At 46.0% G+C, this 72,089-nt stretch overlaps 1 protein-coding gene across 2 annotated transcripts; it reads left to right on the top strand.

Annotated features, from left to right (window-relative positions):
* Positions 1–17,792: 17,792 nt before the first annotated feature.
* On the top strand, positions 17,793–66,813 carry SMYD1 (SET and MYND domain containing 1). 2 transcript variants are annotated; one of them, XM_088454264.1, is made up of 11 exons: positions 17,793–18,036; positions 18,230–18,364; positions 40,426–40,602; positions 41,605–41,818; positions 42,286–42,416; positions 53,910–53,948; positions 56,659–56,854; positions 58,683–58,775; positions 59,425–59,588; positions 64,159–64,327; positions 66,417–66,813. In XM_088454264.1, exons 2-11 carry the CDS (start codon positions 18,243–18,245, stop codon positions 66,573–66,575), a joined length of 1,464 nt encoding a protein of 487 aa, XP_088310390.1. In that variant the 5' UTR covers positions 17,793–18,036; positions 18,230–18,242; the 3' UTR covers positions 66,576–66,813. The 2 variants fall into 2 exon arrangements, with proteins under 2 accessions (XP_088310390.1, XP_088310391.1); XM_088454265.1 differs by lacking the exons at positions 17,793–18,036; positions 53,910–53,948 and having other exon boundaries at positions 18,114–18,364.
* Positions 66,814–72,089: the final 5,276 nt, after the last annotated feature.

Here is a 72,089-nt window from a genome sequence, read left to right as displayed (position 1 = left end):
GTCCCTCTTCATCGTGACTGTCAGTACCTATTTGAATTTACATACAGGGGGTACAATACACATGGACACGATTTCCCCAGGGTTTCATAGACAACCCCAGTATCTTCTACCAGGTCTTACACGACTGTTTACAATCTTTTCAACCTGCCAATGGATCTGTACTAAAACAATATGTAGATGATTTATTGTTGTGTTCTGATTAGTTTATGTCATGTTTAAATTATACTAAACTACTGTTGCTTCATCTCTCACAGACAGGTTGCTAAGGACAAATTACAGCGATGCCAGACCAGGGTTAAATACTTGGGACTCTGCCTAACCCAGGGGTTACGACATCTGACCACTTACAGAATCCAGGCCATACAGACCATGACACTGCCGCAGAACCAACAGCAAATCCGTATGTTCTTGGGAATGTGTGGATACTGCAGAATGTGGATCCAAGGTTTTTCTATTTTGGCTGTACCATTACAGGACTTAGGGGGTAATACAGAGTTGGTTGCAAGCGCTGAGCGCTCGCAACCGACTCGATGTTGCCCCACTGGGCATGCGCACGATGGAGCCGGCTCCATCGTGCGCTTGCACGAGACCCGGCTAGCGACGGACACTCTATCGCTAGGGGTCTCGCAGCAGACAGGGCGAGCTGTCGATGGTGAGTGACAGCTCGCCCCGTTTGGGAGGTGGGCAGGGGGCATGTCTGCCCAAACGGAGGCGTTCCCGCTGGAACGCTTGCCGTTTGGGGGCGGCCCCACTGACATCATTGTTGATGTCAGTGGGTAGCTTCCTGCTCGATCAGAGCAGGAAGCTCCCTGGGGCTTACGAGTGCCCAGACCCAACCTTAGGGTCTGTCATAAGCCCCGATGGCCATGATGGTCTTGACCATCGTGACCATAACCCATGTCGATCGCTAGAGCTGTGGGTGTTAACCCACAGCTTAGCGATCGACAAGGAGGCGGTCATTCAGGATGCAAGCAGCCGCCCTGAGTCAGTGCGATCGCTTGCAACTAACGACCACCTCTGAATGAAGTCCTTAGTCTCTTCCTCAAAGCCCGATTGTGTCGTACACACAGAGGAAACAGAGCAGGCTTTCCTTAACATTAAGGATAGTTTGACAAGAGCACCTGCATTGGGAATACCTGATTATGAAAAACCTTTTGATTTGTACTGTACGGAAGCTAATGGTTGCGTAGCAGGTGTCCTCACACAAAAACATGGTGACGCCAGTAGGCCCATAGCATACTACAGTGCACAATTGGACACTGTGGCAAGATCACTCCCAATGTGTTTAAGAAGTGTAGTAGCAACTGCTCTATTGGTAAGTAAGAGTGAGGATGTAGTATTAGGCCATGATATTTATTACCAGTTATGTATATAGCGCACACATATTCTGCAGTGCTTTACAGAGAGAATATTCGGCCATTCACACCAGTCCCTGCCCCAGTGGAGCTTACAGTTTATATTCCCTACCACATGCTCACACACTTACACATTAGGGTTAATTTTTGTTTGGAGCCAATTAACCTACCAGTATAATTTTTTGGAGTATGGGAGGAAACCCACGCAACCACAGGGAGAATATACAAACTCCACACAGTTAGGGCCATAGTAGGAATTGAACCCATGACCTCAGTGCTGCGAGGCAGTAATGCTAACCATTACACCATCTGTGCTGCCCAATATGATTGTCTATACACCCCATGCTGTATCTGCATTTCTAAATTCTGCCCAAACCAGACATGTCTCCTCAGCTAGGTTCACGAAATGGGAACTAGCCCTAATAGCACCTGCAAACATCACCATTAAGCGGTGTAGTAAGTTAAATCCAGCAACGCATTTACCATATGTGCCTCAGGATGCACAAAGGGTGGAGAGAGGCGAGTCGCTGGCGGAAGGTGAGTTCTGAAGGTATATTGATACACATGATTGTATGGAATATTTGAATCAGACCTTTACTGCAAGACCTGACATACGGGATACACCTTTAGAAAATGTAGATGTGACATTCTACACAGATGGCAGTTGTCATAGACAGACTGACACTGGAGAGTTATGTACAGGTTATGCTGTTGTAAATGACGAAGACCTCATAGAAGCCGAACCTCTTGGTCCACCTCACTCTGCCCAAGTGGCGGAGCTGGTGGCTCTAAGAAGAGCGTGTGAATTGGCAAAAGGCAAATCTGCTAATATCTACACTGACTCTAGGTATGCCTTCAGGGTAGTACATGATTTTGGTGCTCTATGGCGTCTGAGAAATTTTATGACAGCAGCAGGCACACCAGTCGCACATTCCAGACATATAAACGGACTACTGACAGCGATCCAATTGCCTAAGGCAGTGGCCATCATTAAGTGTAAAGCCCATACATGTGAGGACGATCCGGTGTAACTGGGCAATAACAGGGCAGACGAAGCTGCCAAATGGGCAGCAGGTTTAAGAATAAACATGCCAATTAACCAAATGATGTTTCAAACGATTGCTATGTAGAAATTAATTGAGATGCAAAATTTGTGTTCCGTTCAGGAAAAGGCAGTCTGAAGGTCCAAGGGATGTGGGCAAGAGTCCACTGGACTCTGGAGATATGGACAGGGTAAGCCAGTGGCTCCCAAGGCGTACTACCCAAGCCTGGCTCAGGCAGTGCACGGCTGACTCACCTAGAAAAAAAAAAAAGGTGCAAGTTGGTGAGGGCACTGGTGTGCACCGGGTTTTTCTTCCTAAGCGGAAAAGAGAGCAATGTCCTGTTTGACCTGCTTGAGGAAAACCTTTGGGAAAACAATCCCTACCGAGCCATCCCACATTCCTCAGACCGATGGACCTTTTCAGGTAATACAAATTGATTTCATCCAATTACCATCCTGCAGGAATCTCAAGTATGTATTAGTGTGCACTGATGTGTTTTCTAATTGGGTTGAGGCATACCCAGCTGCCACTAATACAGCTGCATTTACTGCTAAGAAAATAGTTCAGGAGTGTGTATGCAGATACGGTATCCCTAGAATCATTGAGAGTGATAGGAGTACTCATTTCACAGGTGATGTCTTCCAAAACATGTGTAAGTTGATGGGTATAAATAGTAGACTTCACACCCCCTACCGACCGCAAGCCAGTGCCAAGGTGGAGAGGATGAACAGTACTATTAAAAATAAATTAAGTAAGATCATGGCAGAAACTGGACTGGGGTGGCCAGAAGCACTACCACTTGTCCTCCATAGTATTAGGACAACTCCTAGACCCCTCTCAATCTGTCCCCCTTTGAAATACTGTTTGGTAGACAACCTCATTTGATTATAAGTCCGCAGGAAGATTTGAAAAGTAATAACGAGGTTACTTTAAGGTATCTTATAACAATGAGTAAACAGTTAAAGCAGCAACAGCAGAAACTGAAATTGTTGGCACATGATATGCCAGAAACAAACTGTCATGATGTTGAACCTGGAAAATTTGTTATGATCAGGAATTTCTTGCGATCAGGTTGTTTGACAGATCGGTGGGAAGGTCCGTATCAAGTGTTGCTGACAAGTACACCTTCCTTGAAAGTGGCAGAGAGAGATACCTGGGTCCATTCCACTCACTGTAAGAAGGTCAACCAACCGGTGGAGAGACAAGGCGGAATCGAGGCAGATAACGTAGACCTGTCAATTGCGAGTCTGTTCCGGGAGGATTAAAGGTTACAGTGAGATACCTGAGCTAAAGAAATTTGTAGATCATTGTTTTCAGCAATGGAGTGGCCTGCTGTGGTTATCTTTGTGTTTTTTCCCAGAGTTTTCATCATCCTGGGTTGTTTCGGGATCTCTGGTTTCTGTGATGGAGGACAGAGGATGGAGAGGGGAGCTGATGATGATATCGATGGAGTGGAGTTGGGAGAAGGCGCAATACGGTCACAAGGGCGGTATCTGACCAAACCTAGTACAGTAATTAAGAGATCTGTTATGTCTGAAACTTGGAGACAGTGTGAAAGTCTATCCTCTGAGGACTATTGTATGTGTGAGTTTTGTGGGTCCCTAGTCGATGAGAGATGCCTCCAGCGGTGTCAACCTAAGTATAACCCGTGTTGGGGTGGATATCCTTTAGAGGATTATCATACTATGGTGGCCAAAGTTTTAAACCAAACTGACTGTTGGGTGTGCTCTCACGTGCCTCAAGGACAGCATAATGTTAGGTTAGTGCCATTCCCATTGAATGTCTCTGAGGTTTTAGAATTACAAAGAGGGGATGCACTGGATGGAAAATTTCTTATGTCCAAACCACCTCATTTTAAACTCCACCAGTACCAGGTAGATAGATCACTTTTATGTATGAACCTCACCAACTTCAATAAACCAGGAATTTGGGAGGTGACTGGGAATAACCAGACGATGACCTTTTCACTAAGAGCTGATAATGAACTTATAGATTTTGAACTTTTACACACAATTAGAACAGGTGGAAGACACTTCTGGTATAAATATACACTAAGTTGCACCAAGGAAATGGTTGGTAGGGTACCAGAAGGGTACTGTTCCAAGGTATTACAACCAGAAATTTGTATGAGTGAAATGGGAGAAACTGACATAGGATCACTGGCTAGGGAAATGTGTTTGACGATAATGATGTTTACTATCCCTTATGTTCTCCCCAATGATGCATATTTTATATGTGGTAGAGAAGCGTAAAAGAGGCTCTCTCCGAGTTCTGAAGGTTTGTGTTACCTGGGAAGAGTAGTTCCAGAAGTTATGACCCTTACACATGGTGAAATGCTTGGTATTTATAAAAACACACCATCACTATATCTTCACACTCAGTATGAACACTGGGACAAGAGAAACATGATACCTGGTGATGTACATAAAGCCACACGATTAATGAAACAACTGGCTTTCAATTTTTGGTAGCATTGGATCCCACCAGGATCGCTCGGGGTACTCTAAATTTCAGATATATTCAAGATCTTGCTAAATTAATAGATAATATCACCGAGATGTATGATGACACGTTTAGGTAAACAGGTAGGGAGTTACAAGCTTATAAGAAAGAACTTGTGCAACATAGGCTAGTGTTAAATTATTTAACTGTTGTCACTGGAGGGTATTGTGTAACTTTGGCCACCCAATTTGGTGTAAAATGTTGCACATATATTACAAAATAATACTAGTGACCCCAAGGAGGTGATAGACCGGAAGATGGACGAAATTCTGCAGCTGAAATGGGAATTTCGGAAGAACCATAATGCTTCAGTGGCTGAAGTAGAGGAGAAGGTGGAAGAATGGGTTTCATGGTTGAACCCAGTGAAATGGTTCTCCGGTCTAGGAGAGTGGGTCCAGGAAATGGTTGCTAGTATAGGTAAACTCCTGATCCTTATATTGGTTGTCATCTTAGTAATTGGATTATGTGCCAGGTGTGTTCCTACTGTGTTGATATGTGGAAAATGTAAAACTAGTTAATCGAAGGAATGAAATTATGATGGTCAGTAGTAACAATATGAATACTGAGGTAAATGAAGGACTGCATTACAAATTTGAACTAGAATGTACCATCAGATGATGTATAGATTTAGCTATGCATGAAATGTATTATGAAATGTTATTTTAAACATCTTAAATATTGTAAGTCCCTATCCCCTTCAAGACTTCCTTTATAGGTTAGGTGCATCCCCACATCTTTCCCATGATCTCCCAAGATCCACGGTGTGTGTATAAGGGTAGTTTTATGTCCCCCTTAGAGACTCATTATTGATGGTGTAAGAGCCACCTTGTGCCATCCCATAATATAACATTAAATAATATGTCATAGTGTAAGCCTAAATTAATTTTAAAATCAGAGTTTGATATCAAAGGGTGGACTGTCGAAGCTGGATGCTTGGCTGAGACAGAATCTATTAAAATTAAAATGTGCACGACGCCATTTTGCGAATGGCAACAAGACGCCATTTTGCGAATGGCCACTGAACGCCATTTTAGCGAATCTCACACAATATCAGTACGTACGGCGATGTTATTATTTCACGTCGTGCAATTCCCACGCAATAGAACAATGTTAAAAGTCCTCATTGTATAAATACATACATTTACTAAACCATATAATATGAACAATCCTGCAAAACACGTACCACGGTGTACTCCACAAACAAGTAGACGCACAACGCTAACTAGCGTCTTTTCTTAATATTCTTACACTTACACATTGCACACTTACAAAGAAAGGTTCCCTAGCATTAAGGTTAATATTCAAGGTTATATTCATTATTAATTATGTTATGAATTGACTGTATTTGAGATCTAAGGTTTAGTACATGATAAGCAGACCATGTTTGGTACTATTCTAAACCACTGTTTATTTGCAGACTTCCGGTTCCATCGGCGAGGAAATCGCAACATGCGTCTGCAAATTATGGATCATAGAGAGATAGGCATTGAAATGTACTCTGTAATGTAGTGTTTATTAGCCAGTTTAAACTTGTTCTTCGGCGGGAAAATGGACACAAAGAGCTGATAGAGGCTGAACTATTACAATACAAACTGACCTATGAACTGCATCGTAACAGAAGAACCAGGAAGAAGAACCAATGGGATTATGCCAACTTGTTCTATTGTATTGGGAAGGGAATTAACAGCGCTCTAGATCTCTTGTTTGTAATACTTGTTATAATAACCCTAGCAGCTCCACTTAAAGAGGTATCCCACCTCTACACAAACATAACTTATAAACACATTGGTGGTGCGCTCTGGGTTATTAATATGATGGTGTAAAATATAGTCCAACAAAATCCTTAGTGGTACTCTGTAGGTAGGGTGTTTTTTATATGATTTCAATGTCTCAAAAGTACTCCTATCCCTAACCGGGAGAGGTCTCTAAATGTATCCACAATATCCAATAGACTCTCGTGGGACTTCAAATATAAAGGGTCTTTGAGAATTGTTTAAACAAATCTGTGGGATGGATGTTCTTTATATATTGCCTTCCTTAATTCTGTAGGACGGGTGTTCTATTGTATTGCCTATCACTGTAAGGGTACATAAGCTAGCTCTCTGAATCTGATAGTTAGTCATCATATTCTTTCTTTTGACGGAGGTTTCATAGTTGATGCCGGGAAATCTGGATCCAGAGTGCATGCGTATGTATCAACTGTACCTAGTGATTGTATAATTTGTTTGCGCTAATTGTATTTAGATCACAGCGTGTAACTATATGCTTTTTGTTGAATAATATCTTTTTGTGCTTTGGAACCACAATCAAAGTCTGGAAAGCAATTATTTCTTGTGCGACTCACAACGCTAAATAGCGACACTTAGGGTGTATAGATCATTAGGTATTCATAAAGGGAAACCAGCACTCAAACAAGATCAGGACACAATGCACGCTAATGCCTGCTGATTTTTTGATTCCCCAGATCTGAAATAACTCCCTTGTATTTACTTTTACACCAGAATGCTTGGCTACTGTATTGAATCACACTGACTTCTAAGAATCGCAGACAATTGCACATGTGAGCAGTACACAGGCGGAAGTCTATGTATTGTATACAATTAGAATTATGTATTTATTCCATCTGTTAAGAGTCTTGCAGCTGACTGTGGGCCTGTTTCAGAGCCGGACGCTCTGACAAGAGAGCTCGCTCTGAATCAGGGCCCTCCTACCTAAAATTGGAGTGGCCTCCTGGCTGCTCACATAGCTGTGGGTGACCACCCACAGCTTATGCGAGAGGCCAAAAGGATGGTCGCGATGGTCAAGACCATTGCGACCATCGGGCTTGCGACAAGACCCTGCGGTAGAGTCTCGCTGCTGCAAGCCCAGGAGTGCTTTTGGCTTTATAAGAGCCAAAAGCACTCCCACTGACATCACTAGTGATGTCAGTGGGGCCGGCCCCAGACGGTAGGCGTTCCCATGGGAACGCCTCCGTCTGGGCAGCAACGCCCCCGGCACGCCCACCAAAGGGGGCGTGCTGTCACTATGCGGGTCTCCCTTCGTTGTGCACATGTGCACTAGGGCACCATCAACCCGCTTGCGAGCGCTCAGCGCTCGTGAGCGGGTCTGAATCAGGCCCTCTGTTCCAATACGTAATGAAGCGATGTATATTATTCCCTACAATGGATACAATAGTGTTTTAGGAACGTTGAGATGTGATGTAAATAATGTTGCTTATGTGTCTCTGAATATATTACATACATTTTTTGTTCTGTAAAGGATTAGTGGCCTGCAGCTAGTGCTGGATACATACCATATACCAATGTCATCTTCTGCTTGTGTTTGCAATTTATGGGGATGATTTACACTGTTTCAATGGCTGAAAAGCCTATTGTATTTTCACCACGAATAGATGTTTTTTTGTTTCATCTAATAAATTACAAGGTTACTCTGAATGGGTATATGAGTACCCCTGCATTAAGCTGTGTACCTTTGTGATCACTCTATTCGATGTGATGTTTCGTTCGACTTAACTCCTGCTTGGAAGTCCCAACCACAGTGGCGATACGCACATACACATCTATACAATCATAATTGTGTCCTTCGATCCCCGATTGCCAAAATATCGAAAGAAAATTATTGTACCACCCACAGAGGCAGCGATGTTGCTGCTGGTGCAGAATAGGTAGGTTGGAAGGACGGTGGAAGGTACGTTCACACTGCACTTCTGTTCTGATATGGCTGTCAGATCGGATGAATATTAAAAAGCACATAAGGTACAAATTAGGGGTGAGCGGGTTCGGATTTCTGAAATCCGAACCCCCCCGAGCCCCCCCGATCCGAGGCCGATCCAAGTTAGGCTCGACTTTTCCCGCCTGACTCGGATCTGAAATCGAGGCAAAACGTCATCATCCCGCCTTCCGGGTCTCGCGGGTTTTGGATCCTATATAAGGTACCCGCGTCGGCGCCATTTTCTCACTCGGCTGTGGACAGTGAAGAGGGAGGGTGGGAGTTAGGGCTGGCTGGGCTGTGTAGTGTAGTGTTGTAGTGTAGTGTAGTGTAGTGCAGTGTAGTGTTGTGCTGTGCTGCGCTGTGCTGCTGTTGTCCATAGGGGCTGTGTCCACTACTTCAAAGTCCATAGGGGCTGGCTGGACTGTGTTGTGCAGTCAGTTGTCCATAGGGGCTGTGTCCACTCCAAAGTCCTGTGCAGTGTCCCAGTCCTAAAGGGGTGCTGTAGTGTTGTCCAGGGGGTGCTCTGTCCGTCAGGGGTGCTCCCCCAAGTGCTAAAAAAAAAATATTTTTCCTGTGTTTGTGAATTGTGTGCACTGTGGCTGCACGTGCATCAACAAAGGAGCAGCGCCAAGCGTGCGCCTGTGTCCCATAAGTGAAAGGCCGGCTGGCTTGTCCGTTAAAGGGTGCTGTAACCCCCAAAGGGCACTCCAAACAAAATAAAAATATATATTTTTTGTGTTTGTGAATTGTGTGCGCAGAAGCCGCACGTGCATCAACAAAGTAGTGCCAAGTGTGCGCCTGTGTCCCATAAATAAAGGGCTGGCTTGATTGACCGCTAAAGGGTGCTGTAACCCCTAAAGGGCACTCCAAACAAAATAAAAAAAATTTCTGTGTTTGTGAATTGTGTGCACTGTGGCTGCACGTGCATCAGCAAAGGAGCAGAGCCAAGCGTGCACCTGTGTCCCATAAGTAAAGGGCCGGCTGGCTCATTTCTTAAAGGGTGGTGTAACCCACAAAGTGCACTAGTCTCCAACAAAAATAAAAAATTATTTTCTGTGTTTGTGTGCGCCTTAGCTGCACGTATATATCAATATAACATAAATGGAGGACCAAACTTTCTCCGATAAAAATAAAATAGAGAAAGATCAAGAACCACTTCCTCCTAGTGCTGAAGCTGCTGCCACTAGTCATGACATAGACGATAACATGCCATCAACGTCGTCTGCCAAGGCCGATGCCCAATGTCATAGTAGAGGGCACATACAATCCCAAATGACAAAGTTCAGGAAAATGACCTTGAAAAAAACATTTAAATCATCTGAAGAGAAACGTAAACTTGCCAATATGCCATTTACGACACGGAGTGGCAAGGAACGGCTAAGGTCTTTCCCTATGTTCATGACTAGTGGTTCAGCCTCACATGACGATGGAAGCCCTCCTCCCGCTAAAAAAATCAAATGAGTTAAGCTGGCAAAAGCGCAGCGAAGAACTGTGCGTTCTAAGTAGATATCACAAATCCCCAAGGAGAGTCCAAGTGTGGTGGCGGTTGCGATGCCTGACCTTCCCAGCACTGGACGGGAAGAGGTGGCTCTTTCCACCATTTGCACGCCCCCTGCAAGTGCTGAAAGGAGCACCCACAGTCCACTTGCTGATATGCAAATTGAAGATGTCACTGTTGAAGTACAACAGGATGAGGATACTGGTGTAGCTGGCGCTGAGGAGGAAGTTGGCGAGGAGGATTCTGATGGTGATGTGGTTTGTTTAAATCAGGCTCCGGGGGAGACAGTTGTTGTCCGTGGGATGAAAAAGCCCATCACGGTCATGCCTGGGCAGAAGACCAAACATTCCACCTCTTTGGTCTGGCAATATTTCTATCCAAATCCGGACAACAACTGTCTTGCCATATGTACCATATGTAAAGGTGAAATAAGTAGGGGTAGGGACGTTAACCACCTAGGAACATCCTCCCTTATACGGCACCTGCAGCGCGTTCATAAAAAGTTACTGTCAAGTTCAGAAACTTTGGCTAAGACCGTAAGCAGTCCAGGGACACCTAAATCCCTTTTTCCTGTTTTATCCAAGTAATCGGTGGATGAGGGGGATGAGGACGACATCTTGCCTCCCAATACAGAAATACAAGTTGAAAGCTGCTCAATCACTTCAATAATATCATTCAGGTGCATGTAAGGGAGGGGTTAGTCTATACAAGAAACAACAAAAAGTAATCCCCCAGCACTCAGAATGAAATCAGCAATAAGATTTGAAAAACTACATGGTGGTAGATAATTCAGAGATCTCAGTTGCATATATTTGCAAAGATATGGCTAAGCCTCCGGGCCACGTCACGGCGTCTCTGATACCGGAGGTCCCTATCACTTGGTCAGAATCTGGGGTGCAGAACCCCAAAAAAGCCGGCGATAGCCAGCCACCCCAGCGAAGCACACTAGTGAGAGACTAAAGTGTTAGTATAGGATTAAAGGAAAAACTATGTGTTAATAAGTGAAGGTGTAATTAAAAAGCTAAGAAAAAAAAAAAAAAATTATATATATATATATATATATATATATATATATATATACACACAAAATATATTGGGAAGTGTAGAAGTGCTAAATAAAGTGTTAATGTGTGCATCACCAGAGCAGCCCAGCCACACCAACCCCAAGGGGCACCGCACCCCAAACTCATCCCCAAAACTGATAACTATATCCAATTTGGGTAATATATGCCCAATATAAGGCCACATGATAATGGCACATACAAATATACCTGAATTGAGAGCTAGCTTACCTTGGAGTCACCCCTAAGTCCTCCTAATGGCACTACAAGAACCAGCACGCCCTCCTAACGCTGGTCCCATCTATGCCTCTCAATACAGAAATACAAGTTGGAAGCTGCTCAATCACTTCAGTAATATCACTTAGGTGCATGTAAGGGAGGGGTTAGTCTATACAAGAAACAGCAAAAAGTATTCCCCCAGGATTCAGAATGAAATCAGTAATAAGATTTGAAAAACTACATGGTGGTAGATAATTCAGAGATCTCAGTTGCATATATTTGCAAAGATATGGCTAAGCCTCCGGGCCGCGTCACGGCGTCTCTGATACCGGAGGTCCCTATCACTTGGTCAGAATCTGGGGTGCAGAACCCCAAAAAGCCGGCGATAGCCAGCCACCCCAGCGAAGCACACTAGTGAGAGACTAAAGTGTTAGTATAGGATTAAAGGAAAAACTATGTGTTAATAAGTGAAGGTGTAATTAAAAAGCTAAGAAAAATATATATATATATATACACAAAATATATTGGGAAGTGTAGAAGTGCTAAATAAAGTGTTAATGTGTGCCTCACCAGAGCAGCCCAGCCACACCAACCCCAAGGGGCACCGCACCCCAAACTCATCCCCAAAACTGATAACTATATCCAATTTGGGTAATATATGCCCAATATAAGGCCACATGATAATGGCACATACAAATATACCTGAATTGAGATCCAAGGAATCGGTGGATGAGGAGGATGAGGACGACATCTTGCCTCCGTAGAGCCAGTTTGTGCAGGGCCAGATTAATTGCCAGCTTGTTTTGTGGGGGCCCAAACGAACCAATAATTTCAGCCACAGTCGTGTGGCAGACCCTGGCGCTGAAATGATTGGTTTGTTAAAGTGTGCATGTCCTGTTTATACAACATAAGGGTGGGTGGGAGGGCCCAAGGACAATTCCATCTTGCACCTCTTTTTTTTCTTTGCATTATGTACTGTTTGGGGCCTAGTTTTTCAAACTGCCATCCTGTCTGCCACTGCAGTGTCACTCCTAGATGGGCCACGTGTTTGTGCCGCCCACTCGTGTCGCTTAGCATAGTCATCCAGCTACCTCGGTGCAATCTTTTGGCCATAAAAACAATATTGTGAGGTGTTCTGAATGAGTGGAAATGAAGGTTATTGAGGTTAATAATTGCATAGGAGCAGAAAAACTCACAAATTCTGTGATTTTAGCTGTTTTTATGCTTTTTTAAAAAAAAATACAGATCCAAAACCCAGAACCCAAAACACGGAAGGGTGGTTTTGGCAAAACCAATCCAGATCCAAAACACGAAGAAAGATCCAGATCCAAAACCAAAACACAAAAAGTGGCCGGTGCACACCCCTAATACAAATGTGATCCTTCCATTCTGCCAGTTTTCATCTGACAAAACATGACCGAAGGTGCATACACACTCTTGTGCTATGGAAAGAACGGTACGAAATCTAAAGGACGGCTCGACGATTGTATATATGTGTACCCAGTATTGGTATTGAGAGGCCTATTTAATCAGTATTGCGACAGTATTTGTATCACAATAACACCTGTTACCCTATGCCAGCCCAGGCAGTCAGAATGGGTGTTGTCACTCCCTGTCCTCGTCATGCTGGGGGCTTGCCCAGCACTCTGGGCCTGATTCAGAGCCGGACGCTCTGACCAGAGCGCTCGCTCTGAATCAGGGCCCTTCTACCTAACTTGGAGCGGCATCTTGGACGCTCGCATAGCTATGGGTTACCACCCACAGCTTATGCGAGCGTCCATGATGATGGTCGCGATGTTCAAGACCATCACAACCATCGGGCTTGCGACGAGACCCTGCGGTAGGGTCTCGCTGCCGCAAACCCTGGAGTGATTTTGGCTCTATGGGAACGCCTCCATCTGGCAGCCACGCCCCTGGCATGCCCACCAAAGGGGGCGTGCTGTCACTCACCATCGACAGCACGCCCCCTTTGGTGCAAGACCCCGAGCGACGGCTACCCCGTCGCTCGCCGGGTCTCCCGCATGCGCACGACGGAGCTCCCTCTGTCGTGCGCATGTGCATTTGGGTACCATCGACCCGCTTGCGAGCGTCCCGCGCTCGCGAGCGGGTCTGAATGAGACCCTCTGGGAGCTGCTGCGGCCCCCAGTCTCTCACCATCACCGCCGCTCGCAGCTTGGTGACACCATAATAGCAGAGCAGCTATTTTGGTGTCACCCCCTCAGATGGTGTGACCCTCACCCCTTAGTGATGCCACTGAAGTGAAGCAGTAATTTAACCATTATATCTCTGGACCAGTATCATCTGGATATCTGAGTACTGCTCTTTACTCCGAAAATAGTTTTTTGTTAAATTGTCGCTTATGTCACTTTTGTATAGTTGTGACGCTTTGGTGTAATTATTGGGTGTACATTTTTCCTCCTAAACTATTTACAGTTTAATCTTCTTCGCCATGGCATCCCTGGCTTGGCCACTTAAGTAGTATCACACATAGGGCCTGATTCAGCAAGCATCGCAACTGCGATTATGCACGCAATCGGACAATTGTTGCTTACTGTGCATGTATCGCAGTGACTACGCAGACCTATCGCAGAGTGATTGACAGGAAGTGCCGTTTGGGGGGTGGTGACGGGGGGGTGGTAGGCAAAACGCAGGCGTGCCAGTGCGTTTGAGCGCCGTTGCAGGAGCGTGCATAAATTAGCTACTGCAATGCCAAACGCAGCTTGGACTGTAAGGTCAGAGCTTGTGCAAGTGTGTGTGAGGCTGTGATTGTACTCAGTGTTACCGATGGTTTCGCAGTCTTGCTAGGTATTATGGATGTGTGTAAGGTAAGGTGGGCGTCCTTGTGGAGTGCAGCGGTGGCATAGCGATCGCAGAGGATTAGCATGCTATCGCAGTCAGACTGCGTGCGTAATCGCTATTGCAATCCGTACTGAATCAGGCCCATAGTACAGTCATGATGCCACACGGGCGCCAAGAGGGGGGGAACGGGTACTAATTACCCCGGCCCGGCCTTGCTGGAGGGGCCAGATGGGGACCCGGGTTCGGCACCACTCTCACCCCCTCCTACGTCACAGCAGCCCAGCACGCGCTGCTGTGTGCTGGGCTGCACTGGGAGACTGCTCGCGGCTGCTAAGAAGTAGCCACAGCAGTCACCTAAGCCTGTGGGGGGCGCGATCAAGCTGAGCGCCACGAGTGCCAGAGCAATTCATTGTTCCGGTGCGGAGACAGATGATCTGATAATCAACTGTCTCCCCGAACAGCTTCGCTATCGGAGCAGTGAATCTTTTCATTGTGTATGGGGACAGCGGGCCATTCCGCAAGTGGAAGGTCCCGAATAGCCCGATAACTTCATTTAATTTAAATGTTCACTTTCACCTGCTCTTGTAGAAATGAAGTGGTGATGAATAGGCCCCATGTGTGTTTGCAGCTGCTGAGGCAGCTCCAGCTCCTACACTGGTGCTCCCTCCCTTTGTTACCCGGGTCATATGCCCCAGCTGCCTCCTTAGCTGCAACTCTGACTGGGATGCTTTTATGTAGTACTGTATGGCTGTTACTGGGATGTTCTTTGTATTGTATGGCTGTTACTGAGATGCTCTGTTTGCTGTATGGTAGTCACTGGGATGCTCTGAGTACAATATGGTAGTCACTGGGATGCTCTGTGTACTTTATGGTGGTCACTGGGATCCTCTTTGTACTGTATGGTGGTCACTGGGATGCTCTGTGTACTTTATGGTGGTCACTGGGATGCTCTGTGTACTGTATGGTGGTGACTGGGAGGCATTTTGTAATGTATGATGGTCACTAATGTCCTATGTATTGTATGACTGTTGCCAGGGGCTGGCTGGCAACTTTTAGCCTGGGGGGCAAATACATGCAGGCGGCCCTGGCAGAGGAGTAGCGTGTAGCCAGGGTGCCCGAAGAATATGCGTGCTACGGCGCCCCCCCCCCTCAAGTGTTCCATGGAGGAGGCGGGTCCATATGGGATTAATGTAAGGTAAAAATAAAGATTAGGGCAGCCCCCTGTCGTAGTGCCCATATGCAGTGCCCCCGTGTGCCACAGAAGAGAACACCCTTATGCAGGCCTCCAGTAGTGCCCCCAGTAGTGATCCCCCCTATGCAGTGCCCCTTTTGCCCCAGTAGTTAGCTCCTTATATAGTGCCCCCAGTAGTGGTCGCCCTGTGCAGTGCCCCTTGTGCCCCCAGTAGTAAGCCCCTTATATAGTGCCCCTAATAGTGGTACCCCCTTATATAGTGCCCCCAGTAGCAGTCCACCCCCCATGCAGTGCCCCCAATAGTGGTAACCCTTATGCAATGCCCCTTAAATAGTGGCCCCAGTTGTAGTCTCCCCCCTATGCAGTACCCCCAGTATTGCCCTTTACATAGAGCCCCTAGCAGTGGTCCCTTGATGCAGTGCCCCCAGTGGTAGTCCCCTCCACCTATGTAGTGCCCCTAGTAGTAGTCCCCTCCCCCCTATGCAGTGCCCCTAGTAGTAGTCCCCTCCCCTTGTAGTGCCCCTTGTAGTCCCCCCCTTTGTAGTGCCCCCAGTAGTAGTACCCCCCTTGTAGTGCCCCCAGTAGTAGTAGCCCCCTTGTAGTGCCCCAGTAGTAGTCCCCCCCTTGTAGTGCCCCCAGTAGTAGTAGTCCCCCCCCTTGTAGTTCCCCCAGTAGTAGTACCCCCCTTTGTAGTGCCCCCAGTAGTAGTCCCCCCCTTTTTAGTGCCCCCATTAGTAGTAGTCCCCCCCTGTAGTGCCCCCAGTAGTAGTCCCCCCCTTGTAGTGTCCCCAGTAGTAGTAGTCCCCCCCTTGTAGTGTCCCCAGTAGTATTAGTCCCCCCCTTGTAGTGTCCCCAGTAGTAGTAGTCCCCAGTAGTAGTAGTCCCCCACCCCCCTTGTTGTACCCCCAGAAGTAGTATTAGTAGTCCCCTTATAGTGCCCCCAGTAGTAGTAGTCCCCAGTAGTAGTAGTCCCCTCACCCTTGTAGTACCCCCAGTAGTAGTAGTCCCCCCCTTGTAGTGCCCCCAGTAGTTGTAGTCCCCAACTCCCCTTGTAGTGCCCCCAGTAGTAGTCCCCCCTTTGTAGTGCCCCCAGTAGTGCCAGACACCCCCCCCCAGTAGACACACGTAATATAAAAAACAAAATAAAAAAAACACTTACCTGAATCCCTGCTCCCGCCGCCGCCATCTGCTCCTCCGTCTGTCCTCCCGGGCCGGGCCGCTCTGCATTATGGGAGAGACGTCATATGACGTCATGACGCCTCTCCCATTACCCACTGCGGGAGCCGGAAGATGCGGCTTCTGCAGTGGGCGCAGCAGCAGCTAATGAGAGTCTGACAGACTCTCATTGGCTGCTGATCTAAACAAACACACAGCTGCCGGAGCCGGCGGCTGTGTGTTTATCAGTGTAGCGCTGACCGAACTCAGTCCGGTCAGCGCTACACACGCGGTGCAGTCTGTGTCACAGTGACACAGACTGCACCGTCCCGCAGCCCGCATGACGCTGCGGCCCGGGGGGCACATGGCACCCCCCCGGCCCAGCCCGCCACTGACTTTTGCTCATATACTCAGTGTGCGGTATCATGGTCTCTAAATTGCTCTGTGTACTGTATGGCTGTTTTTTGGATGCTATGTGTACTGTTTGGAAGTCACTGGGATGTCCTGTGTACTCTGTGACTGTTACTTATATGCACTGTGTGCTGTACGGAGGCCACTGGGGAGCTCTGTCTACTGTATGGCTGTTTTTTGGATGCTATGTGTACTGTTTGGAAGTCACTGGGATGTCCTGTGTACTCTGTGACTGTTACTTAGATGCACTGTGTGCTGTACGGAGACCACTGGGGTGCTCTGTGTATTGTATGGTGGTAACTGGGATGCTCTATGTACTATATGGATGTCATAAATATGCTCTGTGTATTGCATGACAGTCACTGAGATCTATTTATATTGTATTTAGGTATATGTTAAATAACCCTATTATCATGGAATTTGTCTTACAGTCGCTTTAATATTATTTGCAATCTACTTTTAAAATGATGTTCACGTATGAGCACACTATTCTCTAAATATTTGACCATAGGAGTGCCTCCTGCCTTAAATTCACCGGACCCCTCCGAAGCCTTAATCAAGCTCTGGGGACAAGGTCAATCACCGGCTTGCACAAAATGACTATAGTGAGCTGTATGGAAAGCTGGAGAACTTTCCGGAATGCCTTAGACACTTCTTTAGGGTTATTCGTTTACACGTCCAGCTATTTTAAGCTCTTCTGCATTACAGGGGCTGTACTGGACATTTCCAGATATCCCCTGCCCCTGTTACTGCTGGTTGTGTTACAAGATCCCTTATTGGAGCTGTCTAATAAAACAGCTGCCACAATAGCCTTACCCCCTTGTATTAGTTCTCATAATAAGCACAGGGACACACTGGAGAGGAACAAGGGGTAGCAGCACAGTATCTCGCACACACTGTTTCAGCTGTTGCCACTTGATGGGGCCGAGCAACTGGTTTCCGTAAATAGAAAGCAGATAACACGTTTCATCCAGCGTAGTGTAAATGGAATATTGTAGTATATCATTGCGGGTGTACTTTATGAGACCTGCCAGGAGGATACATTCCTGTTTAAACTCATTTGGAGTCAGATATTTCAGCCTGGTAAAGGGTAAGTGGGGACAGTGCAACCACCTCTGAGCTGTGAGACAGGCAGAGAGGGGAAGGGGAGTGGTGGGGTGGGGGCTTCCTTTTATAGGACTGTTCGTTGGGAATGTGAAGGTGCTGAAGTAGCAGACGTGACTGGGAATTGGGACGGCAATTAGCAGCCAGGCTGACTTCACTTTTCTACGGCTGTGGGATAGGACGGCTGCAGAGATGGAGAACGTGGAGATGTTCAACTCTGAAGGCAAAGGACGAGGTCTGAGAGCCACCAGAGATTTATGGGCTGGGGACGTCATCTTCGCAGAACCTGCCTATTGCGCCGTGGTGTTTGACAAGTAAGTTGCTTATGTAATATTCCTGCGGAGAGTTATAAGATACAGTAGTATCCATGTACAGCTATGGACACCTTGTGACACCTTATAAATAAAGGATAATAATAATAATAATAATAATAATAATAATAGCCTCAAATATTCTAGTAGCTATATGGCAATACCTAGCCTGGCATTGTGGCACATGAAGGCTGAGCTTGTCACACAAGAACTTGGGGATGACAATTTTATCATATCTACAATACCACAATGTAGTGCCATAGGTGGAATTATGGCACGTGGGCAGAAAAGAACATGAGCAGGTTTTGGAGAGCCCCTGAGGAAGGCAGCACTATTGGTGAACAAGCCATGAACAAAGCGAGGGTGATGTGTGGGGTGTCTGTGTGCACGGTACATGTAATCAGTGATATGATGACAATGGCCACTAGGCACATGCCTCTGGGGGTCACTTTTATTGCAATATAAAAAAACATATTTATTCATTGACTGGGAAGATTCTTTGATATTATGTGACCTAAAAAAAATACATAACACTAAATTGCTGTGTATTTACTGTTTATGCCAATGCATTGAGCTATTGAGTATCTGCTCCTGCTATTCTCCTAGACTTGTTGAAACTTACTGACAATGAACAAAAAGGATTTACTGTAAAATGTTTGGGGATGGAGCTATAGAAAAACATATATATATATATATATATATATATATATATATATATTAGTATTTAGAAAAGAAGGCACTCAAAAGGGACTTTAAAATAAAACTTATCTTATGGAAAATGCATTTTCTTGGCCCAGGATATTACGTCATACTTGCCTACCCTCCTGACTTGGTCGGGAGCCTCCCGAAAATCGGGTGCCGCTACCGACCTCCCGGGAAGGCAGGCCCCTCCTGTCCCACTGCAATTACTTGTAAAACCCCGGCAGCCAAGGGGGGCGGTGACGCGATTCGCAGCATTTTGGCACCGCCCCCTGCTTCACACTGCCTGTAATATTGGCAGTGTCTAGCGGGGGCGGGGCCAAAATGATGCGCTCACGTGGCCCCGCCCCCTGCCCCGCCCACAAAAACTTGCCACCTGGCCGGCCCCGCCCCCATTTGCTGGCCTCGCCCCCCAGTAGAGCCGATCTGGTAGCTCCCTCCCGGAAGGGGCAGCCAGATAGTCGGCAAGTGTGTATTACGTCAGAGTTAATGAGAGGTTCAGGAGCTGTTTTCCTGCTGAAAATTAGCACTGATAATATATGACATTAGTGCATTGTCCTTAATCTAAACAGTGTTCCCAGATGTAAATTTACTAAAGTGAGAGTTTTTAGAAATGGAGATGTTGCTCATAGCAACCAATCAGATTCTAGTTATTATCTTCTAGAAGGTGCTAGTTATATCATGTTAAGTAGAATCTGATCGGTTGCTATGGGCAGGGACGCAGGTGGGGGGGGAGCGGGTACTAATTACCCGGGCCCGGTCTTGCTGGAGGGGTTCGGCGGGGGCCCGGGTCCGGCCCCGCTCTCCCCCCCTCTTACATGACATCAGCCCAGCACATGCTGCTGTGTGCTGGGCTGCACTGGGAGACTGCTCGCGGCTGCTAAGAAGCAGCCACAGCAGTCTCCTATGCCTGTGGGGGGAGCGATCAAGCTGATCACTCCCCCCACTGGTTATGCGCCAGGCTGAAGGGGCTCACAGCGCCCCCCTCGCCAGCGCGCAGCTGCAAAACTTTTCAGATTTTTTTAACCTAAGGGGGCGTGGCCACGCTCGGCGCAATTAGGCCACGCCCCCTTTTACCCGGACCCGGCGCAGCTCTTGGCGGGCCTGGCTATGGGCAACATCTCCACTTATAAAAACTCTCACTTTAGTAAATTTACTCCATTGGGCCTGATTCAGAGGTGCTCGCAATGCTGATATTGCGCAGTTGAGCGATTATTTGCTTCTGCACACACGCGAAAAGTCCCGAAAACCCCTACGATGCATACGTTCCTCTGAGTGTACACAGCAAGGCGCGGTTGTGTACGGAGCCGCTGGCATTAGAAGTGACCAGGCAAAACCTTAGGCGTTCCCAGTCACTGCAGCTCAGCGCACTGCAGCTCAGCGCACAGCAGCGTGTGCTGGGCTCCTGAGAGGTAGGAGGGAGGGGGGGCCAGCGTCGGACCTGGGCACCGCCGGTAGGGCCGACGAGAGCTGGGGCCAGGTGACAGGGGGCATGGCCTAATCGCGGGAGGCATGGCCACACCCCCTAAGAAAAAAAATCCGAAAGAATAATTATTTTAGCGCCCTCAGCCCAGCGCACAGCCAATGGGGGTCGCGATCATCGTGATCGCTCCCCCCATAGGCACAGGAGACTGCTCCGGCTGCTGCTCTAGCAGCCACGAGCAGTCTCCCAGTGCAACCCAGCACACAGCAGCGTGTGCTGGGCTGCTGTGACTTAAGAGGGAGGGGTGCGGTGCTGGACCCGGACCCCCACTGGGCCCCTGCAGCAAGCCTGGGCCTCGGCAATTTGTACCCACTCCCCCCCCTTTTGGGTGCCCCTGGGTGCAGCTGCTATGGGGACCAGAGCTTAGGGGGGCTCATCTTCCTTGTCAACGTTACATGTGGTATATACATTTTTCACCATTGGTGATACACGAAGGCCGTACAAATTTTTGCTATTGGGCCTTCAAATACCTAGTTAGGCCCATGGGTAAAGACGGGCTTAGCGTCTTGGCAAGCACCTCCAACCTCCCACAAATTGGTACAAACATGCAAATCATGGAACGGCTGGACAATCTCCTCAAATTGGGACTGTGCCGCTGAAGCTGTGTAGGTTGGGTGGTATGCTGTAGGCATTATACCACTTGCCTGGCATGTGCGTACCCTGACATGGTCGCAAACAATGCAGCCAGTCAGAAACGCCCACTTGGCGGCTGCCGGAAGATAATCTTCCAGCAGCAGCCAATCGCAAATCGACCTCCTTTAAAATAAATGAATATAGCAGTACACATAATTCACAGTAAATATACACGTGATCAGTTATTATATGTAGTTTATTGGGATATCTGTCAGGGTTTTTCTATCACTAAAAAATATTTTTCACCGCCAATTTCATAGAAAAAATGATTGACAGCTAACATTTTTTTACTGATAATTCAATCAAAATATGCCTATAATTTATATTATTTTCTATTAGGCTGCCATAGCCAGGGCTGCTATAACATCAGTTTTGAAGTGCCTAGTTTTAAAGTATCAATAGAACATTTAAGTTAAAGCTGGAGTTATTCAGCAGTTGAGCAGAAGGAGAATTTAACAGATCAGCAATTCCTGCTATTAAGGACTGCTTTTATCTACCACCACACTGCCACCATGCCTATGGATTGTGCCTGCACCTGGATCTCCAATGCTGCCCGCATCCCTCCTGACCTCCCCATGCAATCTGATTATCCACTCCAATTATACCTTACCGAACCACGCAGCAAGATGTCCTCTCAAATGGTCCTTGGCTGTGGCCCCCAAATCAGGAGGCTTGGTGCAATTTTGCTGTACTCATTGTTTTTTTTTCCTCTTAAGTTTAGACTAACCTCTCCATAGATGTTAAGGCCCCCATACATCAGCAATCTGAAAACCACAATTGAACAATTTGAAGATTTATTGCCCGATCTTAGGATTTCCCAATCAAGCAATCTGCACCCATACACTACAGATCTGTTTCAGTGATTTGCAGATCGATTGCAGCAAACACAGATCTGGCAATCTTGAAGACCCATCATTTTGCTAGAAACGGTCTGCAAATCTGCTGATCATGTCCATACACTAGCAATTTACAGCCCCAATCGATCTGTGAAATCCAACATGTTGGACAATCTGATTAAACAATTCCAATCACTTTTTGGTTGCAATCTGCAATCTGTGAAGCCCATACATTGCAGATTTTTATACACAATCGATTGCAAATTGCACGATTGCTGCAATCCATCTCTGATGTATGGGGGCCTTTAGATTACTGTGACCCTTGTATCCAGCCCATCTGTGTCACCCATGTTATACCCCTTTTCCACCTAAATTCCGGGTCTGATCCGGAGTTGGAACAAAGTTCCTATCCGGATCAGACCCGGAATTTTGCCGGCGCCGACTCGGGATATTCCCGAGTCAGCGCCGCTCACACCGCAGTCGGGTCTGCATAGACCCGGCTTTTGCGGAGTGAAAGTGGTCGCTTGGAGATGACGTCATCTCCAAGCGCCACTGAAGCCGGACCAATCGGCCGGCTAGCAGCGCACTCCAGGTCATCGTGACCCGGAGTGCGCTGTTCTCACAGCAGGGTTTCACGGGCTACGCCCCTGTTAAACCCTGCTAGTTACCTGGGTTGGATTGCCGGGTCACTCGACCCGGCGATCCAACTCTCTCCCCTTTTACACCAGGTAGCTGCCCGGGTTAACCCTTCAAAAACCCGGGTTTTAGCTCCGGTGTAAAAGGGGTATTAGTCTGCCTCCTCCCCTTTAGAATGTAAGCTCTCACGAGCAGGGCCCTGTTCCCTCATGTGCTTATCCTTCACTTAATTATACTCTAATTTACAACAGCTCCCAACCCTTGGTTACAGACACCATGCTACTTATCCAAGTGTTAATGCAGCAATGTATAAATCATGTATCTGTCCTGCATTGTTTGTACTGTTAATATCTGTTTTCTTGTGTGCTTATTTGTTTATGTCCTGTGTAAGGCGCTGCGTAACCCTTGTGGCGCCATATAAATAAAGGATAATAATAATATAGTAGTATCAGCAGATATAATAATAACTTATAATAGTAGTAGCAGCATATATAATAACTTATAATAGTAGTAGCAGCATATATAACAAAATGGGGGTTAGAGATGGTAAGTAAGGAGTTTATAGCCCTACTCAGTCAGTGCATTGTTTTGTGAAGTCCTCGGACAGCCGTTTGTCTCCCTGCACTGAGTATTATTCCATCTGCTTTATGTCAGAGCTAGTTTGTCAGACGCTCACAATACAGCGACTACTGGAAAACAAATGTCTGAACAAGTAGATACACTGCCACACTGCCAGAGTCTGTACTAGCTTCTGTACCTCTGCCATATTTACAAAGACACAGGGGTCTATTCATAGAGAACATGATATATAGTGATGTTTAGTAGCCATTCATGTACGCTTACCTCTCCGACGTCTTCATGCGCTATCCAAAAGCATGGTGATGCGATTCATACACGAAACGGGGGTGCAGTTGGAGGAGGAATAACCTTCTCCACGGTAACCCCCTGAATGAATCACCGAAAACAGTGAAAAGCTCTGTTTTTAGCTAAACAGGACTTATCACTGCACTATGAATAGACCCCATGGTTAGAAAGATGGCACTCCCGGTAGCCCGATATAACCTTTGTCTGGGCGCAGGGCCATATTTGACATAAGGACCTTTATGTACCACGCACCCTACACCCATTATTATATACAGATCTGCCCTCCTACATCTAACCTCAATATACCACGCAGAGCGACTTGCCTGGCGTGAGTGAGCCGCCATGTCTCGTTCAACTTTGGTAGCATTGGGCGTCTTTTTTCACAGAAAATGCGTCTAAGCCACAATGCAAAGCGAATAGGAAGCTCCGAGGGACTGTGCTGATTAATCTGATATGCGACACTTGTATACGAAGCGCAACGGAACATGGACTGATAAAAGCTGCGGCTGCTGTAGCACTTCATTATCATATACAGGTGCAGAGACAGTTGCAGACAGACATACAAGTGTCGCATATCAAATTTATCAGCGCAGTCTGCTGGTACGTCCTAGTCGCGACTTATACGCGTTTTAGGCAAGAAAAGATGCAAAAAAGATGCCCGGCGCTAGCAATGTCTCACCGGACCTGGCGCACTGAGAGGGGCTTTTGGCGTGACTGCAGCAAATATGTGCAAGGACACATTTATTTATGCTACTGGTTTACACAGTCTACAGAAGCTGTAGAGGGACAACAATAAAACAATGACATACCTCCCAACTTTGTGCAGTCCAGGCGGGTCGGGACTGCAGCGCGCCGAAGGTGCGCGTGCCCAAAAAGCTGGCATGGCCTCATGATAAAAGATTCTTTTCCCCAACTTCCCCCCCATCGCGGGACACTGTGGCACGCGGGTGGGACAGTACCTGAATAGCGGGACTGTTCCGCCAGAAGCGGACAGTTGGGAGGTATGCAACATTTAAAATACGTCCCATCATTTAGGACACCCGTAGAACAAAGTGCGTGTGCCCTCATTAACAAGATGCCCTCAGCCCCTTAGCATCATAACTAGGGATGAGCGGGTTCGGTTCCCTGAGAACCGAACCCACCCGAACTTCGGGGATCCGGGGCGATCCGAGCCCAAGCTCGGATCTCCCTGTCTGCCCCGGATCCCTCTCCCGAGGCAAAACCTCGAGATCTGCTGTCGGATCTCGAGGTTTTGCCTCGAGCGGCCATTTTAAAAAAAATGCCTTTGCCTTTAATGGGCAAAGTGCTGATTGGCTGACAGAGCCGTCTGTCACGGCTCTCAGCCAATCAGCATTATGGTGCTCATTTGCATGTAGCACGGACTCGTGAGATCCGTGCTACATGCATCTGTGTGATTGACAGTGACACAGAGCACAGATGGGTCAGTGAGACCCGTCTGTGCTGCTGTGTATTTCAATGACACAGATGCACGCACGGACCAGGAGATCCGTGCTACTTGCATCTGTGTCATTGACACAGAGCACTAACGGGTCCGTGAGACCCGTCTGTGCTGCTGTGGTAAAAAAAAAAAAAAAAACCTGTGTAAAAAGAGAAAAAAATGGCGTGCCCCCCCCCAAAAAAAGAGCAACCAGCCCCGGGCATTAGTGACCCAGTGCTGGGTGTGCTTAAATACAGGGGACAAACGACATAGGGGTCCCCTGTACTTAAACACAACCAGCACCGGGCTAGTCAGAACCAGAGCTGGTTGCCAAAATACGGGGGACAAACGACGTAGGGGTCCCCCGTATTCTGCACAACCAGCTCTGGGCTCTGATCCGGTCCTGGTTCTGGAAATACAGGGGAAAAAAATGAGTAGGGTTCCCCTGTATGTTCCAGAACCAGCACTGGACTTTTTCTAGCGGGGGGCTGATGCCACAGCCAGGGGAGCCCTTTCACCGGGCCCCCCAGCCGCAGCATCAGCCCTGACCGCTAGTCAGCCCAGGCCGGGGATCCCTGGAGAGCTGGGGACCCCCCCAATAAAGGGGTCACCCTCTCCAGGGCTCCCCAGGCCCATGCTGATAGCCCGGGGCTATCCCCGCCACCCCTGGTGGCGGTGGGTGGCGGGTTGATTGTGTGGTGTGGTGTAAATAAAGAATATCAAACATTGTCTTTACAAGTAGAACTGCAAGTCCCAGCAAGCCTGCCCCGCATGCTGGTACTTGGAGAACCACAAGTACCAGCATGCAGGGCATTAAGGGCCCACTAGTACCTGTAGTTCACCTGTAAAAAAATGTTTAAAAAAAACACAGGACACACACACCGTGACAGTATAAGTTTATTAAACATACATACACACACACACACACACACACATGTACACATACTCACCTATGTAACCCTGTAGCATCGGTCCACTTGTCCGGTAAAGTATCCATAGGGGACCTGTGAAAAAAAACATACTCACCATCTCCTATGCGAGGTTCTGTCCTCTTCGTTCCAAAGTAGGCATCCCCGGACTTGGCAAAAAAAAAAAAAAAAAAACGCGATCCACGAACTTAGTACCGTTCTATAGAACGGTACTTCCCGAATGAGAGCTTAGCGGCGGGGTATCACCATGGAAACCCTGCTGCTAAGCGTTCATTGGCTGAGAGAGGCCATCTCCCGTCTCTCTCAGCCAATGAACGGCTCCCTCCATTGTAGTCAATGCTGGGAGCCGCAAGGTTATTAAAGTTTACCCTGCGGTTCCCACCATTGACTACAATGGAGGGAGCCGTTCATTGGCTGAGAGACGGGAGATGACCTCTCTCAGCCAATGAACGCTTAGCAGCGGGGTTTCCATGGTGATACCCCGCCGCTAAGCTCTCATTCGGGAAGTACCGTTCTATAGAACGGTACTAAGTTCGTGGATCGCGTTTTCGTTTTTTTTTTTTGCCAAGTCCGGGGATGCCTACTTTGGAACGAAGAGGACAGAACCTCGCATAGGAGATGGTGAGTATGTTTTTTTTCACAGGTCCCCTAGGGATACTTTACCGGACAAGTGGACCGATGCTACAGGTTACATAGGTGAGTATGTGTACATGTGTGTGTGTGTGTGTGTATGTATGTTTAATAAACTTATACTGTCACGGTGTGTGTGTCCTGTGTTTTTTTAAACATTTTTTTTACAGGTGAACTACAGGTACTAGTGGGCCCTTAATGCCCTGCATGCTGGTACTTGTGGTTCTCCAAGTACCAGCATGCGGGGCAGGCTAGCTGGGACTTGCAGTTCTACTTGTAAAGACAATGTTTGATATTCTTTATTTACACCACACCACACAATCAACCCGCCACCCACCGCCACCAGGGGTGGCGGGGATAGCCCCGGGCTATCAGCCTGGGCCTGGGGTGCCCTGGAGAGGGTGACCCCTTTATTGGGGGGGTCCCCAGCTCTCCAGGGATCCCCGGCCTGGGCTGACTAGCGGTCAGGGTTGATGCTGCGGCTGGGGGGCCCGGTGAAAGGGCTCCCCTGGCTGTGGCATCAGCCCCCCGCTAGAAAAAGTCCAGTGCTGGTTCTGGAACATACAGGGGAACCCTACTCATTTTTTGTCCCCTATATTTCCAGAACCAGGACCGGATCAGAGCCCAGAGCTGGTTGCGCAGAATACAGGGGACCCCTACGTCGTTTGTCCCCCGTATTTTGGCAACCAGCGCTGGTTCTGACTAGCCCGGTGCTGGTTGTGCTTAAGTACAGGGGACCCCTACGTCGTTTGTCCCCTGTATTTAAGCACACCCAGCACTGGGTTACTAATGCCCGGGGCTGGTTGCTCTTTTTTGGGGGGGTGCACGCCATTTTTTTCTTTTTTTACACAGGTTTTTTTTTTTTTTTTTTACCACAGCAGCACAGACGGGTCTCACGGACCTGTCATTGCTCTGTGCCAATCACACAGATGCATGTAGCACGGATCTCCCGGGTTCGTGCTACATGCAAATGGGCACCATAACGCTGATTGGCTTCCTGTCTGCCACTGCAGTGCCACTCCTAGATGGGCCACGTGTTTGTGCCGCCCCCTTGTGTCGCTTAGCATAGTCATCCAGCTTCCTCGGTACAACCTTTTGGCCTAAAAACAATATTGTGAGGTGTGAGGTGTTCAGAATACAGTGGAAATGAGTGGAAATTAATGTTATTGGGGTTATTAATAGCGTAGGAACAAAAAAAGGCCCATTTATGTGATTTTAGCGTTTTTTTTTTATTTTTTAAGAAAAAATCCAGATCCAAAACACAAAACCCAGAACCCAAAACACGGAAGGGTGGTTTTGGCAAAACCAATCCAGATCCAAAACACGAAGAAAGATCCAGATCCAAAACCAAAACACGAAAAGTGTCCGGTGCACACCCCTAATCATAACCCCCTCACCCTACCATAAAAAACAACCCTGATCTCCTGCACGCACCAGTAACAGCTGCTTACTCTCTTTCTTTCCAAATAGTTTATAACAAAAGTTCTGACTGTTGGGGTGAAAAGACAGACCCCTAAATTATCAACTTTCCTGATTAAAGTGGGACAGAGGGGATATATAATTCTCTTGTGAAAATGGGGTAAAAAATAAGCACAGCTACCGATCCATGCAAAGACAACCCCCAGTTCACCCAAAACATGGTCCTATCTGCTCAACCATACACACGCCTTAATGAAGATGAGGTAAATATTTATGGAATAGTTGTGAAGAACTTGCTCATTGCTAATCTCTCCTGACTTCTTGTCTTTCCCAAACTCCTACAGCTGTGCTTCCCTGTGTTACGCCTTCGGCTAATATGACCCTTGTTTGTCATTTACATGTGCTTGTTTTGAATTATGCCTGTTGTTCCTCTCTCTTTGTACTATCCTGTATTTCCCCACCGTACGTCGCTGCAGAATTTTGTGCTGCCTTATAAGCATAATTGCCTACTTCTGAAAAAGCATTTCAGGGAGATTGTGAAAGCAGCACCTATGAGTGCGGCGGTAAAGTGGGCTGTCACGTCTGAGAGGCGTGTCATAAAATTGACTAGTTGATTGGTTGGAATGAAAATCTGGTAAGGTATGAAAGCAAATGACAATCAGCAATTTGCTCCCAAACACCGGAAAATGGACAAAAACTGTTGTTTGAACAAATTGTTTAGATCAAACATTTAACAAACTTGTCTAACCGACCATTTTCATCTATTTTCTGGCATTTAGAGCAAATTGCTGATCATCAGTCAAGGCTCCCATACATCAGCAATTGATTGCAGCAATCGAGCAATTTGCAAACGATTGTGTATAAAAATCTTTCCCTTATTCAATCGATTGCAGAATTGTCACAATCGATTGAAAAAGGGAAAGATTTTTATTCACAATCTATTGCAAATTGCACGATTGCTGCAATCAATTGCTGATGTATGGGGGCCTTTACTCCCATACGTTACCAGATTTTCATTCCAACCAATCAACTAGTTGGATGGTTGGACAGAAAATCTTTACGTGTGTATGCAGCATTAAATGTAAATGAGCCCAAAAGCTGTTAGTAAGATCTACTTGTTGATAAAAACACTCTGATACTTTTCAGAAAATACATTTAGCCATAGGGATCATTGTGCCTTATAATCAATGCAGGGAAATGATACTAATGAATCCATTCGAATGTATATATCTTTGTTTTTTTTGCAATCAGGGAGATTTCTAGACTCTTCAGTGAGATGGCTACTATTTCAGGAAGTCTCTCTTACAATGAGGGAGAGTTGGCAAGTATGCTTTGTAGTAAATGATAATAATGATTAATGTTTCCCACTTGGATGCCACCTTATAGTGCCATGTTTTGGGTGAATTGGGTCTACAGCAGTATGCAAGGGCCAGTTACTGGGCTTAACTTTTACCCGATTCGACACAGCCAGACAATAAAAGTGCAAGCGGAAAATATGATTGTTACTAGAAAACCCGACAACCTTGTTTTCTATATCTTTATCTCTGTACTGCTCACAGCAAATCCAGACCACACATACAGTATAGTCTATCAAAGGACATCCCTAGAGGTCAAGTAATCGGACTTACGTTATTCGTTTTACCGATAAGGCTTATCTACGCTACCTTACAAGGAATTGTCTTGGGATAATGCTGTTCTGCTTCTTGTGGTTGATGACTGACACATCAGTAGCACTCAGTGTAAGCTCGATGTAGAGAATCGGTGGCTTTATAGCTGTTGCAGATTTACCCTGGCTGGCATGCTGGCATCGGTAGTTTCACACCAGATGGAGTCGCAAGCTCCTCTGGCACACACTGTGAGAAATGCCTCTATGGGAAATTATTAAGTATGCCCATGATGAACATTTAATCAATTTCAGCCCAGAACATACGTACGGAAAATGCTTTGCTATATAATGGTTAGTTCATATGTTAATACGACGGAATTGGGTAATAAAAGATGTTTGTGAAACATAACCGGCTAAGCCACACCCTTTTATGGTTTTGGGGGATTATTTTATTGTAACATTTCGCCAATTTGTAAGTGCGATGATATATTTGACCATGGACCGTTTCCGGGGGCTATTGCAAGCTGAGCCCCTATAGATGCAAATGATAAAGCACTGTTACTCCGCCTCACCATCTCCCAGCTTCCCACCAATCAGCAGCTGTTGCTTTTGAGGTGCAAACCCGGTGCCGATTGGCTGGGAGTTGCAAGCCTGGAATCGATGTGTTGAAGAAAGTAGTTGAGGGCAGAGCGCCTCCTATGGCAGCAGCCTCACGTGTTGTGCCGCACGCACGCCCTCCTTCATTATGTAATAGCCACGTCATGCAGCCAGGCGGCCAATCATGAGCCGAACTGGGCAAAACATGAGAACAGCAGCCGGGGGCGGTCACCCCTATCCCGCTCCTCCGGGTCACTGTTCCGGCTCTGTGCTCTGGTAGTTTTCTTGACATTTTAAGATTAGCTAAACTAAAGCATTTTTTATCGTTTTTTTTAGATTTTTTTTTTGTAATTTATTGCTGATTGAAATCCTTCGCCAAAGAATCACATTAATATCTTAATTAATCTTTGAGATATTCAAATTCAAAGAGTATTCCAGACAAAGGGACTAAGCAGTGGCGTCCATGCCTGTTTATGCACCCGGTGCGGGTAGGGGTGTGCAGCTTAGCAGTGCATGGCCGCGTGCTGGGAAAAAGGGGGCGTGGCCTCGTGATAAGGTGCATGGCCTCGTGGGTGGGAGCGGGGCCACACACCCGAACCCCGGTTTTAGTCACTCAGGGTGGTCCCGGAGGTACGGGCTGCCCCCAGGGACCAGTGTAGTTGTAGTGCCGCTCCCTCACTGTGACAGGAGCCGAGTGTTGCCCGTAATTGTACAGTGCAGCACCCGGCTCCTGTCACTGAGGGGGAGTCTGCACTTTGGTGTCACCCCCCTTGTGACACCACTGGGACTAAGCAAATTATATATATATATAACACACACCATATTCTGCAGCGCTTTCCAGAGAATATTTTAGTCATTCGCATCAGTCCCTCCCCCATTGGAGCTCACAATCTATATTCCCTACCACATGTATTGTACACACATATACACACTGGGGCACAATTAACCTACAAGTATGCTTTGGATTGTGGGAGGAATCTGCAGCGCCCGAATGGCTTTATCTGTGTTGAGTTTGTATGTTCTTCCTAATATCATTATGTGGCAATAGAAAAGAATTTATCTCGCTGCTTATGGCAGTGATAGTAAATCTCCTATAGATGCCCAGTTCCCTGACGATACTAACTAGCAATGGGGAGAGGACCCTTACATCTCCACCAGCGAGCCTTGGGGCCTCCTGCGCATTTGCCAGCGGACTTGCTGGCTCTCACATGCTCAGAGGAACTGAAATTGAGGTGTTGCACTTCCTGTTCCACTTTCATGGAAAATAAAAGAATAAGTTAAAAACAAAAAAAGAGGAAAATTTTATAGTTTTACTTAAGAAAATGCTTAATTTATTTAAATGAGAATTTTTTTTACTTTGCTGTATATCACAATAGGCATCCTCATATGTGATAGGAGGATTATTTATTTTATTTATTTATTTTATTTATTAACAGTTTCTTATATAGCGCAGCATATTCCGTTGCGCTTTACAATTGGAAACATTGATAGAACAAAACAGGGTAATAACAGACAGACATAGAGGTAAGAGGGCCCTGCTTGCAAGCTAACAATCTATAGGGAAATAGGCATTGATACACAAGGATAGGTGCTATATATATTGCAATTTGGTCCGGCCAGAACGCAGAGTTTCTTGGTGGGCTGCATGATCCAGTCACATAGGAATGTCGGCAAAATGTCAGGAGTATGTGAAGGAAAGACAATATGTGAGGTTATGTGTGGACTGTGAGAGGGGATGTGATAAGACATGGAAGCTATGAAGGTTATGTGGTCGGTTCTGGAATCTGATAAGCTTGTCTGAAGAGGTGAGTTTTCAGGGAACGCTTGAAGGATTGAAGAGTAGAGGTAAGTCAAGGATGACACCAAGGCAGTGAGCTTGTGGGGTGGGGTGGATGGTCGAGGTATCAACAGTGATAGAGAGATCAGGTTGGTAACTGTTATTGGCCGGTGGAAATATAATTAATTCTGTTTTAGAAATATTAAGTTTCAGGTAGCGAGATGACATCCAAGATGAAATGGCAGAAATACATTCAGTGACACGGACCAATACAGATGGTGATAAATCTGGAGAGGATAGGTAGATTTGAGTATCATCCGCATACAGATGGTACTGAAATCCAAAAGAGCGGATTAGTTTGCCAAGAGAGGTGGTATAGATTGAGAATAGCAAAGGACCTAAGACAGAGCCTTGCGGTACTCCAACTGATAGAGGTAGCGAAGAGGAGGCAGAATCAGAAAAACGAACAGAAAAAGAGCGATCAGATAGGTAGGAAGAGAACCAAGAAAGGGCTGTGTCCTTAAGACCTAGGGATTGTAATGTTTGTACGAGAAGAGAGTGGTCAACAGTGTCAAAATCAGCAGAGAGATCTAGAAGAATTAGAAGTGAGTAATGGCCTTTAGCCTTGGCAGTGACCAAATCATTTACTACCTTAGTCAGTGCTGTCTCTGTGGAGTGCTGGGAACGGAAGCCAGACTGAAGTGGGTCCAATAAGTTGTGGGTGTTAAGAAAGTGTGTGAGGCGGGTGTAGACAAGTCTCTCCAGTAGCTTGGAGGGGCATGGGAGCTGGGAGATAGGACGGTAATTAGAGAGAGTATTAGGGTCAGAATTTTGTTTTTTCAGAATGGGAGTAATCACTGCATGCTTGAACAGTGATGGAAAGATGCCAGTAGAAAGAGAGAGATTATAGATTTTAGTTAGGGTTGGGATGAGCACAGGAGCCAGAGCTTTACTAATTTGTGAGGGTATAGGATCTAGAGGAGAGGTAATAGAGTAGGAGAATGAGAAGAGTGTAGATACTTCATCTTCATTTGTGGGGTCAAATGAAGAGAATGTGCCAGAGGGTTCAGGTAGGGAATTGAGTAGGTCACTAGCTGAGGAAGAGAATAACATTTCATTTCGGATATTATCAATCTTGTCCTTGAAATAGGAAGCAAGATCTTGTGCACAGATAGTAGCAGGTGGCTTGGGTGAGGGAGGGGTAAGAAGCAGTTTAAATGTATTAAAAAGACGCTTGGGGTTAGAGGCTTGAGCAGAGATAAGAGATTGGAAATATATTTGCTTGGCAGTGTCCAGAGCAGTACGATAAGAGTTGTAGATAGACTTATATGTGAGGAAGTCACTTGGAGTGTGAGACTTTCGCCACTGACGTTCTACTTTACGTGAGAGTTTTTGTAGATTACACGGGAAGCACACCAATAATGGCTACTGCTGGCGATACTCAGCAACAGGGGCCTGAGAGGGGGGGGGAGCGGGTACTAAATACCAGGCCTGAGCTTGTTGGAAGGGCCCGCCGAAGACTCGGGGTCCGACCCCACCCCCCTCTCTCCCTCTTACCTGTCAGCAGCCCAGCACACGCCCTACTATTTTTTCTATAGTAGGGCACAGCAAGCAGGGGCACCGAGAGGGGGGGGAAGCAGGTACAGTTTACCCAGGCCCGGGCTTCCAGAGGGTCCCGGCAGGGGCCCGGGTCTGGCGCTGCCCCCACTCCCTCCTCACTATCTCCCAGCACACAGCGTGAGCTGGGATGCAGTGGGAGATTGCTGTGGCTGCTGCTTAGCAGTCGCGAGCAATCTCCTATGCCTGCGGGGGGAGCAATCACACTGATCGTGCCCCACCTGGCTTTGCGCCGGGCTGAGGGGCTCACAGCGCCCCCTCCCCGGTGCGCAGCGCCGCTAAGCGGCGCTGCAATTGTATACTTTTTTGTATTTTTAATTCCAGGGGGCGTGGCCACGGCTCCCGCGATTAGGCCACACCCCCTCTTTACCAGGGCGCCCCCGCGCGCTCTCAACGGCCCTGGCGGCCAGGCCTCCCATGATATAGCACCATGAGTGTAGCAAGGCCCGGGACGGCTTTCTACTGCCCTGCTCAGCAATAGCCACTGCCAGTGATATTTTTTAATACACAGGAAAATCACTGCCTCCAGCTAAAACAGTCTTTTTTTCACAGAGATTGAGCTTTTAAAAATGTAATAAATAGACCCCTTAAGTTAATGGTAACTATACCAGACTAGACTACTTTGTGACTGGCATTGTCTATTATAGTTGACACTAGATGGCAGCAGATGGTGAAATCACTAGAGCTACTGCCATCAAAACGGGATGGTTGGGACTGGAGGTATATATTTATATAGAGGGCAGGAGACATTGCCACAGTCCATACTTGCCTACTTTTCATTTTTCCTCCCTGGGAGAAGTAGGTAGAATCGCGTTGTTAAGCCCCTTCCCCTACTCGGGGACCCCAGATATCCGTGAAAACTCTCCCCATTTTGCCAACTTCACTAGGAAGTGGACAGGAATCGGAAAAAGTGCCTAGTAACAAGAAAGGTTATTGTGTTGCTAGGTGGCGCTGGATATACAAACAAGTGTAGAGCAAAAGAAAAAAAAAGATACTCAATCTGTTTCAAGAGATGAAAGGGTCCTTGCACAAATCACTTTCTGTGGGAAATCCTTAGAATCTCCAGGAATTAGGGCCTGATTCAGAGCTGAACGCTCTGACCAGAGCGCTCGCTCTGAATCAGGGCCCTCCTCCCTGAAAATGGAGCGGCCTCCTGGCCGCTCGCATAGCACGCCCACCAAAGGGGGCGTGCTGTCAATCAACATCGACAGCACGCCCCCTTTGGTGCATGACCCGGAGCGATGGAGAGCTCCCTCCGTCGTGCACTTGCGCAGTGGGGAACATCGACCCGCTTGCGAGCGTCCTGCCACTCACGAGCGGGTCTGAATGACCCCCTTAGTCCAGTTGGCACATATAGAGAAAAAAATACAAAAACGGAAAAGACTGTCTTAATGGTCTAATATAGTGTCCTAGATAATAATTGTGCATCAAACACAGGGGCAGAATGGTATAACTCCGTCAGTTGATTGAATATAATCAGTGCGTACCCCAACTCACATCAGAACATATAGTGGGACTCCCAAAACTACTTACGTATTACAGACGTAATGTTCTGCATATAAGGGTTTCTGTCAACCCAATGGGCACTATTAAAGGGATTAAATCTTAAGAATTTCTCAGGGGACCATTGAAAGAAACCCTTATATGCAGAACATTACGTCTGTAATACGTAAGTAGGGTATGCACTATTCTACTACCTTCATCTATGACGTGTGATTATAGGAGACTTGTTTGGAATCACTGAGTGGGCGGGAAATATAAATAAACCTTTTTGGGAGTCCCACTATATGTTCTGATGTGAGTTGGGGTACGCACTGATTATATTCAATCAACTGACGGAGTTATACCTTACTGCCCCTATGTTTGATGCACAATTATTATCTGGGACACTATATTAGACCATTAAGACGGTCTTTTCCGTTTTTGTATTTTTTTCTCTATATGTCCTTCTTGTTTTTCAGAGTGGCCTCCTGGCCGCTCGCATAGCTGTGGGTGACCACCCACAGCTATAGCGAGCAGCCAGGAAGATCGGGCTTGCGACGAGACCCTTGTGGTAGGGTCTCGTTGCCGCAAGCCCCAGAGTGCTTTCAGCTCTAACAGCCGAAAGCACTCCCACTGACATCACTTGTATCACATCATGGGAACGCCTCCGTCTGGGCAGTCACTCAACATCGACAGCACGCCCCCTTGTTACGTGACCCAGAGCGACGGATTGCCCGTCGCTATCCGGGTCTCGCGCATGTGCACGACGGAGCCGGCTCAGTCATGCGCATGCGCACTGGGCCACCATCGACCCGCTTGCGAGCGCACAGCACTCGCTAGCGGGTCTGAATCAGGCCCACTGTTTCTATGAGCTAGAAGACTGAGGATCAGGTCCCCCTGAGACTCGATCTGGTATGCCCTGTATGAGGGGGAAGGGGGAAGTGCCACTGGAGGCATAAATATATATATTTTTTTACTTAATTACATTTTTAAAAAAATCATCAATTTTTTTTATGTTTTTGTTTTAATTAATAAAATCTTTAGTTAAGTGAGTAATTGATCTGTGAGTTCTGTAGGGCCTTGCACTTCAAAGTGCTAAACACGCTCCGCCCTCAGGTGTGGCCATGCCCATTGTATTGCGGACATGCCCCTAATGTGATATCCCTATACAAATATTAATTGGTATATGGTAAATATATCATGCGCCCTCAGGACGGTGTGCCCTAGAGGCTCATTGAGCTTCCACCTTCCTCACATGCTTGGCCAACAGATTTCTTGGCATCCCAGAGTACATGAGGTCAATTTAGTAGTGGTCAATTTTGGTCAACTTGGTGTTTTTCAGCGATATCCTGTTGTTAGAAGAAATAAATAGACCTGCCTGTGATTGGACGAAGCACTCTACCCCCCCTTCCCAAAAGAAGCATAACCAGTACCAGGTCTGGTACTGGAAAATCTTGGGAAAAACCAGTACCCCCCCCTGGCCTGATTTTCCAATAACCAGCACCAGCCGGGTAGGACTCACGCTAAAGCAGGGAGACACATAGCGTGGGGTCCGCCTGCCATAATGTAAAACCAGGCAGCCCCAAACTGTTCAGCCCAAGCCTGGAGTTACTTGGAAAATTGCCCCCCCCCAATTAAAAAAAAATGGCTCCCACCCTGAGGAACCCCCAGGCCTGAGCTAAAAAGGCTATTCCCAGCAATCCTGGGGGCAGTGGGTGCGGGGTTAATGGTGTAAAAAATAGATTGTAATATTATTCTTTACAGTGGGACTACAAATCCCAGCGAGCCTGCCACGGGAAATACTGGCACTTATGGAACAACAAGTGGCAGCATGCCCGTACTATAAAGGTCAACTGGCACCTTTTGTCTGCCTGGAAAGAAAATATTAAAATAACAACAGTACACAGACACTGAATAAGGACATCCTTTATTAATAAATAAATAAAAACACCATACTCCAACCCATGGATCGGGTCCTCTTCAGTCCATGTAGAGGTCCACTGGTCTTCATAATACAAAAATACCCTCAAAACCCGAGGCACACCAGACAGTACTGTACACTCTGTAGGTCATTACCGGTCACTGATAAGAATGAATGGGGTAAGCGCTGATTGGCTGAGAGCAGCGCTACCACGGCCTCTTGGCCAATCAGCACTTCTGCCACACTTGGGTGTGGTATAAGAGAAAGACAGTAAATAGTTAGACAATGTCTAGATAGACACCAAATGTTAGACAGTTAATAGTTAGACAAGTATAAAAGTTTGACACAGACAAAAGCCAGACATGAATGGGGTAAGCGCTGATTGGCTGAGAGCAGCGCTTCCACGGCCTCTTGGCCAATCAGCACTTCTGCCACACTTGGGTGTGGTATAAGAGATAGACAGTAATTAGTTAGACAATGTCTAGATAGACACCAAATGTTAGACAGTTAATAGTTAGACAAGGATAAAAGTTTGACACAGACAAAAGCCAGACACACTAAAGTTAAACATGTAAAAAGTTCGACAGGTACAAAAGTTCGAAATGAAAATGGTCAAATCAAAAATGGTCGACAATTAATTTTTTTGTTTTTTAGCCCTAATCTTCACCCTAACCCTCCCCTTGGTGCCTAACTCTAACTTTCCCTCCTGGTGCCTAACCCTAACCGTCTGGATAAGTGCCTAACCCTAACCGTGGGGGTAAGTGCGTAACCCTAACCATCCAGTAAGTCCCTAACCCTAAAAAACAAAAACAAAATGTGCCTACCATTTTTGTGTCAATCTTTTTCATGTCAAACTTTTGACCCTGTCGATCTTTTGTACCTGTCAAACTTTTTAAATGTCTAACTTTAGTGTGTCTGACATTTGTCTGTGTCGAACTTTTATCCTTGTCTAACTATTAACTGTCTGACATCTGGTGTCTATCTAGACATTGTCTAACTAATTACTGTCTATCTATAGTCTGGAAACCCTTTGCCATACTTGACTACTTTTTTTTCTCTCCTCCCCAGGAGAAGCACGGGGAGAAGAAGCAGGTGGGTTGTGACGGGGGCGGGGCCTGATGGTTTGCGACATTAAGCCCTACGTGGTAAATGACGCAATTCATGAAGAATCGTGATCGCTGCGGAAATTCTCCACATTCTGCCCACTTTACTAGGAAGTGGGCAGAATGCGGAAGTAATGCCTACAATATTGGGGGTACGGGGTGTTACCCAAAAAATCGTGAGCCTCCTGCATCTTCCAGGAGAGTAGGCATATATGCTCTGTGCCCTGCAGTGGGAGTCTATGGCTGGGGGCAGACTGCACATCTGACTCTGGACTGACTTTGTAGGATTACAGTATTACTGCATATAGATAATATTGCCAATTTATTATACAAAAGATCTGTCCCATTCGCCAATGTATGCAGGGGAATTTCCTCTCTTGCTTACAGTTTTTAAGGATGAAAATGCAGCTCCCCTATTGGGAAAGGAGAAATGTTTCATTAAAAATCGGCCATACCATGCAGCGTAACAGTGCTGACTGAAATGAGAACGGTAGTGATTGAAATGACCATAGTAATAGACACTGCATAAGGCTTTACTAAACCGTAATATATTGGTCTGTCCTAAGGGCACATCCTTGTGTTTATAATGCTCCACTATACAGTGATGTCCTCACTGGTCGAGGATTGAAGGGCTCAGGGTTTCTGCTTAACTGCTAATCAGCTCTGTATTAAAAATAGATTGTCCTATATTTTCTATGCGATTTTGGATCCCATAATCTCTTTTGTGGTGAGAATGAAACCCAGTAATAACGATGACATGAAGCAGTGATTTGCGCACCGGTAACTGTACTTTAATGCATCCTGATGAGCTGATGGTGTTAGTAGTAGATGGGGGCACTGAAAGTGAGTTATGGCGTGGCTGTAATGGAGCAGAAAATAGATGTGACATTCAGTGAGCGCTGAGATCTGTCATCGATGTGATGAACACCTTACACTTCACTTACCCTTGGCAGAAGCTGTGTGTACGTGTACAGGAGGCCCTGCACGTCTGACAGACACACTAAAGTGTACCTGTAGCAGCCAACTTTGCAATATGACTGGCTGTGTTTACGTTTTATGACCGAGTAGACGTGGTTAGTGGCTGCGGCAGCCCCTCATAGAGCTGACGCCTCTGTCTGTCTACACTCGGCGGCCATTTTGTGTGCTGAACTATTATTCATGAGAGTGCAGTGTCTTTCTCAATGCATGTATAGGACTATGGACCTGATTCAAAGCCGTACGCAAACCCGATGGGTTACGTACATCTCCGATGGTGTGAGATAAGCGCATTCGCAGCTGCTGCACTGCTTATATCATACTTGCCAACTTTTAAAATGTCCTCTCCGGGAGGAGCCCGGAGAGGAGACGCAGCTGACATTTTTCCATAACGTAGCCCATCCCCCTCCATACAGAGCCAGTATTCAGCTAATCCGGCCCGCTATACTTACGCTCGGGATGCCGGCTGTCAACTGGTGGCAGGATTCCGGCACCGGTGTTCTGTCCGCAGGTCGGGATGCTACCGCCCGGCTGGTGGGGCAGCGGGACAGTGCCTGTAAAACTGGATTGTCCTGCTGAAATCGGGATAGTTGGGAGGTATGCAGACGCAGCATACAAAGTCACAGCAGCTCTGCAATGGCGTCCATCTCTGAATCAGGCACTATGTTGTTTTTTTATTTTGTTATATGCCATTGATTCCACGTGATAATATGCCATTGTTTTCTGATTTCACGTGATGATATGCCATTGTTCTCTGATTCCACGTGATGATATGCCATTGTTCTCTGATTCCACGTGATGATATGCCATTGTTCTCTGATTTCACGTGATGATATGCCACTGTTCTCTGATTCCACGTGATGATATGCCATTGTTCACAGATTCCACGTGATGATATGCCATTGTTCTCTGATTCCATGTGATGATATGCCATTGTTCTCTGATTCCACGTGTTGATATGCCATTGTTGTCTGATTGTTCTAAGATGCCAAAGGAGGTGTTTCACAATACAGTGTATTGGATACTGAATGAACAATCAAGAGACCATCAAATACAGATGCTAGGAACCCAGTTGTACACCTCTCTTGCTGAGGATAGACCCCTGAGTGCTGTCATTGATGCTTTAAGTAGACATTTTTTACATTTTTTGAAAGTGATTCTCAAAAAAAAAAAAAAAAAATTGGTTAAACTTTTAAGTTTAAAAAAATGTTGCAATAAATTTTTGAATTTAAAATAAGATTATACTATTTTTGGGCAAAATTATTTTTTTTATTCTATTGATAAGTTATGATGGGGTTACTTCTCTCTCTCTCTCTCTCTCTCTCTCTCTCTCTCTCTCTCTATATATATATATATATAAACTAGCACAATGCAAAAGGGCTTGGCTGCCCATCTCACGTATGGTAAATCTCTTCTCAGCTATACGCACTCCGTGTGCCACACGTGCTTCAAGAGGCAGGAAAAGCTCCAGCGCTGCGGACAATGTAAATTTGCACATTACTGTGATCGCACCTGTCAGAAGGACTCTTGGCTGGACCACAAATACGAGTGCGCCTCCATCAAGAAACTCGGCAGAGCCCCAAATGAAAACATCAGGTAAGACCGAAAAACTGTTCATGGATCATGTTTGCTATTTCTTTCTAATCTGTCTCCTCCCTTTTCCTGTTGACACTTCCTTTCTCATGCCAGCGGCTATAGTATGTAAATGAGGGGATGGGACAGTTTCTAAAGCATTCTAGACAGATGGCCTCATACACTTTAGAAAGAGGGTGACCATTGCTGGACCTAGATTTTTAGACGAACCATGCAAAATACATGAAAGGTATAACAAAAAAAAGACAGTCTTTTTGAGCGCCGTCTGTGATGTTTCAAAGACACCAGACTATTTTATATGGGATGTAGTTAAAAAACCTACGATCGAGATACCGGCTGATGAGATCCCGGCGCTAGAATCCCGAACTGCGGATAGAGGACCGGCGCCGGAATCCCGAACTGCGGACAGAAGACCGGTGCCAGAATCCTGACATGAGTGGAGATGCTGATGCCAGGATCCCAACAGCCGGCCTCCTGATCGTGTTAGGTTTAGGCACCTGGGGGGGTTAGGGTTAGACTGCGGGAGAAGGGAGGTTAGGGTTAGGCTGCGGGAGGAGGGTTAGAGTTAGGCACCACCGGGGAGGAGGGGATTAGGGTTTCGGCACTAAGGGGGAGGGTTAGGTTTAGGCACTAACTGGGAGAGTTAGGATTAGGGTGCAGGGTAGGGAGGGTTAGGGTAGAGAATAGGAGGGTTAGGGGGTTGAAGGGGAAGGGATAGCCCCTGTCGGGATCCTCAGCATCGATGCCGCTGTCGGTCTTCTGACAGCCGGCATCCCGACTGCCGGGATTCCATATCCAACCTATTTTTATATAGGCATAACAAGACTGTGGTTTTTATAGCTTTTATCTGTTTTTATGGGAAGAGAGAATGGGCATATATCAGGGGAAGAGCTTGGTTATATATGATCATATGGAACATGCAATAGAATCGTTGTTTGAGATCACGTAATACTGTATGGCTTGAAATGACATCCCTGGCGTCACATGTGTCTGCCGTGTAACCAGGCTTGCTGCCAGAATTATGTGGAGGATAGAGAGAGAAGCAAGCGGGCTGACGGAGGGCTGCTTTGTCTCCGTTGATGACCTGGAAAACCACCTCTCAAAGTTTGATGAAGAGGAAAGGAATGGACTCATGGAAGACGTACAGTTCTTTCTGGATTATTGGCCAAATCAGAATAAGCAGTTTGGCATGCACTACATTTCTTCTATCTTTGGCGTGGTAAGTCTTAGGGCTGGGGAGCAAAGTGTGCTGGATTTCTGGGCCTGGTATGCTACAGTATGTAGACATTCAGAATGTCGACATCAGAATGTCAGCATAGACGTTTTGATGGCATGTGACATGTCAACGTGCCCAATGTTGATATGGTTATAATGTCGACATGGACATAAAGTCAACAGTCGGCATGTCGACGTGACATTTTCTAATGTTAGAACCCTAAACGCAGCCTAAACTTAACCGCAGCCTAACCCTAACCACATCATATACGTGAGAAATGAAAATCAAAATTTTACCACCAATTTTTCTGTATTTTCGATATTGAACTTTTTCTTTCATTGCTTATTAAAAAACAAATATATATATTCTTCTATAAAACGTACGTCATACAGTATCAACTCCATGTTTACATATTTGATGACTGACGGTTTCCTTCTTGTGTCTTTTCTACCTGTCCGTTCCATGGAAAGATAAGCTGCAACGGATTCACTTTAAGTGACCAAAGAGGTCTTCAAGCTTGTGGAGTTGGAATTTTCCCAAATCTCTGTCTTGTTAACCACGACTGCTGGCCTAACTGCACGGTCATATTCAATAATGGCAAGTAAGTGCAATACGTCCTTGTGATGTGTCAGACAGCAAAGACATCATTTGATGAATATTTGTGTACACGGGCCGGCTTTTGATATAATATGTCTTCTTCATAAATAACAACTCCAGATCCAAATAGGCCTTAGCACCCAACAATATTCCACAACAATACTATTGTTATCTACAATATCTATTTCTCACAGTGTAAAACTGTACCATTTATTCTATGTTAAAAATAATGTTAAAAATATATACTTCCATCTCATATAGTGATAATCAGAAATAATTATTACTCGCTGCACTGGTACAGACTTTTTCCTAATTTGGGAGCGCTCCTTCACATCTCCTTATATTGTTTTCTCCTGTGTTGTCTAATGAAACATCTCTTTTTAGATGACCACTTTTCATAACTCCATTTTCACAGAAAACAGTATAAAGCAACACAAATATCTATAGTGTGTGTGTGTGTGTGTGTGCGCGTGTGTGTGTGCAGTTCTCGCGGACCGCCAAGAGATTGGTTAGGCCTTGGTACTAGACTAGGTGTTGCCATGTGCGGAGGCGTGGCCACACCTTAGGAATACTGGCTGTGCTCTGAACAAGCGCGTGCCAAGGAGGTTGTGGCCCCGCCTTCTTGGGTGTGGTAACTCCTCCCTGTAGGACTGAAGGTTTTCACTCCTCGGCAAAATTCTACGGGCACTACACAACCTCTCTCCCCTTTCCTTCTTCTCCTACACTAATGATGCATTCTCCTTTTAGAATTCCACCATCTTTGCAACACTGGATGAGCCACCCTTGCTAACATACCTCTACTCAGTTCTAATCCCCAACCCTGGTACTCCAAGCTCACTCGCTACCTTATTATTATTATTATTAACATTTATTTATAAGGCGCCACAAAGTATACACAGCGCCGTACAGGGTTAACATATAAAACAGTAACAGGATATCAGAGCATAAATATCATACACAATGCAAGACAAAAGCATAAGCACATCGCATAAGGACTGCACATGAACATTACACCACACACTAGGTAGGACAAATAATAGTGGCAAGGGGGAAGGCAAGACCCTGAAGCTATCAGGAGCATACAGAGACGAGTGGTAGAAGGGAATCGATTCAGATAAACGAAATGACTGTATAGGAGTGGAGAGGATTAAACCTCCTAGGCTGGGGGCAGACCAGTGTGGGGAATCATGTGATAATTAGGGCCTATGGGTTCTTAGGATTGTAGGTGGTAGCAGGGATATTAGAGTTTGTTGGAGGCGGAGTCAGCCTCTTTTGTTCCTGTCTTCAGAGTTAGTAAGTGTTTTTACTGAGCTCTGTGTTGCTGGGCAGTTTATATCATAGTCCTACTTCTATAACCTCCCCCCATTTGCCTGTGTTTCTTTCTTTCTTTAATTCCACATCCTATCTCTATTGTGTTAAAAGAATATCCTGTGCTCCCTATTTTTGTGACCCTGATTTCTTTGCCCCAAAATTACAACCCCCCCATTTGTGTCATGCCCCGTCCCAGGCACGCAGCGCGGACCCCCGCCCGTTACCGGGTACCGGAGGCTAACGCTGGCGCCATAGTGGAAGCTCTTGATCGGCAGGATGGTACTGAGATGGCCAGTGGGGAGTCCCCGGCAGCAAAGCTTAGGCACGGCTGCGCTGTGCAGCCGTGAGCGGGGGTCAGGTGCGGCGGCTCAGAGCCACCGCGAGCAGCCTGAAGAGACCCCGTGGGCGGGCAGAGCCGCTGCAATGAGGCCGGCGACTGCTCGCCCCCAGAGGTTAGGCGCGGCGGCTCAGAGCCGCCGCAAGCAGCAGTTAGTGAGCCCGCGGGCGGGCAGAGCCGCTGCAGGGAGGTCAGCGGAATCACGCCCCCCGCGGGTGCAGAGCCCACAGGGGCGCGCACACTCCTATAGAGGAGGTGTAGGGAGTAAGGCTAGTGCCCGGATGGGCAGCGGGGATCATCCCCGCAGTTCAGGTAGTGAGGGAGGTGAGAGACTTGGCCCTGTCAGTAGTGTTAGGGCTAGGTCAGGCAGGGAGGCTGGCGGCCATTACAGGGCAGTAGGAGCAGGCGTAGGAAGGGAGGGGCTAGGAGACAATATGGAGGATGATTGGCAGGCTGTGCACAGCTCTGATGGCAGCAGCCTGTCAGGTCCTGTTGTACAGCCAGAATCCACTGCTGCTGGTCAGCGCTCAGCGTGTAAGGGCGGGAGAAGCATTCCTGCGGTTGCAGTTTCCGGCTTGGTGGATATGCAGTCCAGTAGTGGGCTTCCTAGTCAGGCTTTTGACCCTGCAGCATTTGCGGCCATGATGTCATCTATGGCATCTGCATTTGCTCCCATGGTGGCGGCATTGGGTCCTAACTATGCAGCTAGTGCGGGGGTAGATCAAGGGCAGCGTTCCGTTCCTGCTAATCTGGGGCCTGCTGTAAATCAGTTCATGCAGGCTTGCAGGGCTATGGGTGCCGCTGCTGCTCAGTTGGCAGCTGGTCCAGGGATGTCTGCGACGTCTACTGCTGTGTCTTCTCCTGCCGTGTTGGCTGGGTCCGGGGTTTCGGCCCTGGGGCCAGTTTTACTGTCTTTTTCAGATGCTGTTGATGGCGGGACTATAGAGCAGGATTACAGCATCGAGGAGGCGTCATCATCGGCAGCTTCCGGGGGTGACAAGGCTGGGTCGTCAGGTGTGACCTCAGAGGTTTTTTGATGATGATATTTCTGATTCTGCCTCCTCTTTCTCCTCTGTTCCGCACTTGTCGTCGTCCTCTTCCTCCTTGGCTTCTTCAGCCAGCAGCGCGATGAAGGCGCAGAAGAGGGCTGCTAGATATGCACGACGAGAGGCGGCAAGGTGCGATAAGAGGGCAAAACGGTAGCGTAAGGGGAATAGTTTGCGTAAGTCCAGGTAGAGCCAAGGTCAGCCAGGTGTGGTGTATTGCGACAATACAGCGGTTTTGCGGGGTTTGCGTGCTTGTTGCAAGAAGAAAATTAGGAAGGGCGATTACGTGGACATGTTTATCTTAACTGAGCAAGCCAAAATAGATTTTAAAGCAGCTAAGCTTAAAGGCGGTGTGGGGGGTGGAAGCTTTTCACTCTTATGATAACTGGCTGGCTGGGTTTTGCGTATTCGCAGCATGCTACCTGAAAGACCGCCCAGGGGAGCACCTGAACGTAATGCAGTATATCCACCTGATTCATGGGATGCAGCGTAAATCCAGGGGCAATGCCTGGAGGACCTTTGATGGGGAGTTTAGGCGCAAGCAGGATGGATCCAAACGCTTAGATTTCGGGTGCAAGGATGTGGAAGTGTGGCTTGACGTCACTCAACCACCTAAAGGTGGAGCGGAGGAGTCTCGGGCAGGCGGGGGTACTAATAAGGGGTGGTCTGGTGCGTGGCGCCCAAATTCTGATCCCTTCCCTGGGCGCCGGCAGACAGGCCCCGGGCGGCTTTCCAGGCAGACGCCTTTTAAGGGTAAATGTTTTGCCTTTAATAATGCCACCTGTCCCCAGGGCCAACGGTGTCGTTTTCGACACCTTTGCTTGCGTTGTAATGGATTGCACCCCACCTCTAATTGCTTCCGGTTATCGGCCCAACAGGGCTCCAAGTCGGGAGGAGGAGCTATTCCCAAGGCCGGAGGTAGTGCAGGCACTAAATAGGGCCCCAACACCTATCCGTTTGGATGCTATGTCCAGGTAGCTAGGGTGGTACCCTAATAGACAGGACGCTGAATTTTCGTTTTTCGGATTCTAGTTGGGTTTTCGTTTACCCGTTATAGGCAAAGTTCGAGTCTGTTCCCCAAGGAATTTGCAATCTGCTCGAGTTTTTCCTGAAGTCCTTCAGGCAAAGATCGAGAAAGAAGTTCAGTTACGACGGATGGCGGGTCCCTTTGCACATCCTCCAGTGGGGAATCTGATTCTTTCCCCAGTGGGGGTGGTGCCCAAGAATACTCCAGGAAAATTTCGGCTGATCCGGCATCTGTCTTATCCATCGGGGGCCTCGGTTAATGATGCTATACCTCCTGAATACTGTTCAGTGAGGTATCAGTCTTTTGTTGATGCTTTCAGTATCGTTAGAGCATATGGATGCGGGGCCCTCATGGCTAGGATGGATGTTGAATCAGCCTTTCTTTTGCTCCCTTTGCAACCTGAATCGTTTAGGTTCAGGGGTTTTCGCATTCGGGGGGAATACTTCATAGACAAGTGCTTGCCTATGGGGTGTTCGATTTCCTGCGCATTTTTTGAAAATTTAGCACCTTCCTTCTTTGGTGCGTGGATTTTTCTTGTGGGGATCATGGGATAGCGATGACTTCCTCTGCGTGGGGCCCACTGGTTCAGAGCGTTGTAACGAGCTACTTGGTTCCATGAGAGCGCTGTTTTTTCTTTTTTCTTGCACCAATGGCAGACGAGAAGACAGAGGGTCCCCTCTCGTGTTTGTCGTTTTTTAGGTATCAGGATTGATACCTTGTCCGGCTCCTGTCGTCTTCCGCGCGATAAAGTTGACAAATTGCGAAAATCCATTTCAGAGTGTTTGGTTGCGCGTAAAATTTGTCTTTGGCAGGCCCAATCGCTTTTGGGTTGTATGAACTTTGCCTGTAGAGTTATACCAATGGATATGGCATTTTGCCGAAAGCTAGAGAAGGCCACGGCGGGGGTTTCCAGACCGCACCATTTGATCGGTTTATCATCAAAAATAAAAAGAGACCTGAAAGTTTGGGTTTCCTTTCTGGCAAATTTTACTGGGGTCAGGGTCTGGTATCCCCTCTTGTGGACAATGTGGATTTGCAGCTTTTTACTGACGCAGCAGGATCTTCGCGGTTCGGTTGCTACCTGAAGGGATCCTGGTGCGTCGCAACTTGGCCGGAGGAGTGGGTTCATACAGGTTTGACAAGGGATATGCTGCTCTTAGAGTTGTTCCCAATAATGGTGGCCTTGGAGGTCTGGGGCGAGCGCATCTGCAATCGCAGCATTTTGTTCAGATGTGACAATCTGGGCGTGGTGCATGCAACAAATGGTCAGAGAGCAAAGTTTTTGCGGGTTTTGTGTGTGAGAGTGGGAAGTTTTTTCCCGTGGACAAGGCCTCGGTGGTAAGGGTCAGCATCAGTTGATGCTTTCTTTTATTTGGCAGCTGTACGTATCTGGCAGGTCAAGAGCAGTAGTCTCACGGTATCTGGCAGGTATTTTGTTTTCTCCAAATTGAAGGGAATCCCTGACCTTACAAGGAGTTTTGTCATCACAAAGGCATTGAAAGGATGGGCGTGCGCTGAGCCAGTTACCCCCGATAAAAGACGGCCCATAGACATTTCCTTGTCACCGTCCATCCTAGGAGCAGTTGAGAACGTGGCGGTTTCCGGTTTCGAAACGCTTTTCATGGTGCTTTCCGGGTGTCAGAATTAGTTGCTCCCTCCAAATGGAGGGATTCAACTATGCTTCGTTCGGATGTGAAGGTGGGTGAGAGGTCCTTGCTGTGCAGATTGCGTCGTTCTAAGACTGATCAGCTAGGCAGGGGTCGCTGGATAACATTGGTCCCCTCGGCGGATGGTCGAATTTGTCCGGTCGGCTTGGCCACTCGTTATGCATCGGTTAGACCTTCAGTGGAGGGCTCATGGCTGATGCATTGCGATGGGCTTCCACTGACAAAATTTCAGTTTAGCTGGATGCTGCGGCGATGTCTTTGCAGCGTGGGCCTCTCACCAGGGGAATATGGCACGCAGTCATTTCGAATCGGTGCTGCCGCTTCCGTCGCCGCTGCGGGATTTTCCTTAGTCAGAGATTCAGGCTTTGGGCAGGTGGAAATCAGCCAGTGATAAGCGTTACATTCGGCCAAATCGTTGAGGTTTAATGTCGGGCATGCATGTTACTTATGGTTTGTTATGTGTTTACGAAATGTCATTGGTCCTGGTCTTGTCTGTTCTTACCTTGTCTTTCCTACTCGGGGATTAGCTACTCACCATTGATTTCAGTTGGAGTCTGGAGAGTTTTGACGATTTTTTTTTTACCTGATCTGACGGACTTAATTCGGCTATTTGATTCACTATGATAATTATATGTCCCTCAGCAGGTTTTACGTTTTCTCTCCGGTCGAGTTCATTTGTGTTATCCCTAACCCCCCCTCTGCCTTTTTATTGTTTTAACCTATCCTCTTGTGTCTTCATGTCGCTTCAGATTGGCACAGAAGCTTGTTGATCTTTAAAGATTCAGAACTAAATTTTTCTTTTTGGCAGATCCTCACTAATATGTTCCCCGTTAGATATACATTATTAAATATGCTAAGATTTTTCCAATAACTTTAATCTTTTCATTGTTTTTCCCTCATTTATAGGAATGGCTAGTGATGATTGTACTGTATGGATAGTTGGCCATTCATTTGTTTTTGGGCAGCTCAGTTCATGACCGCGCAGGAGGCGCCATTGTTTCCGGGATCTTGTGGAGTTAGATGGCTAGGGATCAGAGGTATGTTGAGGGAGAGCCTTAAGCCTACACTCTTGCAGCAGGTTCAGCGGTATGGCTTGCTGAGAGTCTTGGTGATACATCTAGGCGGGAATGTTCAGGGCAAGGTACATCTCTGGAGTTAAGGCATGCGGTGGTGGATGCGGTGGTGGATGATTTGGGTCAGATTATGATGGCTTGGCCATCTTGCAAAATAGTCTGGGCTTACATGTTCCCTAGATTGTTCTCATGGTGTGGTTGACGGCAGAGCCATTGATAAAGCTTGGAAAAAAGTGAACTTGGCTGTTTCAAAATATGTGTTGAGAAATGGCGGGGTGGTGGTCAGACATCCTAGGATTAAATTTAGGTATACTTACCTTTTTCGGTCTGACGGGGTACACTTAGCTAAGGAAGGTTTGGTTCTTTTTCTTGAGGATCTGTTTGAGGTTGTGGTTTCTGTGCGTTAGTTCTATGGTGGCGGTGCAAGGTTTCTGTTAGCAGAACCTTGCTTTTGGCGGGAAAGAACGGCAGGTTACCTATTAGCACTGTGAATATTGGTTTACTTTTTGTTTCGCTCACCTTCGTTGACTGTTAAAGTCTGCTGGACCACCCCGCCGGGGGCAGCATCATCACCTTTCCGGGTGGGTAGTCAAGGTAGAAGGCTTGAGTGTATGTGTTGTGGTTGGAGTGTTTATAGTGTTAGGCTTGGGCTGTTGTTAGCCGTTCTTTCTTTGCCACCATATTTAAATTAATTTAATTAATTTTAGTAATTAATTCATTATCTGTTAATTAAATAAAATAGCTAACAATTCTGCCAAATACAAGTCTCTGTGTCTTTATTTCAATTGAGTATGTTTTATTGTCAATGATTCCCACACTGGTCAATCGTCAGACGATGGGAGGTTTAGTACTCTGTAATCCTGTACCCAATATATAGGCGGGCAAACAGAGTGAGAGTCATTCAAGGGGAGGAGAGGAGGAGGAGGAGGAGAGAAGGGAGAAGAGCACTGGTGACCTGGATAGTGCAAGGGATGAACAAAGTGGGTGCCTGCCCGTAAGAGCTCACATACCATGGGGAAAGGGTAAATAGCTGGAGGGTGAACTGGGAATAGGGGTGGTGGAGAATAGTGACTAGTGCTGGTATGCTTTAATAAAAAAGCCTACAAAGTCCCCATCTGACACCAGCTTTCTCTACTTCTGTTATGCTGCTGCTTCTCTTTTCCACCATCAACTCCGTTCTCTGCCCCCCTCATCCTCCTCCACCCTCCCTCACAACTGTGCTCTTTACTTAAGTGGTAAAAGCCATCACAACATCTCCTTTCCCCCCATCTCCCCCCACTTCCAACCCTCCCAGTCACCCTCTCCATCTTCCCATCTGTCACAGACTATGAGGTCCTATGCCTCCTCCCCTCGACCTGTCCCCTTTAACCTGCTCGCTCCCCCATCCTTCACGCTCACTCTTCTGATGCTCACCACTACCTAGCCCACTTCCTCAACCTGTCCTTCTATACTGCATCAAGCACTAACAAATGCTCATCTCTCGCATTGTCAAAAACATCCCTTGACCCTGCCTCTTGTTCTCTTTCTCTCTCCAGCATATCTCCGCTCCCTTTGCTTTGTAGACTTCTGAACAGCTATTTACAGTTCACTCTTTCTTTGAACAATAACTAACAAAAGGGCTTCCGCTCTCTCCACTTTACCGAGCTTGCCCTTACCAGGGAAACTAATGATCTCCGCTTGGCTTAGTGGAACGGCCACCCTCCTTATTTCCACTCCTTGACCTTTCTGACACCTTTGACACAGTTGACCACCTTCTATGCCTGGGCACCATAGACTAGCTTGGTCTTTGCAGCACCATTTGTTCTGGTTTACCTCCTACTTCTCTGATCGCTCCCCTTCCTAGCCTGCTCCCTTCCTCTCCATATGTCTGGGTCCCCTTTTGGCTCTTTTCTTGGCCCATTGCTTTTCTCTCTTTACACCTTTTTCTGTTGGTCAACTCATCCACTCTGCCGGCCTCAACATCACCCCTATGACTATGAATCTCTAATTTACCTTTCCTCCACTGACCTCTCTTCTTCATTCCTCTCCCAAGTGTCCAACTGCTTTTCTGGCATCTCCACTTGGATAGCTGAACGTTACCTGAAGCTCAATATATAGAAGACGTATCTTATTGTTCCATTATCTCGTCCCCTCCCTGGTCTCCCCTAAGATTGAAGCTGTCACTTTCTTCTGGGTTCCCCATGCTTGCTGCAATGAGGTCACCATTGACAACACCTTTAACTTCACTTCCCACACGTCCTCTCCCTGACGTTCCTCTTGTGCTGTGCTTCTCTGTCTCCCCAATGCTTCAAGAGCACAATTCAAGCTGTCCACCCACACTTTTAAAACCCAGCTTTACGCCTCCCCTTTTACATCTCTGACTTTATTACGAAATACCCCCCTACTCACCCCCAATTCATAGAGCCCCAATATCTTTCACCAATCATTTACAATGGTGAACACTGCAGGATACAATACAATGCTTGTCAGAAAGTGTCTGCGTATAGGCCTGTTACTTACTATGGGGTGTATTTACTAAGCAGTGTTTGGAGACAGATTGAAAAGTGATAAGGTGCCAAACAATCAGCTCCTAACTTTGTTGATACACTAAGGGCTTGATTCAGACCAGCTCGCGAGCGCTGAGCGCTCGCAAGCGGGTCGATGGTGCCCTAGTGCGCATGCGCACGGTGAAGGGAGCTCCGTCGTGCGCATGCGCAAGACTTGGCTGTCGCTATGGGTCTCGCACCAAAGGGGGCGTGCTGTCGATGGTGAGTGACAGCACGCCCCCTTTGGTGGGCGTGCCGGGGGCGTTGCTGCCCAGATGGAGGCGTTCCCTACTGTCTGGGGCCGGCCCCACTGACATCACTAGTGATGTCAGTGGGAGTGCTTTTGGCTCTGATAGAGCCAAAAGCACTCCTGGGCTTGCGGCCACGAGACCCTACCACAAGGGTCTCGTCGCAAGCCCGATGGTCGCGATGGTCTTGACCATCGCGACCATCTTTTTGGCCGCTCGCATAAGCTGTGGGTGGTCACCCACAGCTATGCGAGCGGCCAGGAGGCCGCTCCAATTTTAGGTAGGAGGGCCCTGATTCAGAGCGAGCGCTCTTGTCAGAGCGTCCGGCTCTGAATCAGGCCCTAAGTGCACATTGAATTCCACCAACTTCAGTGTCTGTGCTCTTGTAGTCCTGAGGCAGCAGATAATGAATACATGTTTTCAGTGTGTCTTCATTGTAGAATATAGTTTTAATAACTATTGAGTTCATATTTTTATGCCCTTTAAACATCATCCAGTATTGGAATGGTCGTTCAGACCCTTCCAGGAGTAAGTACAGCCAGGTGAATGTAATGCGCGTTCTGTTATACTCAGGGCCGTTGCAAGGTTTCCGGACGCCCTAGGCAACATTTCACAACTGCCCCTGCTCCCTCTAATTCATAACATGCCACACATCAGTCTCCCTAGTTAAATAGCATGCCACACAGCAGTGTTCCAAATTCATAATATACCATATACAATATTACACACAGCAGAGCGCCAAAATCATAATGTACGTACCTCATAACACTGCCGCAAATTCTTAATAAGCCACACAGATGTGCCACAAATTCATTATACGTCACTCAGCCATGAATTATGCCATTCATTTTTTTTCTTTGTGGACTCAGCGGCGCCCTCCAGTGGCCGGCACCCTTAGGCGGCTGCCTAAGGCTGTCTAATGGTAGCTTCGGCCCTGGTTATACTATCAGATGCATTCTGAGCCAGATCTCCTTGGCTCAGACAGTTACAGGGATATACGAGTATCTGTTCCTCTATTAGTGAGTTTGTCCAGCATACTGTGATAAAGCCACTTTACAAGCGGCATCCTCTGTGCTCTTATCCCCTAACATTTATGTGACATTTCATTCATAGAAATATCACCTCCCTAGCTTACCCCAGCTACAGGACCAGCTGATCCCTGTTACTAGCTGACAAGACCAGGCAGGTGTGGAGGTGGTTGAGCTTCCCACGTACTTTATATGTCTAATGTTAGGTGTTATACAACACAGGTCTTCAATGTATACACTTTTGTACTGATAGTTGGGATTCTGAGTGTGTGCATGCATAATGCATTTTAAAAATTGCTTTGTTCATTCACAGAACAACCAAAAAAAACGAATTCAGGAAAATAATTTGGCCAGTTTGGAATAATAAGGGCAAAAAGATCACAAATGGGACAATGTATATATATCTAAATATATATATATATATATATATATATATATATATTACTGCTTATAGCTAGGTGCCCATATCCAGCAGGGCACCATTACTGTCATTGGATGTTAACCACTCACGTGGTCAAATGTGTTCGTCTACTGGCTGGATTTACTGTACATCATTTATAGAGCCAGGTCAGTTGTCTTGACACAGATTTCTCTCTATCATGTGTCAAGACCATCGATGGTTCTTCAAGGTCTTAGATTTAGAGGATTTGAATGACAGCAAAAAACAACAAATGAATGAATGTTTATTCAATAATATATACAGTATATATAAGGTGCAAACATGGTCCTGTAATAACTTTGAAAGCATTAGCGTTTGGCTTGATAATTATAACGTAAAAAAATAAATAAAAAAAAATAACGTGTTCACTTGTTCTTTCAATGGTGTGCATTTGATATGTATAGGTATGTTACAGGTATGTTACAGGTATGTTACAGGTATGTTACAGGCTATGTATCAAACTCTTAAAGTCCAGGACTAATTATTTCTAAGACATCAAAATAAATGAGGTATTTAAAACAAAAAAAAGGTATCTTATGTGGTACTGTATTATAAAACCCCCCAAAATTACTGCAAATGCCTAAAAAGTGCACCGTTTGGGAAACCATTGCAGTCAACTCTGCCTTTATGAACAAGGCTTTATAAATTACAAAACAAAAACTGGTTTTGCAAACTGGAGATTAATACATGGCTTTAATTTATCCCGTATAACAGTTGGTGTTCCCAGACTATCCCAACCTTTGCTTCATTTCATTGGACAGTCAGATGCATTTTAGACTCTTGTTTTGTTTTTCAGTCGTGAGGCTGTTAAATCAATGTATCATACACAGATGAGGTGGGTCAGTGTCACAAGTATCATTGTGAAATCCTCTGCTACCCCTGTTCCTCATGAAACCAGTAACCCCCACAACACCTCTTCTTTCATCCCTCACTCCCACCCCCACATATGTACATCCGTATGATACCGCACAATGTATGACATCTCAAATAATACTGTTTTTTGAAGCCTGACCATTCCATCCTAATACCATCCTCTGTCCTGTGTATTGAATTTGTGCCCCCCACCCACCTCCATGAATCCTTGGTGCACAGTGATATCCTGCGTGCGTCACCTGACAGCATGGACTTTGGTCAATAAAGTTTGGAAAGCAAGATGATGTTATAGTCAACTTTTTAGCCATTGACTTATGACTTACTAATGTGTATTTCTAACAATAATAAAAATACTAAAAGCCTATTAAAGAGAATTACTTTCGTACAGAGTTGCACATGTTTTTCTCACTTTAATGATGCCAAAAATTAAAGCACACATGTCACCTATACACAAAGCAGGCAGCCATTTAAGAATGATAAAGGAAGTGGAGGCAGCCATTTTGTGGTAGAAACCAATGTGAGAATGCGATCAATCGCTTCACTAGTAACTTGTGAGGTCACCGGTGTCCAGTGACTTAATTGGCACCATGCTCAAGAATATTGGTTTCATGCCAAAAGCTGTCTGAATCCATTGCGTGTGGTGCCTTATAATGAAATACAAAGATAAATGTGCATTTAATTAATAGTTATGTAAATCTATGCTCACAAAAATAAAAAATTTTTTGGCAGGTTTTCTGTTATGTTATAGTGTTACATAATGATGTTGTACTGTAATTGCAATGTGTTGATATATTATATTGGACTACACCCATAGCTTATTACAAAGCCTGTAGGGGTCTACGGAGGATATCATGGAGAGCTATAAAAATACACAAATATAATCTCCCTCAATAGGATAACAATATTACCAATAAAATGTAAGATCATTTTCACAAATGGAAAGGTTTTTCATTACAAAGTTACCATAACTCCTATCTTTCTCAATATATATACACACATACTATTAGCAAACAGTAATTAACAATTTTTTGTTTGGCTTTGTGACTTTCATCCATGTAAGGTAAGTGAATGTACAGTAAGGCAGCAAATTCCATAACATATGAAAATTAAGTATGAATTATTAATCACATTTCAGATGTGCGTCTTTGTTTCTATACTACATCTGTTTTTCTAAAAACACACTACTTTGTTTGAATAGTTTATCAATTTAACCGGATAACATATTTGGCATCATAAAAGAGATTACTCAGTTAGTGGAATTTAAAGGCATGGTTACGTTTGACTGAAACCAGAGCTTGTGTATGTCCAAACAAGTCAACAAGGACAACATGTTGCTTACACACGGCGTTGGCAGCCATTTTGATGGCCGAGCCATCATTTATGAGAATTCAGCCTCTTTATTCACTAGTGAGCACTGTCAGGTGACATCACTGAGGCACTGTCAGGTGACATCACTGAGGCAATGTAAGGACTCTAATCCCTAGTGAATTTGGAAGGCTCTATTCTTTTGAATGTTGACTTAGCACACAAAATGGCTGCCTAAAGAAAAAAGTCATTCTTTATAACTTTCCTTCAGTTCCTTTGTTTCAGTAGTTGTTCTTTGTCAGTGGGTAATTCAGGTGTGCAAAATATATAATGCAAGAACTGAGGGAAATGTTGTAACTCATTTATTATGAGTTTGGCATACTGTAATATAGTCATTGAACAACTCTAAAGTAGGTTTTATACCAATTTTGTGGGGACTAAACAGATACACTTCCAGGGAATTAAATGTATAAATGACTACAGTATATAGCCCATGTTGTACATTTATGCTGCTTTTGGTTACAGTAACTCCATTATGAATAACATGTATTGAAATGAAAACTTACATTAGTAACAAGTTCTAAAATGAACACTAATATTCTCAAGCAGAAATTTTTGGCTAAGGCTTTGTATAAACTACTGTAGTATTTGAATTTTTTTTTGCATGTTAAAGTGAAAGTAAAAATCCACATAAACCACATTAATATATATATATATATATATATATATATACTGTATATTTGTATACACACACATACACACTCATATATTTAGAAAATTGTTCAAAATTAGAAACCGCAGTGCATGTTTAGCGCGCCTGGAAACCCGCATATGTATGGTCTCATTAATTACACTGAATTTGCTCATCCATAAACACGCACTTAACTTTCATGACCTGTTCTAAAATAAAATGATGTAACTAAGTCGGTATATGTGTATTTCTTGCAATCATTCTGTCCCAATCTGGTAGGGGAATGGGGTCTTGTTCCCTTTTATTTTAATTTTAGACAAAATACTGAAAACATTTAATGGTACAACAGACAACAGTATGCATAACAGTTTATTGACTTTGCATAAAGTTCTAACCTATGCAAGTATGTAGAGAGCTGTGATAATGCACCAGGATGATGACGGGAGTGGTTATGGTTCCGTTACATTGATGATGCATGTGTATCAAATTCACAACTAATACTCATTTAATACTCTGAGAAACATTGGTGCAAAGACGGGCAAACCTTCAGCACTTCAGCAGTTGAAGAGCTCACACTAGACTGCTGAAATGCCAAAGGGCACCTTGGCCTGCACTGGAGTCTTCTCGTAGCCCTGGCAATCATACTTACTAGGCTTTCCTACTTATTCAATAACAGAATTGAGCTTCGTTCTCTCGGAAAGATCAACAAGGGAGAGGAGCTAAGTGTGTCCTACATAGACTTCCTCAATCTCAGTGAGGACAGAAGGGGCCAGCTGAAGAAGCAGTACTATTTTGAATGCACATGTGAGCACTGCACCAAGAAGATCAAGGATGACCTGTTTTTGGCTGCCAAAGAAGAAGAGGGGAACAAGGTAGAAATACCAATATTAGCCTTATCTACGCAGGCTAATTTGTGTTGATTTTGTTACACAATAAATGCCAGTAAAAGAGTGTATTTGCATTTTGACTACACATGGATGTTGGTCTAATCAACAAAAATATAACGGAGGTTAGAGCTAGAACCGACGGCACATAAACGTCTAGTTAGGGATAGAAGGGGTTAATAAAGTTAAAGATGTTTATTTCTTTGTTTGACAGCAGGTAGGCAGAGGTGATAGGGCGATAGGTTAGGGGGCGTGTTAACTGAGAGGGTGTAGGGAATCTTCTGAGGAAAAATCTGCCTCCTTGAATTTGATCTCCCACCCTCCCTCCCCTATTGTGTCTTGTGTCGGCTTTATTTCATAAGCAGGGAAAGACCGGCAATATTGAAGCGTCCATCTTGCGGCATTAATAGCGGTGCGCACCCCTTCAATGCACTGATAGGCTGATTTCACCCTATTGGGGTCACCGGCACCTCTCGACCGAACAGGATGAATGGTGCATTGGCATGGGTGTTGGGGCCGCATCACTTGCTCTGAAAGGGATAGTTGGCCCTTGCAAGTTGTGATATACTTTTGGCCTAAGACAAGTGGACGCTGGTTATTTGCCGTTCTTTCTCCTGCCACCATACCTACCATGTAACTAAATAAAGCTGACCAATTAATTTAAATGGCATAACTTGGTCTCGTGTGTTTATGTTAAGTTTAGTTTAAGTTTATGGGTCACATCTATAATCTGACGATAGAAATTTTAAGGCTACCTAGGCAGGCAGCCATTTTGTTAGCTGAACCAATATCCATGAGAATGCAGCCCATGCCTATCTGTTCACGGGATCTAGTGACATCGCAAATTCTAAATCAATATTTATGAGAACACAGCTTTGTGTTAGGTTGGGTTGAATTATAATGGATATTAGTTCGGACAGCAAAATGGCTGCCTTCATGATGTCACTGGTTATTCTTATTTCACGCATGCATAGTAGCCTGACAGTAATATGACTGTGAGGCATGTCCCGGCATTCTGCGCTATGGATGGACATCAGAAGCCCTGTATCGAAAGGTTGCCTAGCTGCCGACATCAAATCAAGTGATGCGATGGCTACTGGCCATTGTATGAAAACCATTTGATAATATAACCATTGATGGTTACTATGTGTGCATGTGCAGATGCAGTGCGAGCTTTGCGCATGCTCACATAAGCTGAACTCTGGGTGTTCTCAAATACATACAAGCCAGTTAGCCATCGGATAGGCATCGGAAAGCTGCATCTGATGGCTGGCTACCATTAAAGACCCACAATTCGATGGAAAAGGTATTTCCATTGGATCAGAAACATCGATGGTTGCTAACCATCAGATTTTGATGTCTATCCCTATTCAGTGCTCAGTTATAGTGGTCTGAAGCCTCTTCACATAAAATGTCAAGACATGCCATAGGTGAGATTAATTTTTGTCAGGTGGTCACTCTACAGGTTCTCTGACATAGTAACCATGGCAACTATCAGCTTTCAAAGTGCGTTTGACCAGAGTCACAACTTTGTTTTGCTATCCCTCTTCATGGTCATCAGCAGTACGGATGATTTCAGGAGATTTTTGTGCTGCTAATGCTGTGGGAGGCAATAGCTTGTCCACTTGGATAATTGTTTCAGTCATGACAGGGATGCATCTGGCAGGCGAAGTTTCTTGATGCAAGCAGAAAAGCGGAATACTTGGGAGCGGAGCATGTAGCCATGTGGATTTTATATGAAATGGATGCAGGAGGATTATGGTGTCATTTGTACATGTCTGTGAAGCATGAACCATACATCTGACCTGTTTTGCAGCCTGAAGACAGCGTTGTTAGAGAGATCATGGAATTCTCAAAAAAGACTTTGGAGAAAATAGACAAAGCTCGGTCTGAAGGATCATACCATGAGGTGGGTGCATTTCTGTTGAACCTGGCTTTTTATGATTATTTTTTTACTTGTAGCTCCATAGAAATTTACAAAATTGTGACTATGATATATATTTATGACCAGTATGAGATGGATCCGTCTGGCCACTGATGGTAATGTAGAACTGTCGCCCATGCTGTTTGTGGTGATGGTATAATTTAGGACTCTAAACTTACATGATTGCCTCTTTTCTTTGCGTGTGAAATAACAATGCTACTTTATTTTTTTTTTAAGCAATCCAAAATTAGGTCAGGTGGTTGAGCATAACTGCCATTAAGTAAATTTTGATTTCAACTACAAAGTTGAGACAAGTTACTGTATAAGTGAGCCAATAAGTTTATATTTTACCTAGGCATACTGCATTTTTAGTGACCACCCGAACATTTGTCCTACTGGTCGATCCACGCAATCACGGTTTACACATTCTTCATAGGGAAAATGACAGAATCTGATTGGTTACAACAGCCAACACCGCCATTTTACTTTATGCCAGCGTTCATATATGTCCCTGAAAATGTGTGTTAGGAATTTAATTGTAATCCCAAATAATTTATTCCTGTTCCTCTCTTACTATGTTAGTGACTATTTTATTTAACTACAGTTTTTTTTTCATTCCCGAATGGGTGACCAGGTGGTGAAGCTTTGCCGTGAGTGCCTGAAGAGACAGGAACCTGTTTTGGCAGAAACAAACATTTACATGCTGCGGATCCAGAGCATAGCCTCCGAGGTGCTGTCTTACCTCCAGATGTTTGAGGAGGCTGCCGAAAACGCTAAAACAATGGTGGACGGATACTTGTAAGTAATTAGAGAATGGTGATTGTGTATAACAGACGCAAACTAATCTATTGAAATGAGGAATGTATGGATACAATTATTTTGCTCTGAGGTGTGCCTTTTACTTATATGTTACTAGCGACCAGCCCCAGCTTCGCACGGGAGCAATTTAATCTCGCCAAAGCCCGCTGAATCTAATAACAACCTATGCCATGTCACCACAGTCCCCTGCATCTCTCCACAACCCCCTGCTTCTCACTCCTGCCCCCTCCATCTCACCAGTGTCACCACAACCCGCTGCTGCCCTGCAGATGGCTGGGGCCTTACCAATGGGATGTGCTGGGAAGGGCAGGAGGATCATGGTTGAGAGGTTTGTATTGCAGCCACCGTAAGCATTATCAGCAGCATGTCCCCTGGGCTGGGGCTTCACAAAGTTATCATTATGGCCCTGATTCAGAGCCGGACGCTCTGACCAGAGCGCTCGCTCTGAATCAGGGCCCACCTCCATTAAAATGGAGCCTCCTCCTGGATGCTTGTATAGCTGTGGGTCACCACCCACAGCATATACGAGCGTGCAAAAAGATGGTCGCGATGGTCTTGACCATCGCGACCATCGGAACTGCGAGTGAAAGCCTGCGGTTGGGTTTCCCAACCGCAAGGCTAGGAGTGATTTTGGCTCTATCAGAGCCAAAATCACTCCCACTGACATCACTAGTGATGTCAGTGGGGCCGGCTTCAGACAGTAGGCGTTCCCTTGGGAACGCCTCCGTCTGGCAGGCACGACCCGGCACGCCCACCAAAGGGGGCGTGCTGTCAGTCACCATCGACAGCACGTCCCCTTTGGTGAGACACTCCGAGCGAAGGAAAGTCCTTAGCTCGCCGGGTCTCGCGCATGCGCACGACGGAGCTCCCTCAGTCATGCGCATGCGTAATGGGGAACATCGACCCACTTGCGAGCGTGCTGCCGCTCGCGAGTGGGTCTAAATGACCCCCTATGTTCTGTATGTTCGGCCGCCATCTTGTGATATTGACAGCCATCTTGTGATAGTGACAGCCATCTTGTGCCATTTTGTGCTATATGTTATTCATGAACCTATTTCACTGTCAGCTACATGACTTGCAAGAAACAAGAAATGTTTAGAAATGCTAGATTAGAGATTCTTACCCACTTAGCAAGCTGTTTCTGAGAAGCAATCTCAATGATAGGACTGCGTGCACATTCCAATGCCAGGCTGTGCATCCCCCAAGACAACTTCTAGATGTAGACTTCAGCTTCTTATCTTATTGCTAGGCAGAATATCTAGTAGGTGGGGTGTTAGAGACTTTTACCAACTGTTACCAAAGTGCTATAAAAATGTAACTGTAACTGATTTACATTAGGGGATATATTAAACCACTCCTTTGCCTGTGTGTTTTTATTCTCTCTGACATGGTCATAAGCCACTGATTCCTGAAACATATACAGAGCTCTCTTTGGGCCCCGGTGAGGTCCAAAAAACCAGATTCAACAGGCACCTGTGCACATTTCCGCAGCCTCCATGCACACCCCTTCCCAGCTGCAGAACATGACGATGAGCAATGTCCTCTTTGCACAATGTACCCTGTATTTCGTTTTCCTGGACTTCCAGTTGAATATCCTCGCTGTGGTGTTCTTGTCCAAGAACAGCACTGACTTCCATGGGAGGTGCATCCTGTTCTCCGAGGTCATGTGGCTGAGCGGGAACATCATGCTGAAGAGGGAGCACTTCACGGTGGATTGGTGGCCTGAGTCCGCCGGCAGGTTCAGCGTAGGGATGGACTTTTGAATCTGATGGTTACTAACCATCAATGTTTTGTTCTGATGGTAGTGTTTTTACCACTTGATGGTGACGGTCCGATGTTTGCCACCATCAATTGGAAATCATTCTATGGTGTTCCAATGGTTGTCTTTTACCTATGCCTCCCCTGGATTCTTCCTGGCTACTGGTCTGCATCAGGGCATCTTCATGGGTTCGTTGGAGGCTGTTTCTCACTCTCTGACTGCCTCAGACATGACCCTGCCCAGTCCCTGACTATCCTACCTATGCTTCTGCTAAGCAACAGGGCACATTGCTATCTCTGATTGGCTCTCACTGTCTTTTGCTGTTTCAGCACCCTGGCCAGCTACAGTAGCTTGGTGCAAGATTTTTTCTGTGACCTGTTTCACTAAAATCATCCTTGCTCAGCTCCATTTTGTCACAGATGAATGGTTCATACACCTAAACCTGTCACGACCAATGCTGTTTAGAATAGTGAAAACACCATAAAAATCTGTCCAGTGGTTCAAAAGATTAGCCTTAACACGCTTGCACACTCCTAAACCAGGGACTTTATGAGAGAGAGAGCGAGAGAGAGAGAGACTAGTATCAAACTATATTTGTGTTGTTGTTGTAATTATTATTTTAATTATCAATGTATGAATCATCATCAATGAAGATATCACATTTCTGTTTAATGGTGAAGATTTTTTTTTTAGTAGTATATTTAACTATAATTTACTCCACTACTCAGGTGTGCAAGTTAACTTTAGGCGGTATCCACATGGTAGATAGACAGTGCTAAATAGGTCGACACCAAATGGTCAACAGGCAATAGGTTGACAGAGACAAAAGGTCAACAGGGTCAATAGGTCAACAGTTAAATGGTTGACAACTTGACATGGACATGGCTCCGGGGACAGCGGCAGGTGGGGAGTTTGACTGGGGCGGTACACCTGTCAAACCGTAAAGCAGGTGTCCTAAGGCGAGCTCAGGGAGGACAGAAACCTCCCATGGAGCAGAAGGGCAAAAGCTCAAGCAGACGGTCAACTGGGTCAAAAGGTCAACATGCAAATGGTTGACACAGAAAAGGTCCACAAGTTTTTTTCATGACTTTTCATAATTTTTAGGGTTACGATTCGGATTAGGCACTTGGCGGATAGTTAGAGTTAGGCTGCGGAAGGGAATGGTTAAGGTTATGCACCCAAGGGGGGTTGTCACTAGGGGGAGGGTTAAGGTTAGGCACTAAGAGGAAGGTTAGGTTTAGGCACCAGGGGGAGGGTTAAGGTTAGACATTAGGGGGAGGGTTAGCATTAATATAACAAATAAAACATGTGTCAACCTTTTCAATGTTAACCATTTGGATCAATACAGAAAAAAAGAACACTTGAATCAATGGCGCTACACTTCAAAGCAGCTCATAAAGGTTTCTTTCTCCACATGCTCCGTGTATCTTTCCCCACATCAGGCATATGCAGAAAGAGAAACTCCACATGTGTGTAAAAATCACCTTTTTTAATGGCCGCAAACACGAGTGCCATGTGGACCCGTTAAAGGTCACTCCACTTGATAAAGATGCCGGTGAGCGGCGAAACGCATAGTAAAGTGATGGAGTGACAGTGGGAATATTTCATACTCCTAAGCCAAGCTTGATATACGCCTATATGAGCACCCGGGTTCCATGCCACCTTAGGAGTGTATCGTTCTGGCTTATACCATCTGGTATGACTATATTTCTCTCTTTTTAAACTTATATGTTCTAATACCATTAAAAAAAGGTGATTTTTAGACACATTTGGAGTTTCTCTTTTTGCATATGCCTGATGTGGGGATAGTTACACGGAGCATGTGGAGAAAGAAACCTTTATGAGTCTGCAACATACTTGATTGATGTAAGCTTCTAGTAAGCATCATTATATACTATTTTACTCTATATATGCACTAGGGCAGTGGTTCCCAAACTGTGTGCCTAGGCACCCTGGGGTGCCTCGGGACACTTGCAGGGGTGCCCAGGTTGGTGGTCTAGCTCAAAATAAAATGATTTATGGTCAGTGTAATTTAAATATGTAGACAAACAGAAGTGCACACCTGTCCACCACCACATAACTGAGCCTAAGGGTGACAGGTAAAGCACAATTTACTTTACTACATTTTTTAAAAACATTTCTGAATAACAAACATTTGGCGTAGGGGTGCCGTGAAAACAATGCTGATACTCTAGGGCGCCATGATTCAAAAAGGTTTGGGAACCACTGCACTAGGCTGTATATATGAAATTCTTCTACCCTTTCAAAGAGCACATCTTTGGGATTCTGTGGACTATCTCTATAGTTCCCTATACGTTTATAGTTGTTGACCTTTTGACAATGTTGAACTATTGACCCTGTCAACCTAAGTCTATGCCGACCATTTATCTGTTGACCTTTTAACCCTGTCCATCTATTTACTGTCTACCTTCTGGTGTCCGTCTATTTAGATACTCTCTATCTATCAATCCATACACCTTTAGGCTGCCCTCATAAAACAACAGAAGAGAAATTAACTTTACTGGAGTAGACCATTGCCCCCTAATGTTTTACAATGAACAATGCTTAGGTAATAGGCGTTCTGCCGCTTCATCTGCAGCATCCTCGCAGTCTACACCGCTAAGGTACTTTACTGAAGAGAGTGCTCATGCCGATTATCCTTATACAACACATGGCGGTATCTGTTGTTTTAACCAAAAATCCTAAAAAAATATTTTTAATTTGTTTTAAATGATTTTTTTTTTTTTTTTAAAGTTTGAGGGACGCTAACCTCCACTTTTTCATCAACAGAAAAATATACCACCCGAACAATGCCCAGCTTGGTATGGCCGTGATGAGGGCAGGAGTCACACACTGGCACGCTGGGTACATTGAAGTTGGCCATGGTATGATCTGCAAGGCCTTTGCCATCCTTCTAATTACTCATGGGCCCAGTCACCCCATTACCAAAGATCTGGAGGTCAGTACAATATACCCATCACCCTCATATATCTCTACATTTGATTCGTAAGCCAAATACATAAGGCAGCCCTGTGTGTTAGGAGTTTACTTCAAGTTATAGTGTACCGGCTTACAAGCAGCTAAGGAAGACTCACATATCATGATTATATAATAAATCCATAAGAATGTAGCATATCACATGTAACAAGCGGTACAGTGACTTCACCGTCACAAATCCTGAGGTAGATTTATCAAAGCTTGGAGAGAGATAAATCTAAATGTCACTTTACAGACCGTGGGGGCTATTTACTAAGCCTTGGGTGGAGATAAAGTGAATGGCGATAAAGTACCAGCCAATCAGCTCCTAACTGCCATGTCACAGGCTGTGTTTGAAAAGTGACAGTTAGGAGCTGGTTGGTTCATACTTTACCTCCATTTACTTTATCTCCATCCAAGGCTTAGTAAATAGACCCCTGTGTTTGAAAAATGTCACTTAGGGGCTGATTGGTTAGTACTTTGGGGGTCATTCAGAGTTGGTCGCAAGCGCTGAGCGTTCGCAACCGACTCAATGTTGCCCCACTGGGCAAGCGCACGATGGAGCCGGCTCCGTCGTGCGCATGCGCGAGACCCAGCTAGCGACGGACGCTCTGTCGCTAGGGGTCTCGCAGCAGACGGGGCGAGCTGTCGATGGTGAGTGACAGCTCGCCACGTTTGGGAGGCGGGCAGGGGGCGTGCCTGCCCAAACGGAGGCGTTCCCCTCCGGAACGCTTGCCGTTTGGGGGTGGCCCCACTGACATCATTGCTGATGTCAGTGGGTAGCTTCCTGCTCGATCAGAGCAGAAAGCTCCCTGGGACTTACGAGTGCCCAGACCCAACCTTAGGGTCTGGTCGTAAGCCCCGATGGTCGCGATGGTCTTGACCATCGCGACCATCACCCATGTCGGTCGCTAGAGCTGTGGGTGTTAACCCACAGCTTAGCGATAGACAAGGAGGCGGTCGTTCAGGATGCAAGCGGCCGCCCTGATTCAGTGCGACCGCTTGCAACTAACGACCGCCTCTGAATGAGGTCCTTTATCTCTCTGCACATTATCTATCTCCGAGCTCTGATACATCTCCCCCACTGTATATTATTAACCATTAAAACGTCCACTTCCAACATGTGCCTCAGTGAAGTAACTGGTTTCTACTGCATTCTCAAAATGGCTGCCTCAACTGTGTGTAGACCTGTGTGGGCCTTCATTCATTGGCTTGCTGAATAAAGGCCAAACAGAACCACCTGTCTGTAAACCAAAGTAATCAATTAGGGCAGGGGTAGGACAGTGCATCATCATGTCCCATAGCAAACTTGGGTAGGGCTCGGGCAATTGCATTCTCTCCTCCCGAGACCAGCTGCTCTGCTCTCAATGCAGCACAGCACAGCCATGTAACTAGTTTGTCATTTTTCTCCTCTTTGTGAGAAAGATAACAATTAGGGGTAAGTTGGGAGTTCTATTAAGAAGTGATGTTACCCATAGCAACCAATCAGATTCTACTTCTCAGTTATCTAGCACCTTCTAGAAGATAATACCTGGAGCCTGATTGGTTGCTATGGGCAACATCACTTCTTAGTAGAACTCCCATCTTAGTAAATTTACCCCTTAGAATCTGATTATTTGGCTACTGCTGATATTTTGCCCAGCTACCTGTGCACAAGATCCCATTAATGCCCTGAAATATATTGTATTTGCATGTGGAATAAGTAATACACGTGACTACTGTGCCTAGTGCAATGGAATATATTTGTAGGTCTATGTTTGTCCTCTGTGTGGATAAAGATGGCACATTGCTCCCCAGTGGTAGATTCAATGCTCAAGTGTATTCCTTATTCAACATTAGCATTCTCAGGGGTCTATTTACTAAGCAGTGTTAGGAGACAGAGTGAAAAGTGATAAGAAAGTGATGAGGTGCCAGCCAATCAGCTCCCAACTGTCTTCTCACAGGCTGTATTTGAAAAAGGACAGTTGGGAGCTGATTGGCTGGCACCTTATCACTTTCTTATCACTTTTCACTCTGTCTCCTAACACTGCTTAGTAAATAGACCCCTCACACCCATAATCTCTCCTGTGCAGGTGATGCGCGGACAGACAGAGATGGAGCTGAGGATGTTTAAGCAGAATGAGTTTGTCTATTACAAGATGAGAGAAGCAGCTCTGTCAAACAAACCAATTCAGGTCATGGCGGAACCCAACAGCGAGACCCAAACAAACCTGTTCCACAAGAAGCCATAGACGGACATCGGGCACTGTCCCTGGCCGCATGATCCTTCCAGTCCTGTGCGGGAGGCAACCAAGAGCTTGACTGCAGCGCAGAGCCTAAAGTGTTCTTCCCTCGTGTCCTTATATTCTGTCAGGCGGCCATCTTCGTTGTGCACTTGTCACACTGAGCCCTATCCCTCTGCTTTACTTAATTGTACTTAATATGTGAATCCATGTTTTCCCTCTGACAATAAAGACTATTTATGAATTCCTAGTCTCGGTCATCTTGTCTTGTCTTCAAAATTAGTTTGAGGGGGGTTTCTACCTTTTGGGTGAATTGGAGGCTCCTCGTCTCTTTACATCCTTACTAATAGTACAGCTTTCTGTATGGAGGAGCTCAATGACAATCGCCACGCACTACCTGGTGGGTACCAGCAATATCTGGTGATAGCCACCGCCAGGGCTTGATAAATAGGGGAAAGCCCTCTATCTCATTAGTTCGCCCATTTTTGCTGAATTTACGACTCTTCTGCAATTGATAAAGAGACCCCATAAGCTTTAGGGCGGGATGTACTAACATTGTGCGGTACATCACGCCAGACATCGCATCCCTACTGATCGCATTTGTTAGTAATACAAAGGACAGCTCTTCCGATATTAGATGTCCTTTGCGATCAGCGCTGCGCCCTGGACTTCCGGGTTTATGACCCAGGAGCACATCTGCGCATGCGCAGAGTGACGCAGCAGCTGCAGGGAATGCTGGGAGGGATCCGATTGGATCCCTCATACCAGCACAATGCAGTAGAAGCCCATAGGCTTCTATAGGGTAACGCCAGCAAAGCTTGCGTTACCCACAGTGTCGGAGACCCGGCGGTCACCCAATAGTACATATGGAAAATGTGGTAAAACTCCATTTAGTACATCCCGTTATTAATGAGGCAGGTAATGTTGTGAATGTATAATCAATCTCTGTTTTATATGGTAGCACTATGGTAATAATAATACAGTACATTTCTATTGAAATACTGTATGTGTGCACTACTGGCTGGGGTATGGCAGAGTGTAAGTACACACCAGTGGTTGCCCTGATTCCGTGAACAGCCCAGTACTTACCCAGTGGGGTGGTTTATTTAGCAGTATTGTGAATAGCACTGCCGTACTCCAGTTATGCATACACAGACTCTGTTGCGGGGTTGGGGCATACAGGTCACCAGCCGGTGACTGTACAGTATGTGGATAGCGTTGCAGGATGCAGGCAATACCAACGTGTCAGGGTGGAACAAGCGGTTATTGGCAGGATCTTTCTGAGCTAAATGGAAGACGTCCATCGCTAAATGGAAGACTGTAGCGCTCTATCACAGTGACAAGATGGCGCCACGCATGCACAGAAATACAGACGGCGTCCATCTTGGTAAGGGCTCTATTTACTACAATCCGGATTGGGAATGCAGATTGTAGTGTGATATTACCGACTGAATTCGCATTGCAATATCACAGGGATTTACTAAAAATCCCTTGCAGGGACAGCTCTCCCCTCCACAGCCTTATCACGGTATTTTCACAAAAAAATACAGTGACAAGTGCCCGCGCATGCGCCAACTGCCGCTGTAACCCCCCCGGCGTTAAGCCATGTCCCCGCGATCGCGGACCCCCCACGACCCCCCCTCCCTTAATTGCATGATCCGGGCTCCGGTGATGTCCTCCATGACTCCGATCAGCTGACATCCCATACTGCACTGGGACCCGGTCACCTGATGACCGAGGCGCAATGCAGTATGGGAGACCAGCTGACCGGAGGGAGGACATCACTGGGGCCGGCTCCGGGCTCTTCTCTGCCCGTTATAGCGGAGCAGGAGTCTGATAACCTGGGGGAGACCCTGGTTATTTGTCACAGGGCCTCCCCAGGTATTTTTTTCACAATTTATTTTTAGTAACTTGCACACAGATCGCATTTCCCATTACAATTATGGGAAATGCGATCTGATTACTAAAAATAAGTGATACTTAGGGGTTGGAGTAGAATTTACGAATTCTACTCCAATTGCCCTTTAGTAACTGTAGGTAATACTAAAATAATGTGAAAATAATGTGAAAAGGGTGTGAAAACTTTATTTTAGTAAAAATAATGATAATAAATAAAGCCCTAAAGGAGCTAGCATGGAGCATGCACTCCAGCTTCAACAATTTCTGCCTCTCTCTTTGTACGGTGTTGTTATAGGGCTCTATTTATTAACATTATTTTTACTATCACACTACAATCTGCATTACAAATGCAGATTGTAGTAAATAGAGCCCATAGAATCTTAAGAAGGCTATGCAATACTGCAATAAGCCAATAGGTGGCAGAGATGCACTTTATAATATTTACCATTAGTTATTTTAAATTCACTGCAAGTGTTTTACCATTTGTTGCAAGAACTGGAAATGATCTATCCATCTATCTATATATACATCAAATGAAATATTTATCTGTAAATTGTATTAATTATGGCACAAAAGCCACTACGGCCATTTACAAAGTAGCAAAGATGCAGGCCTGGAGTATAAATGATGGTTTGTGTAGTAATCGGGCTATTTCTGTGCACTTGCACTCGCTTATAAAGGAGTCCAATGTGATTGCAAAAGTTATAATCTTTAATGGGAGCAGCTGATTAAAACTGGACGGGCAGGGCGCACTTTGAAAGCGGACGGTGTGCTTTTGTGTGATTCCACCGGAGAACGTTTTGTGTCCCTCCTCCTCCGCGACTTCATTTTCCAATGACATCTTCACAAAATCAGGTGGCACTCCCTGGAAAGGTGGGCAAGTCTCCCGGGTTTGAGGCCACCCGACCACGGCAACCCACTTTGCCATTGAAGTGTGTGGCACAGACGGCCGATGATGCCATTTGCGTTGAATTGCATCATCATAGCTCCAACCCGCTCAACAATGCCAGTAATCTCGGAATTGCATAGCAGGGGGTGGGGCTACAATGATGTGTCATCACGTCACCAGACCCGCCTACCTCTTCTCCCAACAGCCCCCAGATCCACCCACCCCCGTTGAGCTCCGCCCCCAGCAACTCTGGCAAAAACTCTGGCACTGTGCCATTTGATCTCTAGTAGGCCATCTTCCTGAATATCAGTGAGAAGATGGTGCTACGGTGGAGGAGGGACCTGCTCGCCGGAGCAAGGTAAGATGCCTGGTGATGGTGGTGGCGGGGGGCGTTGCTCAGGGCAAAGATATACAACAAATTAGAGAAAAAAAAAGATCAGCTATACCAGGGATAGGAATGAAGTCATTTAGTTTGCAGTTACTGGACCTGCACCCAGGCAGCTTGCAATTCCGTCCTTGCAAGTATGCAAATGCAACAAGAGGTGTCTGACACCCCCTGCTGCATTTGCCATCCCAGGACTGCGACTGAGGTCACAGGCTCGGATAACCATTGAGACTATGGGTTACGATGGTGAACGGCGCCGGTCAGGTGAGTACGCCTAAGCTTACTCAGGCTGGCCGGCTTGCGAGGCTGTGGACGCAGATCCTGGCCTTGTCACTCCCGGAAAACGTGGCTGACAAGCCCCCGTTTCCAGTAACGCCCACACCGCCCCGTAAATGCCTCTGCCTGTCAATCAGGCAGAGGCATATGGGGCCTGGATGCGATTGGGTCCTGCGAACGCGCAGAACGGGTCCTGTGAACGCGCAGATTGCCAATAATTGGGAATCTGCGTGCGATGCTGTATCAAGCCCGCAGTCTGGACTCAGCAGCTGTCAGTCTTTTATCATAGACCCCTACTCAGTACAAGATGAATTAGACACAGACAGTATTTCTGTTATGACATCACAGGTGTAACCGCAACACAGGATGGTGAAAGACATTTGTAAAGGATGATTCTCTTTCACAGGGAAGTGCTCACTCGTCACTCTATAGCGGAGAGGTAAAGAGAATTATCCCCCCCTTCTCCCTGTATGAGGGATCATCCTCCCAGATACTGCTCTCCCTCTGCACCATCTCTCAGCTGTTACTGGGGCGTTCCTGTCTCATATAAGGGTATTTTACAAACATTGAAATGGCAGAGCCGGCTGCTTCCTGGCAGGTGCAGAGCTGGTGAGAGCCCTGGTGCACAGCTGATTTATTATCACCCTGCGTGGAGATGATTAGACAGTACAGACATTGCTTCCAATGCTGGATACACAGTACAATATAAGCAGCATCTCCTCAGCCTCACCCCTTTGCTCCAGTAACTTTTAGCACAGAGATGATAAAGGCTTTGCAGTGTTTTCTAAACCACTATAAAAAGTAACCTTGATCCAGTTTGTTAAGCCAAGCGTTGTAGGTTTTTGCACTGCTTGGAGTCACGATTTTACCTCTCTGTGATCCTTGTTATCAATAATACACTTAGGGGTAAATTTACTAAGGGTCGAGTTTGAGTGAGTTTGCAAACTCACATGAGTTTTTCATCTCGCAAATTTACTAAAGACAAACTCGAGTGAGTTTGAAGTAAGTTTGAAGTGAGTTTTCTTTTTTCTCTGTTAAAACTCATGTGAGTTTGCAAACTTGAAAAAACTCACCATCGGCCAAAATCAGAAGTACTTTAGATGAAAAAGATGCAACTCGCAAATTTACTAAGATTCGAGTTTCCAATCTTGTGTGAGATTGTGGCAAATTCACTGTGAAATAGAAGTTTTAAACACTCACCTCCTGAGCTGCGAGTTTGGGTGAAAACATACACAAATAATTTTTTTTTAACTTGTTTAAGTAGGGTTAATTATTAAAAAAAAATTATGTGAGGTCCCCCCCAAAAGACTAACCTGCCCCGGACTTGCCAGCCTGTCCTGGTGCCTAAAATTACGGGGAACAAAACGAGTAGGTTTCCCCCGTAAATTAGGTACCAGCACCAGGCTGCAGGGCCAGTCCTGGTTTTAATTTTAGGGGTAAAAAATTGGTGTAGGTGTACCCCTAAAATTAAAACCAGCACTGGACCCTGTCTAGCGGGGGGCTGATGCCATAGCTAGGGTTGCCCTTTCACCGGGCCCCCCAGCCGCAGCATCAGCCCTGACCGCTAGTCAGCCCAAGCCAGGGATCCCTGGGGAGTAGGGAACCCCTCCAATAAAGGGGACCCCCTCTCAAGGGCATGCCTGGCCTAGGCTGATAGCCCAGGTCTATTCCCGCCACCTCTGGGTGGTGGGTGGCGGGTTGATAGTGTAGGTGTAGTGTTAAAAATTTAATTAACAACATTGTCTTTACAGTAGAATTGCAGGTCCCAGCAAGCCTCCCCTGCATGCTGGTACTTGGAGAATCAAGTATTAAGGGGCCACTGGTACCTGTAGTTCACCTGTAAAGAAATGTGTAAAAAAAACACCACACGCACCGTGAAAATAAAGATTTATTACTTACATACATACACACACATACTTACCTGCTCCCAGATGTTCACGTCCCCTTCTCAACGTAAAGTATCCAATGGTTGTACCTGTAAAAAAAGATCCAATACTCACCTTTTGTCCCACGATGTTCTCCGAAGTATTCCAAAAAGGGCCCTGGAGACACTGTAATAAGACGCTACAGCATA

Source organism: Taudactylus pleione, unplaced genomic scaffold, assembly GCF_031769625.1.
Source record: "Taudactylus pleione unplaced genomic scaffold, aTauple2 ptg000611l, whole genome shotgun sequence".
NCBI lineage: Eukaryota > Metazoa > Chordata > Amphibia > Anura > Myobatrachidae > Taudactylus > Taudactylus pleione.
Note: the sequence above shows the minus strand (reverse complement) of the source record. Positions and strands in the feature narration are given on the sequence as shown.

Excerpts from the sequence above, each read along its gene's own strand:
- SMYD1 (XM_088454264.1), top strand. The coding sequence starts at position 18,243 with ATGGAGAACGTGGAGATGTTCAACTCTGAAGGCAAAGGACGAGGTCTG. Across the intron at positions 42,417-53,909 it reads GTCATATTCAATAATGGCAA|TCGTGAGGCTGTTAAATCAA; the intron begins GTAAGTGCAATA and ends TTTGTTTTTCAG. Across the intron at positions 59,589-64,158 it reads ACAATGGTGGACGGATACTT|AAAAATATACCACCCGAACA; the intron begins GTAAGTAATTAG and ends TTTCATCAACAG.